Source organism: Podarcis melisellensis, assembly GCF_964234715.1.
Source record: "Podarcis melisellensis genome assembly, chromosome: 6".
NCBI lineage: Eukaryota > Metazoa > Chordata > Lepidosauria > Squamata > Lacertidae > Podarcis > Podarcis melisellensis.
In genome coordinates, this window is record NC_138538.1 from 66,241,227 (window position 1) to 66,313,315 (window position 72,089).

Genomic DNA, 72,089 nt, shown 5'->3' on the forward strand with positions numbered 1-72,089 from the left:
TCTTGCCTATCTATTGTCTTCATTTGTTCTCTCTGGCATGAGCACATAGCCAATCTGATTGTGGACCCAACTGGTATTGTGATGTCATTCCTTTCTGATTGGTGGGTATATTCATCAGCCTCATCCAAAAACAACGAAACAGCTGTCAGCAAAGTGGTGAAGGAAAGGTACTAAAACAGGAACAGAAAAAAATAGTGTAAAATAAGGTTTTAAAACTGGGTCTACCAGTTTTGTTGTATTTTTTATATTTTATTGGAAGGTGCTCAGAGTGGCTGGGGCAACCCAGTCAGATGGGCAGGGTACAAATAAATTGTTGTTATTAGAAATGGATTGACATTACTTAGGATCATTAATTTCAATGGGTATACTCTAAGTAAAATGTAATTAAATACAACCAAAACAGCCTAGTAAATATTCAGCGCAAAGTGCTTTCACCCTCTGCTGAAGAAGAAGAGTTTGGATTTGATATCCCGCTTTATCATTACCCGAAGGAGTCTCAAAGCGGCTAACATTCTTCTTTCCCTTCCTCCCCACAATAAACACTCTGTGAGGTGAGTGGGGCTGAGAGACTTCAGAGAAGTGTGACTGGCCCAAGGTCCCCCAGCAGCTGCATGTGGAGGAGCGGAGACGCGAACCCGGTTCCCCAGATTACGAATCTACCGCTCTTAACCACTACACCACACTGGCTCTCAAGATAAATGACTAATTGCAGAAAGTGGTGAAAATGTGGTTCTGCCATTCACTTTCAACGTTGTGGAGAGGCTGTAGTGTAATGCGCAGCCAAATAATGAACACAAGGAGACATAGATTAGATTCAAATTCGGCCACAAAATTATTGGTTACAGATTAAACAGGCTTGACATGGGTATTGGCTGTGTATCTAATAAACAGCCAGTCAGCTCACCTGCTGTTTGATGGACAGTTGTGGCTGAATAAAATAAATAAAGGGGCCATAGGGAGTGAATGGTGGACGCTTGCGTATCAGGGGTCATAATTTTGACTCAGGGAGACCACTTTAATCAATTAATTGGAATGATTGATTAACAGCAGCTGAAAGAATACTTGCAAGCCTACCTAAAATAGTGACATCCACAAACCATCAAAGCATGGGCAGAATCACATAGAAACACAGATTTGTAAGGGACAATGAGGATCATCTAGTCCATGCATGTCCAACTGGTTGATTGTGATCTACTGGTCAACTGCGTGATCTTGATTGATTGGGCAAAAGAAAGAAAGGAAGGAAGGAAGGAAGGAAGGAAGGAAGGAAGGGAGCTCAACTACTCTGGGCAATCACAACAGATAGATCACTGCCAGTTTTGCGTGCTGAGGTTCCCCAAAACACCCCTACCCCAATAACTCACACATCACACATAATTTTTGTTTAAGGTTTTTGGCATAATTTTGGCCACAACTTTATTAAACATACAAGATGTGAGTGGTTGCTTAGGCATTGGTTATGACTATCTGCCCCCCTCCCCCGCCTTGGGGACAGAACTGACTCCCGGATTCCAGCGAAAGCCAGTGTGGGGAAACAAGATCGGGGATAACTGGAGCTGCGACACAGACCCTCAGCTTCTCCCTGCATGCTCCCAGGGGCTTACGCGGCCCAAACCTGATTCCAGGGGTTTGGATGAAAGGATGGTAAGCCCCTGAATTCCTTTAACAGAATTCCCTTGCAGCAGCAGCATTGGAGGGGCAGGCCCAGCCAATCCATACCCCTCCTCCAACCAATTTAAACCAATGCCTAACCGCCAACCTTACAAGTTGTGATGACTGTGCGTCCCCCTGTAGGCAAAAAACCAAATGGCAGCCACTAATCAGCCAGATGGCAACATTCCTACCGGGCCCCTGCCCCAAAGCAGATGACCCCATGACAGGCATAGCAAGGTCAAAGCACAAGCCCAAAACAAGGGAGGGCGGGCGGGTGATCCAGTGCCCACAGCAAAAGGAAAGCAGATCGCTGTGAGCACTGTTTAAATAATCTCTGTTCCAACCCCCAAATTGGCAACATCATTTTTACCCTAGCAACACAAACAACCAATCCTTGCCAGGCCCCTCTATCTTATCCTGCCTGGCAACTATGGGGTGTCTTGCTTGGCCCCATCCGCAACACGTGCACTCTTTTAATGAGAACATGCTTTATTATACTGGGAGTACAGATCGCAGTCTCCAGGGAGTTGGACGTGCCTTCTAGTCTAATCCCTTGTAGTGCAGGAATCTTTGACCCAACATGGAGCTCGAACCACAACCCTGAGATTAAGAGTTTCATGCTCTTAGTTAATTCTTCTTAAAGGTTATTCCCTGCTAGATATGGGGGAGAAATTGAATTCCGTTTGCATTTAGAGGTGAACCTACCTAATTTGCCCTTTCCAAAACTATCCAAGAACCAAAACATATGCATCCTTCAAAACTTGCACATCTCTAAAATTTTGCAATGCTGTTCTGCAGCCAAGTAACATGCACAAGAAGGCATATACTAAGCTAAGGCGTGAGCTGAAAAAAGAACTAAAAAATGCATTGCATTATGTGCAAAACTGTGTACATTGGGCAAAATTCATTCCAAAGTGTGAATGACAGGAGAGCTATGTACTAAAATGCTGAGGAATTTTCATGAGGACTTGTGGGGGGGGGGCAGGGAATCTGACTCCTGTGGAAATGTGGAGAGCTGAATGTAAGAGTGGGAAAATGAGAAACTGAAATTGGCAGATTCTCACATCCATAGTGCCTGTCATTCAAAGGTACTTCACACTTTAGGACCCTAGTTCATCCATGATAGGTCAGGTTGGAGTTCCACAGCCATAGTTCCAAAGACGAGGTCTTTCCATGCATTCTTGATTTATTTAGTTAGCATCAAAAAAATTATGAAATCTGGAGTTTGCATTAAGATTGCTGCATTCGAAAACCAGGACACAGCCAACCTTCTGCTAGTAAGCAGTGAATAGACTGGGCCCCATAGCATGACAACTAAGCTCATGTGAATTTCTGTGTGGTCAAGGATAGCCCACGAGGCTTCACAATGGAAAGGTGGCAAATGCCGAGATGTATTGAACAGAAGCTTTCAAGTTTGGATGATTCCATGTGGCACAGTAAAAGAAGACAAATAGGTACTTGACTAATGTGGTTAAATCAAATGTCATTTCCAGGCAGAGACCTTTTGTAAAAGTCAGGTTTTGTTGAGACCATATTTATTTCACCTTTGAAAAAGATGGCTTTTTAAATAGAAATGGACACCACGGGGGGAAGGGTGGGAGGTGTTGAAACATGAACACAAGCTGTGTTACTGCCACAATTTAAAGCTGTTTCCTCTCCCCTGCTGTGTGTGGGGTTCATGTACCTATTATAGCTGCATGGCAGGCAGGTATCAAACAGGTGAAGTTTCATTTATTTATCAGCATATGCGCTTTACAAGTAAAAGTCACTGAAGTGACATGCAAAAGATTACAGACTTGGGAAACCAAACGCAGCAAAATCATTTCAACAATTGTACAATTATTATTTCATAAAATAATATATCTGTGGTAGGTAACGTTTCTGTGCATCCACTGCGGTAGTATGTAACTGTCCCATCTGTGCAAGAATATCCACTTGCACAACAGGACTTCCCTCTCCTTCTCCACCTGAGTGCCCCTCTCCCATTGGAGCAGATTTGGCCAGGGGGAAGAGAGAGGGGTGAGCCCCATTGTGCAAGCATAAATCCTTGCATTTATGGGACAAGAAAGTTGGATGCCCTTTGCTCCATCCCAGCAGCATGTAGAAACATGTACAAGTGGTTGCTGCATGCATAGTCCCTGACACAATCCAACAGCTAGCTTGTTGCATTGGACATTGGACAGAATTGACTTGGGCAGGTGATTGGTGATAAAAATGCTGATGACATGTCTGTTTGGGAAGAATGACTCTCTGGCAAATTCATTCCCAGCACATGACAGAGGCTATATGCCATGGGTAGGCAAACTAAGGCCCAGGGGCCATATCCGACCCAATCGCCTTCTAAATCCGGCCCAGCATGTTTTTACATGAGTAGAATGTGTGCTTTTATTTAAAATGCATCTCTGTATTATTTGTGGGGCATAGGAAGTTGTTCATTTCCCCCCCTTCAAAATATAGTCCAGCCCCCCACAAGGTCTGAGGGACAGTGGACCAGCCCCCTGCTGAAAAAGTTTGCTGTCCCCTGCTCTATGCATATCATTTGGATTAGGAGCTATATTAGCTTCCATTAAGCCACCTTTCACTTGACGTGTTACATACCTTCCAATATTTCTCCAATGAAAACTGGGATGTCCTTTTCCATAGTTGTTGTTGTTGTTTAGTCGTTTAGTCGTGTCCGACTCTTCGTGACCCCATGGACCAGAGCACGCCAGGCACTTCTGTCCTCCACTGCCTCCCGCAGTTTGGTCAGACTCATGTTCGTAGCCTCGAGAACACTGTCTAACCATCTCATCCTCTGTCGTCCCCTTTTTCCTTGTGCCCTCAATCTTTCCCAACATCAGGGTCTTTTCCAGGGAGTCTTCTCTTCTCATGAGGTGGTCAAAGTATCGGAGCCTCAGCTTTACGATCTGTCCTTCCAGTGAGCACTCAGGGCTGATTTCCTTAAGAATGGATACGTTTGATCTTCTTGCAGTCCATGGGACTCTCAAGAGTCTCCTCCAGCACCACAATTCAAAAGCATAAATTCTTCGGTGATCAGCCTTCTTTATGGTCCAGCTCTCGCTTCCATACATCACTACTGGGAAAACCAGTAGTGTTTACTTTTCCACAGTAGTAGTAGTAATTTTATTATTTATACCCTACCCATTTGATTGTGTTGCCCCAGCCACTCTGGGTGGCTTCCAACAGATATACATTAACAGACTTCCCTATACAGAGCAGCTTTCAGGTGTTTTCTAAAGGCTCAGGGGTTGTAAAATACCATACCATCCAACATTTCTCTGATGAAAATAGGGGCGTCCTAAGGAAAAGTGGGACATTTTCTGGGATCAAATCAGAAACTGGGACTGCTTCTGTAAATCCGGGACTGTCCCTGGAAAATAGGGAGGGTCTGATGTTAGACCCAGATGTGCATACCCAAAAAGAGTAGCACATCGAGCAAGAAGAACAGCCATGTTTATATTATCCAGGGCTTTCCTGATCACTATGTTTTGCTAAGATGTGTGTTGATTTAGCGCACTACTCTTTATGGATATGATGTGAGTGTGTAGCTGCCTTTCACATTTGGGTGTCTGTATCTGGATACGAAACGTAAAGTGAGAATTGGCCCTTAGCCAAGGCATTTATCCGCTGGCGATGCATGTATAGCTTAAGTATACAATGTCAAGTTTCTGTAGCAAAATGCTTCTTGCCATCAGCTGTGACATGCCCTGATACTATGCAAAGTGTGTGTGGCAGCCACAATTTCTAATTTGGATATATTATTAATAATAATGGAATAATAGAATTATTATTATTATTATTTGCACAGACATGCAGTTCCAGTTCTTCCTTCTGTATTATACAACCCCACACCAAAGACGCCTTTCCTCTTCTTGTATGCTATCTGAGGAGCATTTAACTCCCGAGCCTTGTGGTTATGCTTCTATAAACTAGATGTCATCTGTTGGTTCATTATAATACACTTGCCAAGCATAATCTCACTGCTGTTGAATGCATCAGGCCTTACAAGCCTGGATTATATTTCCCCTCATGGAGGCTAAAGGAACATTATGGATTTTATCACTGACATGTGGAAAAGCAATCAGACACTACATTAGTCAGCTGTCACTGCCCATTTGCCTGTTCTTATTCTCTCCTTGTAGCAAAAGAAGGAAAGAAACAGGCCTGCGCCACGGCAGCTGACATTGCTTTACAGAACCGAGCAAACGCTTACAACAAATAATAACGTGTGGGTTTTATTTATTTTCCCTTTTGATGCATGTGCTTTATCTGCATAAAAGGTGCACTAGCTGTAAGAGAGCATTTTTTTAAACCCCATTATTGTGTAAATTTAACCTATTAATCAACAATTAATAGATCAGGCTTTTTGACAGATCATGCCTTGCTGCGGAATACTCGTTTTTATTTATTTATTTTTAAAGAATTAATTGATTCTGTGAGTTCACAGTATTTATTTCAAGTCTCCTGATGAAATGCATCAACAGGGTGAAAGAGAAAGAATACAGTGCGAGTAAGAGAGAGAACCCCCGATAGATGTACAGAACACGAAACAATTGCATTGTTCTAAAACAGGTGGGAAACCTTTTGTTGTTGTTCTTTTAAAGGTGAAGGGCCACATTTCATTGTGGGATTCAAATGTCAGTGATGGGTGGAGCCAGCACTGTAAGCCAGGATGGGGCACCATTGAACCATTAAGGGTTAAATACTCAACAATGCGAGGAAATGAGTTCATTTTGTCTTTATTTTTTTAGGTAAGCGAGTACATTTGTGTAAATTTGCACCATGAAACATTTGGGATTCTGTCCTATATGTTAAGATGAGGAGTTGTTTTCCTTCCTGCATGTACTGCATATTTTATTCACCTTTGTTCAGTTTTTCTGGGTGTAAAATACACAGACTGGTGTACAAAATGTGGGTCTATATAGCAAAAGTTCCATTCCAAGATTTTATTCTCTTCACCTCATTGGCTGTGAACCAAGATACTGTCAACAAGCACTGAGCAAGCCCATCAATCTGGAGGGTAATTCCCAAAATACTTAGTATTTTTGTGTGTGTGTGTACACTCTATGGTAGGTTTTTACAAGAAACATGTGTGTATCTGCTAACCACTTAAATGATCTCAGTGAATCTGTTTTCTTAATTGAGCAAATTAAGTGTACATAAGTACTTATTTAAAAATCACATATAACATTTACAGTAAGTTTTGTTTTATTTGTTGTTTTTGGCTTATATTGTTAAAATATTTATTATTATATTTATTTATTATCTCCATCACCACCATTATTCTAAAAAAATATTTATTTATTGAACTCTGATAACTATAACCCCATATAAGGGAGGACTTCTCAGATCCTTTCACAATGAAGGAAAGCAAGGGCCAGCACATTATATGGTGACAGGAGAAATGCAACTACCCCTGCTTTCTCTCCCCTCTCCCTCTTGTTTTGAATATTTTGACACTGCCTATTCAGCCGTGGTGTGCCTCTCTGCAATGGACTGGTTGGATGCAGAGGAATGGTGGGAGGAACCAGCTGGGGAACCACAAATGGAAGAAGTGTCAGTGTCAGGAATGAGCCAGCTCCTAGTGGAACGTTACAGCCTGCTGCAGAACAGAGAGGATTTACAGCGGAACTTCCCCATCCCTTGGAATGCCGGGGGCCAAGGGAATGCCTGAGAGCAGGCTGGAACACAGCCAAAGCTCTCAGGAAGTTCAATCAGGCAGGAACATACGCAGAGAGAGTACATCAGGGCAGGAAGAGGTTGAAGCTAGTCCAATCTCTCCAAGGAGTTGTTGAATGGGAGGGCTGTTAGATTGGAAGCAAAACAAAGAATGCAAGAGGCGGTGGTTCAATATATTCTGTAAAACCCAGAAGGACTCTTCAGATGGGTCATCTTGATTGATAATGCTGGCGGCTGCATTAGAGCTGTCTGGAGCTATCTGTTTGTTTTTGCAATAAATCCTCACATTTAATTACCTACACTTACTGTGTTATCAGGCTGGGAACTTGGACGCCTAACAGTCAGAGCCTGAGGAGCGGTGGTGGGACTAAGTTGAGTGGTCAGAGGGAAAAGAGAGAGAAGATGGAGAAGAGGAAGTGTCAGAAGCTGAAGAGGTAACAGAGCTTCATGAGCCGGGAGAGTCTGAGGCAGAGAGAAGTACAGAATCAGAGACAGAAGCTGGAGCAGGAAAGTTGGATGAGGGAGCCCAAGAGGCAGGCTGGTGAAGAGTATTCCAGCCCTGCTGCAACAAACTCCCCTCCTCTCTGTTTCCCAGAACCAGAAGAGGCATGCAAAAGATGGGGGAGAGGTTGGCTATATGCAACCGCAGGATGAGAATAGACTAAGCTGGCTACCCCGGAGAGGAACAGATTAAGCTGGCTATCGGGAGTTTTCAGTCTCAGCAACTGATCCTTGGGACAAGACCTACTGGGGCTGGTGTGATGAGCTGCAATGCTGCGAAGATTGTGTTCTTGCTAACTCCAACTTTCACAGAGTGACTCACTGCCATCTCACTCCTATTACTCTTTTTCATCTTTTTCATCTCTTTTTCATCTCCAACTTGGTCTGAGGAATTGAAGAGAGCCCTTCCTCAGAGTACAATATTCTGGAAGCGGTGGCCCAGGACACTGCCTTTGCTATGTCTGTGCATGCATATGTGTGTGTGTGGTGAAAGTGATATTAAATAAATATTAATGCATAAATCAATTTAAAAATAATATTATTTTGGAGATTGCAACCCAATCAACCTTTGCCTGCATTGGGCTGCTTCTTGCATTAAGTGCAAGCTTATGCATGAGCCACATGTGCATTGTGCCAAAATTCTACCAAACAATACATATATTTTACAAATAATACATATAAATGTGCCCACTCCCATGCAGTACTGTATTTCTGCAACATAGTTTTGTATGCATCAACATATAAGTATTCTTATACAATTATATTTTTGAATTATGGTGCTGGAGGAGACTCATGAGAGTCCCATTGACTGCAAGAAGATCAAACCTATCCATTCTGAAGGAAATCAGCCCTGAGTGCTCACTGGAAGGACAGATCCTGAAGCTGAGGCTCCAATATTTGGCCACCTCATGAGAAGAGAAGACTCCCTGGAAAAGACCCTGATGTTGGGAAAGATTGAGGACACAAGAAGGGGACGACAGAAGACGAGATGGTTAGACAGTGTTCTCGAAGCTACCAGCATGAGTTTGTCCAAATTGTGGGAGGCAGTGGAAGACAGGAATGCCTGGTGTGCTCTGGTCCATGGGGTCACGAAGAGTCGGACACGACTAAATGACTAAACAACTAAGCAACAACAACCACAACAACAACATACAATTATATGCCTTGCTGAATGTATCTGCTTTGGGGGATCTGGATTGCATTTAAATATAATATGAACATAATAATATTATATATGTATAAGAATGTGCACAATAATGTATATAATATTTGAGAATTGCTGCAATTTTTAGTGGAGCTAGTAGAATAATGACGTGCTTCTCATCAAGATCAAGGAATTGATAAGTCTGATGGTTTCAGCAAATTCCATCCCTACCTACTTCACTCTTGACATGCTTAGTGAATGCGGTTGTGGTCCTTGCCTACATCTACCAGCCCCAGCAGCTAGGGCCCATGTGTCTTGCTGGGGCCACATTTTTTTTAACCACCCATAAATAGTCTTTCTTCTTTTTTGAGAGAGAGACTTGTTATGGGGATTAAGGACAGAGTAACTTTATGCTCTTGGTCCACAGCAGAGGCAAAGAAGCACAGCAGCTGATGGAGACCGGAGGATGCTAGCAGAAAATATTCAAAGGTGCTGGGGGGAATGGGTGGCTGACCTCCCCACACTGAAGTGAATTCCAACCAATTTTTTAAGCTACAGCACTCTGGCTATTTAACTACATCATTTTGAGAACATAATATTTAAATATAACAGTGATATCTATGTCTTTTAAAAAAGAGAGGGTTAAAAATAACACCAGCTGTAAAGGCTATTTGGGCAAATATCCCTGACAGGAAGTTCACCTGACCTTTCCAAATGTGTGTTTGTGTGTTTCCATTTTCTTCTTTTCACTGACAGTGTCAGATGTGATGGAATAAGTCATAACGATTTTAGTTTTCTCCTCTGAAACGAGCCGAGAATGATCCCGTTCTATAGAGATAAGCACTTAGTGTTCTCTACAGCTGATGAACAACCCCCAAAAGCTAGATGTTGCCCTGGGGACTGTAAAAGGAGACAGTACTATCTGTTTCCACCTCTCTCCTTATCCTTTTCCCCTGACCCTTAGCCACCAAGGAGCTTTGACTACAAAACAGAGCAAGTCTTGTAATATATATTGCGGATGTTTATAATGATCTTTTGCTTTTTTTTAGTCTAATAGCTGCTTTTCTTTTAAAAAGCTGCAAATTTTCCATAACCGAGGAAAGAGAGGAATATTTTAAAAAGAAACAAACCCGACAATCTCTATTCAGCTTAATTTAAAGTAGGTGTTATTTTCACTACTAGGAACAAGCCCAGAAGGTATATAAAATTATAATATTTGTATTAGTGGCGGGTGACTGGGCACTCATTCCCAGTTTGATATCCTCTACATTAAAGGCCATATCTGTATATATATTTATGGTACTAATATACTGCCTGATTTGCCATGTTCTTTTGGCAATTGGCAAATTTAAAAATCAATGAACATACAAATAAAATCAAAACTAAAACGTGGTCAATACAGCGCTAGCACAAAGATCAGCATAAAGCCACCGTAAAGCCATCACGGGGGCAGCGTAAGATCAATAAGAACAATAAAATCAGCACTAAAACCCAGCAAAGGAGGAAACAAAACAAAAAACTTGAAGAGATGAAATGTGAAAAGAAAGGTGAACATATTCACCTAGTTCTGAAAAGGTCCTGATGTAGGTACCTTGCAAAGCCTCAGTCCAGTTAAGGACGATGTATGTGACAAGACTTTGTTCTGGAAGTGATTAAAATGCTGGTTGTTGTGTGAGTTTGTGGGGGGTACATTTGGGGCAAAGGGACTCTGAGAGATGGACTCTGCTATGGCACAGCAGCTTGGGCAAATGCGCGCGCGCGCACACACACACACACACACACAAAATGGAGGCATCCTATTCCTGTGACTGCAATTTGTTTTAAACTGCTTTCGTATTACATTTTTAAATTGTGTGTCGAGGTCCCCAAGCCACCTCCCAAATAACTCACAACGCACACTTAATTTTTGTTTAAGGTTTTTGGCATAATTTTGGCCACAACTTTATTTAAATACAAAACCGTGAGTGGTTGTTTAGGCATTAGTTAAGACTATCTGTCCCCCCGCCTGGGGACAGAACTGACTTCCGGGCACCACCGAAAGACAGTGCGGGGGAAAGCAAGTCGGAGGGAAATGGAGCTGAGTCACAGACCCTCAATTCTCATCCGCATGCTTCCCAAAGGCTTGCCAGCCCTAGTCCCATTCCAGGGATTGGACGAAAAGATGGCAAGCCCCAGGATTCCTTTAACGGAATTCCCTTTCCGCAGCAACCATGGAGGGGCAGGCCCAGCCTATCCTAACCCCTCCTCCACCAATTTATAACCAATGCCTAACCGCAACCTTACAAGTTGTGATGATTTGCTACGCAGTAGGCAAAAACCAAATAGCCCAGCCAATCAGCCAGATGGACAAAATCCCTACCAGGCCCTGCCCCAACGGCAGACGACCCCATGATAGGCATAACAAGGTCAATGCAACAACCCCTTACTCAAGGGCGGGTGGGCGGGTGATCCGTTGCACGCAGCAAAGAGAAAGCTCCAGGCTGCATGCAGAGTATTTAAACATTTTACCCCTCCCACCAAAATTGCAACATAACTTTTACCCCAGCAACCCAGTGAACCAATCACTGTCCCAGGCCATCTTTAGAGACCCTGCCTAGTAACAGAGGGGTGGCTCAGCAGACCCCACCGCAACACGTGCTCTCCATGAAGGAGAACACGCTTTGTTGTAACCTACCCTGGGACCTTAAGGTAAAGGGCACACCAGAAACCAACAATAACAATAACAATAGTAATAGTAATAGTAATAGTAATAATAGTAATAGTAATAAGTGACTGGTCCAAAAAAAAGAGAGACGAAGACAAGAAATCACCATGAGAAAGTTTGATAAAGAACCAAAAGGTGGAGGGTGGGGAGATATTAATGGGTATACACATTATATACCAAGGAAAATGTGGAATTGTTTCCTTTTTAGTCACACATCCTAAACAGAGTGCTCTCATTGGCCACTTTTTAATTGATTCAAGTCTTTCAGACCACATGAAAAGTTTAGTCCTCTTGCTGCAAAGCTCCTGAATTGTGGATCATGGCCTTTATAAGGATGGTTTTCAATTTAGCCCATCCCATCAGTGCAAGGATTTATGCTTGCCCAATAGGACCTCTTCTTCTACCCCACCTTCCTCAAATCTTCTCTGGGGGTTTACATCAAAATTACTGTTAATCATGTGACATGCTCTCATGTCCCAAAGTTATTCAAGTGAGTAATTTCCACGCAATTAAGTTTCGTGAAGCAGGCACAGAGATCAGACATAGGCAGATATCGATATCTTTAGGACTAGATAGAGATATCAATCGATGTAAAGAAATGAATATTCATATGTTGCTGGGATCAGAGGCAAGTAACTCAGCTAAACTGCTCAGGTTTTCACATTGCATAGGTAATACACAATCAAAAGTAAAATATATGAAAAATATTCATATATGGTATATGCTTGTATATTGATTTTTTCTATACATTTTGTACCTTTCTCTTTTTCTCTTTTTCTTTGTATCGCTTTATTTCTTTATATTTGAACCCTTCTCAATAAAATATTAATTCCCATTTTAAAAAAATAATATAATTTTAAAATAATTTTAAAATAATATAATTTTTTTAAAAAATCAAAAGTAAAATAGAGGGCCCTTATTCACCCACATACAATACTTTGCTTTCCACACAAACTAATATCCTATGTTGGCTTGAGTTACATGCAATAATGACGAATCAATGGATTTCTTCTCCTATTGGTGTGGTGGAATCTCATGTACATAAATAGCCATTCTCCCTGCATTCAGTGAATCTTGGCCGGGTGGTTAGTGGTTACATATCAAAGAGAGAACACTTCTGATCAGTCAGCTTATTTGTAGTATTTAGCTGGTAGCTTGAATAACTGGAAGGGTTGATCGGAAGCAAATCGTAATCTGAATAACTGTTATGTAATTATGGGAAAAAGCATGAAGGTGATAGAAAAACAAGCCTTCTTTGAGATCCAAACATTGGAAATACGTTGACAAGGTGGATGTCTTTCATAAGTAGACATTACGCCATCTCTTGCAATCAGGAAGAAAAATTGACTTTGTCATGATATGCTTCTTAAAGCAAAAGTAATAAATTCTGTACAATTGGCAAGCCTGCAGTGTGCCTAATTTATTCATTACCCACCCCGAAAAATAATTAAGTCATGCTTTCTTTCCTGGTGCTTCATTACAGTTTAGCCTTTTTTCTGCAGCAGTCAGTGACTGAATGCTTATTAAAATAAATTAGCTGCAAAACTTTTAACTCTGTCTTAAAGAAAAACTAATCCATTTTTCTAGTGGAAGCAACATTGATTAAATAAACCCAGTTTCATGCAGAGCAGGCTAATTCCTTTAGCCACAGTTTCCAATCTTAAATCATGTTGTATCTGCATTAGTCTGAGCAGGATATAATGAGCTGTGAGTTTATAATTGCTATTAACCTCTTTCGGCAAGCGCTTTTATTGGCAGGATGGGTGGTTTTATAGTGCCGTAGACTCACTCAGACACACCCATATTTCTGCTTTAATGCAGCTCCTTTAGATAGATTAACTTGATACATGGCAGCCACTGGATGTTGGGAAGATCATGCAATTGCTGAGACCCAAGCCTTGCTAAGGTGCTTCCTGACTGGTACTCAATGCAGAGTGTGGATGGATGGATACATCTGTTTTTGGTTTATTTGGAAATGTTTTTTTCATACGCCCATTCTGTCTTCTTTCTACTTTTTTTTATTATTAAACTCGCATGGTAATTCATATTGAATTGTCCATGTAAATACATATTTGGAATGCATTTTCTCTTAAAGTAAGCACTCTACCTCTGACCAGGCTAAGCATTGCATGGAAAACATCTATTCTTTGAGAAGCCCCCAATGGGCATCTGGGGTTCACACTTCAGTGGGCATCATCCATACTTCACTGGAGAGTGACATCATACGTGACAAAATTGCCGGTGCCAAAATTGCTGCACTCCACCATATTGACAAAAGATAGCATGTGCGAGAAACAAGTCATTCATTTGTCAATGCAAGAAGACATTGGCAATGAAACATCACAGTGAGACACAAACAACAGTGACAAGCTGTTGATTGGAGCACTTAGAAAAAGTGATGCCTTGGTCCCTAACCGGGATGACTTACGAAGCTTTACATGGCAACGTACGTTTCAAAGAATGTCTCTATTACACTGAGATACGGATCACTTTAAATGGCTGCACACCTGCATACATGATATCTGGAGAAAATGAGTGGCCCTTAGACCCAGGAGGGAAAGAAGATCTTCAGGTGACCTGCTGTGCAGTCATACCTCGGGATAAATACGCTTCAGGATAAGTATTTTCGGGTTGCGCTCTGCGATGACCTGGAAGTAACGGAGCGTGTTACTTCCGGGTTTCACTGCTTGCGCATGCACAGACAATCAAAATGAAGCGGCAAAATGGAAGCGGCAAAACACGCAGATGCGCTGTTGCATCTTACGTTCTGTTCAGGATGCGAAGGGGGCTCTGGAACGGATCCCGTTCGCATCCCGAGGTACCACTGTATATAACTAGCGGTCAGCAAACTTCTCTTGGCTTGATTTAGAAGACAGGCAGGTGAGAGTCGGCTAATGTTGGTGGAGCAGGGCTCCATTTGTTCTAATGGGCCAGCTTCCACTAATCAGCATAGTGGCACCGGAGGCTTAGTACAGTAACTTAGTACAGTTTCCCCCCCTTCAGCTGAACTTGCTGGAACTCAGTTCAGGCATCTCTCAGGTGGACGCCATTGCCATTCTAAGAGAATGAGGAAGGATGGTGAGTTCAAACACCTCTTTTTCTAGAAAAACAGCACCGGGTTCCTGTATTAAAATTAAAATGAGCAGCAGAGAAGTCCTCCTTCCAAAAAACTGAAAGCCTTATACCTGATATATTATGCAGCTGTTTAATGGCAAAAACGTGACCTACCATGGCCATCATAGCTCTTAGTATTTATACTGACTCTAGAGGTTATCTGGACGATACCTTTTCAAGTTCCATTTGGAAAATGCAGATAAGCCCTGCTTTCTAGTTGAATTTTACTTCCTTAATTAAGAACACTCAGTATAAACTTTTTTCATATATAGAAAAAAACCTAATGTGCAATTTGTACAAATGAAATCTATCTGATATAAATTATATTTCAGTGATCTAAACCCAATTAACCTTCAGGAAATCTAGATAGATATACCCTGTGAATGATGTTAATTATGGCTGGGGAAAAGCTAGGCAATTATTGACCAAGTTTGGCAGACGTTTTATGTTACCTACTGATACCACATACTGCTAGCTGCCTTGATATGTAACGGAGAAGTATTAATTCAAATGAGGTCACTTGGAGAATCATGAGCTGAATATCTCTTGACCATTTAAAATAGCACTTTAGGCTCTTTAAAGCAATAGCTGCCCCTTACTCCACCCTGTCTTTCAAAAGAAAATAAATTACTGCTATTATTGCACAGATATGCATTTAGAAATGAAAATAGGTTGGTTGTAGACCAAATATTAAGAAATGCCATGAGCTGTTTCTAATTTTGAAAATGTTTGCTACTAATCTCTTGAGACTACTTAAAATTCTTCAGCCACATGGAGCCCGGAGCTTTCTAGAAGCAAACCAAGACACTAGGCTACAGCAAGACAGAACATTAGAAGCACCTTATGTGCCGGTCTGATAGCAAGCATTTGGGAACCTGTTCTCACAGCCACTTCTCCGATCTGTGCAAAGAGCTGACCCAGCTCCAAATCAAAGGGCTAAGAGGACAGACATCTAAGGGGATGTGCAGTACACAGATATTGATAAATAAATAAGTAAAGCATAAAGTCATCAACAGCGGTGGAGCAAGCTGATCGGGCGTCAGGTGTGGCCAGCTGCCCGTGTGGGTGTGGCCAGCCAGGGTAGGATGCTCTGCAAGGCCTCCATGGAGTCTGCCTGCCTCCTCCCACTCAATCACCCTACAGCTGGGGGGAGGCAGTGGCCGGACCATTTGGGCAGCGCAGAGCGTGCGTGCACCCAAGCCACTGTGTCTCTCCAAGGAGAGACGCGCGGCTCAGGTGCACTGCAGGCCCTGTGGTGAGTGCCGCCCAGCATTTTGTCACCCCCCTCAGTGGTGACACCCGGGGTGGTCCAAGCCTAAAAGGCTATAGCAGTGATGGGGAACCATCAGCCCGAGAGGCCAAATTCATCCTTCCATGCCTATCTGTCTAGCCCTTTGACTCTCTCCAGGCCACACCCCTTCCCTGCCACACACCCTTCATTGGCCTTGCTCCACACCCTCCTTGAGTGTTTTTGCCTTGCTGGAATGTGTCCTTGAGCTCTGAAAATTCTCCTTGCTTGCCTGGATGGAGGATTCGCGAAGGAGGTGTGAATGGACCTTCTCCTCTTTTGATGCTATGATGCCTCTGTTTTATCAAAATAATAATAATTGCTTACCCCCTTATCTGTTTACACATAAATTCAGACGCTTCTCTTCCACCCAGAAGCACCCCCAGAACAGCTAATAGTAATGCTAAGAAGAGACAGTATAGCAAGCTTTTGCTTTCAGAGGTTTGGCATGCAGTTCTTCTGCAGAGGCGTGTAAAGGACCCTGATAGGTCATTAGTTAAAATAATCTATATGGGACAGATAAGTTATAGCTCTATCTGGGGGGAGATACTAGCTTAATTCTAGCCCCTATACACAGGGCAGGAAAGTTGGCTTTTCTATGATATGAAACAATTATGCATTATATTAAAAAGAAGAGCCTTGCTTTACTGCTGTAGCTAGGACAATTATTAGAAATGTGCATTTTGGAAGGCCAGTCAAAAACCCCAGCAGAAGGAATAGCAAAAATTGCATTGATTTTAATGAAGCTGGATTACGTGCTAAAAGTTATATATAGACACAGGGGTGGATTTATATTTATACCCTTCTAAATTATACATAGCTACCCATTATTCATACTGCAGTAGCCACCAGAGGGCATTGATCAGGCATCCTAGAGTCAATCTGCTAGACACACTTTTTTAAATTTCATTGTGGCTTTGTCGAGATAAATCTGCCAGCAATGTTGTGCTAATAGGTATCCCTTATGGTTTAATTTTTGAATCTGACAGATCAGATAACATTTTACTCTGGTGCAAAAGGGGGGGGGGAGGCAAACGCACTGTAATAAAATAACCTTGAAGAGACAACTTAATTAGTATTTAAGTGATTCTGATTTACAGTGTAATTCGTATGGAAATATGGATGCCCACCTGCATATCAAATGCCATCTCCACATTTGTAACTTTTTTAATACTAAACGGCATTCAATTGCTTTATTCAAAAGTAAAGTAATTGTTTCAGGGACTATCTACATAGGGCGATTTATCTACGGCATTGATGTGCATGAAGGTAACTATGGGCCCTAAGTACGATAATGTATGCTGAGATGCTAGAGTCACCTTGGACTAGTCTTCTCAACCTTGGAGAGGTTTAGTCAGACCAGCTAGAAAACTGCATAAAGAGAAAAAAGCACATCAATGATAGCCAGATGCTATACTTAAAGCATATTTTCGTTAGGTGAGTAAATGACACACAAAAAATACTTGATAGAGAAACCTCCGATAGTCAGTATAATGAAGGACTTCTGCCTTGATAGAAATTCCAATTTCAAGAAGAAACCATTAGGACTCATTTTGGCTTTGTATTTCAACTATGTCGCTGCGATTATATAATGAGTGTAATTCAGTCAGCTTCTCTGTGTTGCTTTTGATTCTTGTTAAAAGGTGCTTTTGCTGGGAGATGCTCTCCTTATTTCAAGCACATTGGTGTTACCAGGTGAAAGTAGCCTCTGGGTGCATCTGCACTGTGGAACCAAATGTTGCTCAAAATCTTGTACCTGTCAGATGACAGCGTGCCTGAACAAAGGCAGTGTGACTCATTAGTGCAACCTGCACTTCTCCAGGTCTTCCTGTGCTCCTTGAATATGAGACAAGCACCTACTGAAGACCAAACCTTTTCAGTTGAGATCTTTTCCAGTCTGCACCTCTATTGCAGTTGTTTTAAAGAAAAAGTTTTAGGGGTGTTTTATCTCTTGTTGTTTTCTGCCCTGGGCTCCACTGGGAGAATGATAGACAACTTTCTTCAAATGGACCTCTCTTTAGAAATCCATCTGGTATGAAACAACCCCTTTCACAACAGACAGGTTTCCTACGCAACAGAATTTTCTGGTGCGTATGAAATTTCGTGTATCCTGTGTGTGGTTCATCAAGGTAAAGGAAACTGCCTTATATTAATTCAGATCTCGTCAAGTGCTGTGCCATGATCTTTCCTCCAGTTTTCTTAAATGTTTTCTTTCTCTGTGAACAAGGTTGTGTTTTAGAAGCCCTTAAGAATTTTGATCGGTGTGGAGTTTTGAGCTTACCTTATCATTATAAGGTAGCCAAGGGTGGTAGATGTGCTTTTCTTTCATGTAAATATTTCTCAAATCCTCTGCAGCCTCCTCGGCTGCCCAGACTTCTTGATCTGGGAAAAAAACAAAACATGAAATGAGTTACCTTATGATATCTAATTGATGTACGTGCACCTGGGGAGGCTGCAGAATACAGAGCAGGATGGAGGCGATTTGTAGAATGAAATAAAGGAGACTTACAAAGACCCCTTGTCCACACCAAAAGTCAGATAAATGCAAAAAACCTCCTGAACCCCACATGTAAGGATTTTACTGGAAATTTCTCTCCTCCTTGATACAATTATTTTGGGTATTATCTGATGGCATATGGTCATCATGGTACTAATCTAAACCGGTAATGCCTTCTTTGAACAACAACTGCTGTCCGGTCCTGATAGCAGAGATATTTTCGAATGGGATATTCTCCATGTACAATAGGTTCTACAACACTGACAGATGATCACTTTTCCTACAAAGGAGTTATATTTATATGTAAAACTGCATGTATGCAGCACATGCGTTTTGCCATGTGAATATTATTCAGGGCCAACGATGCACAAGCTTTGCTCAGTTACCTACAGAGGATTGACTTCCACGTAGGATATTCTTCAGTGTCAGCCCAAGGTTGACGAGCATACTAGCATAGCCACAATACTGATGACATTTTAAAAAGTATTGTTAGCTAAAAGTCTGCTACCCAAGGGACTATTGTTTCCTTTGCCTGTTTCTGTAAAGGATCTCAGTGACTAGAGTTCACTGAACTCTGAAGAACAAGAGACAAGAAAGAAAGAAAAAAGGCGGGGCGGGAGGGGGGGGAGATAAGCTACCTGGCAGAAATACAAAACCCAAATCTTTTGATTTTTATTTTTAGGGTGTTGTTGAAGGTTTTTGCAACTCAGGTAAGGGAGCTCACTTTTCCTCACAGTTTGTGCATTTCTCTGCTTAGGTACTTCAGTGACTACCATAGAGTGCAGTGAATTCTAATACAGTTGACTGGAATGGGCAGCAGTACACAGAAAATAAAAAAAAATACTTTTTTTTTAAAAGGTCATACTTGTGACACCATTTGAAACTATTTGCTTCCTCTTGGGGAAAACATTAAATTAAAAGTCATCAAAAATAACAGCAGCAGGCTGGGGAGAGGGAAGGGTTTGAGAAAGTTTATCCAAAAAATAATAATACTTTCTTCTCTAGTGTAGAGAAGTGGATAGGATGTTCTGCTACATCTCTTTTTGTCCAGTAGGATGAGTAGATGAAACAAAACTCTTGGGTCCTAGTGGATTCTCTACTTCAAAGAAGTCAAAGGATGATTAATTATTTGGTGCTTGGAAGCTGAATAAAAACCAAACCAGAAGAATGAAATTGCTTTAAACTAATGCATCCAAATCTACTCACAACACAGCAGAATTTAGTCCCACATTACCTTGCACATTCTGATAGCGATGGGAAAGTTCTCCTTTGGCTGAAATCAGACTTGACTCAGTAATTATGTTAGTTAGTTAGTTAATTAGTTAGTTATTGCTTATTAACAATAAAACACAAACAATAAAAACTGTATTAAATCCATTACAGATGCAGACTGCAATAAGAGTTTCTACTTAAAATACTCATTGGGGGGAAAAAGTCTTCCATATGTGCCAAAAAACTCTATAGAAATGGTACTTAGCTGTTATGTAATGGGAGTGTGTTTATATTTTTATTCCAAAGGACAGGTGCCACCACACTAAAGGCAGATTCCAACTTTATATGGAATGAAGTTTCTGGTCAGATGGTATGTGGAGGAGGCCCACTCCTGCAGCATATAGTGTTTGGTTGGGTATATAGTAGGTGACGTGATCTTATGAGCTTCCCCAGGAAAAAATCATCCAAGTTAAAGAGATCTTTCAGTGCTTGTCATATTTACCGATGTATGTAGATAGTACCACTCCCATAGTGGTGCTTTTATGTGCTCTATTTTATTGTCTCATGGGAACTGTAACTCACCACACCGGCCATGGCTGAGGGCTGCTTGGAAATTCATGAATTTCACTTCTTGAAAAAGTGGGACAGGGGAGAATCCTTTGATCTGGATGCAGGACAATAATGGCTCAAAAATGCTTGGAAGAAATCATTAATAACACTGAATAAAGTGTTTGGGGTTGTCATGAAGGACAAGATGGGGAACTGCAATTGTTCCTATATTTTAAATTAATTAAAAAATAAAAATAACATCGATAAAAATAGGGGGGGATATGGAGTGATCTCCATTGTTAGTCATACTTAGCCCATTGAAATCAATGGAATGAAGTCCATTGGACTGTTCCATCACTCTCCATTGTGCATGTAGAACACACAACAAAACTTCCCTTCCTCTCTTTCCCCTAACAACTCCCTGCACATCCTCAAATGTCTGCTCCAGAGGGTTGGGTAATCTGGAGGATTTGGGGTGTGTTGAGAACTACATGGGGAGGAGAGGAAGCGAAGGTGTGCTCTTGCAGTGCTGGATACAACATGTTGATTTCGGTGCCTCTGCTTGGATTATGACTCATGTTGGCTGCCACCCGCTGACCATCTCTTCAAGCAATCAATAAGAGTGTCAGCAAAAGTAAGGGTTGCATATTAGAGAATATTTGCGCATGTGCGTACAAAACAACCAGCTTCACAGTTCGTGTAATTTCACAGTGTGAGAGTAAGGGATTTATTAAAGAACTTGCCACAGGCATTTACAAAACTGCTGAGGAAAATGTTGCTTAATTCATAATATGTTCTAGTCTTACACAGTCGAGGCAAATTCATATTCTGAGCCAGGTAATTACAAGCTACAGCAATGTTATTACTTCTGCACTGTTTGGTCACTTCTGTGAGAATGAATACACCACTGCTTTTCTTCTTGCTTTGATTTCATGGTGAGAAGAATGGCACAGCTGTAATATATACATGTGTATTCTGCAAGGGAGTGAGACAATCCCTTAGAAAAGGGCAGGTTCTCCAACAATTTCCTCCCCAAAATTATCTCCATTTCCTGTTTCTGGCCTGAACAGCAGCTGAAACTTTAATCAGTTATTTAATGATGAACTGCCATGGGTCAGGAGTAAACTCTAGAAAGGTAAAAGCATATTAAGCGATAGTACCAGTAGTAAGGGACGCGGGTGGTGATGTGGTCTAAACCATAGAGCCTAGGGCAGTGGCGTAGCGTGGGGGGTGCAGGGGGGGCCGGCCGCACCGGCCGCAACATCTGGGGGGGCGCGCTCACAGCTCTCTGCCCCTACCTGGCTCACTCACTCTCTCTCACTGCAGTGCTGGCTGTGCAAATCCGATCCGAGCCGCCGGGTCGCCGCCCACTGTGGAAGGGGTGTGTGCCAGGTGTGCGGTTAGGGGGCGCAAATTACTTGCCTTGCCCCGGGTGCTGACAACCCACGCTACGCCACTGGCCTAGGGTTTGCCAATCAGAAGGTTGGTGGTTCAAATCCCTGCTATGGGGTGAGCTCCCATTGCTTGGTCCCTGCTGCTGCCCACCTAGCAGTTCGAAAGCACGTCAAAGTGCAAGTAGATTAAATAGGTACTGCTCCGGCAGGAAGGTAAACGGTGTTTCCGTGCACCGCTCTGGTTCGCCAGAAGCATCTTAGTCATGCTGGCCACATGACCCGGAAGCTGTACACAGGCTCCCTCGGGCAATAAAGCGAGATGAGCGCCGCAACCCCAGAGTCGGCAACGACTGGACCTAACGGCCAGGGGTCCCTTTACCTTAACCTTTACCTGGTGTGTATAGCAAAGTGTGTGGATGTGGAATAGCCACTTAACTGTATGGGTGGGAGAGTACAGAAACAACATTTTTTAATGTTTCTAAGTTTATATTGAGAGAATGCAAACATATTGAATTTGAACATGCTAATAATTACTTTATTAACACAGATTGTCAGCAGCGGCTGCCATGATTCATATTTTAATTATCTTTATGGGAGGAAGGGGAAATCAAAAAAGTTTTACGTAAGTGTAATTAGATATTTTCAAAGCTCTAGCTATCAAGATGCTTGATACTTTCAGCTACTAGGGAAACCTCCTACAACACAGGAAGCTATGCTTTTGGCAGCTGCCTTACAAATATTTCACTCCTAACAGTATTTCTTCAGGTGTTAAATTACCGCCTTGTCACTCCCCACCCACCTCTTCCTACCCACCCACCATGCCAAGATAAACAAAACTATTAAACAAAGTCAGGTGTTGGGTTTACCAATACATGAAAAGCAGCAGGGATTATTTCAATTTTAGCTCAACTTCAGAGGGTTTTTGACAACATCTGCTTTCTAAGTTCAGTGGAACTTGCTTCCTGCTAACAAATGGAACCTACAAAACCTACAAAAGTTGCAGCTTGGGGGTCCTCTTCACATGAAGAAGTGCATAGTTAGGTGTTTGGCTATAGAATCAAAGCAGGTTCAAGTTTCTCCAGGTTGTGTGGTGGGCTGAGCTGCTCACTTGACTTACATCCAGCTGAGCCACTTGGCATACCAGGAGAGAGAGTTGGGTGGTGAGGTTAGAGCACTGGATTAGTCCTGCTGGTGTGTTTTCTCTGCACTGACCTTGCCACTGCAGCCCTCTCCCTCTCCATCCCAGTGTACTGTAGTGGCTCCTCTGAACAGAGATCAGCCACAGCCTCCTCATGCCGTTCTCTCATGACACTTGTACTGCTTGTTTGTGTGAACTGAACCTAAATGAGGGACTATATTTGAAACTTTTTCCAGTGCTATTTTTAATTATTGCATTGTTAATTGTTTTGAAATATGCTGTTATCCAAGGGTATAAGGCTGGAATGCAGTATACAAACATTCTCAAATGATATTAATACTGTTAAGAGTCTCTGAGTGCTCTCATTTCAAGCTAATATTAATACAGAGCATGGTGTGGTTCAGCTTTCTGTGTGCCAGTTCTAAGTTGCCATTGTGGCATGAAGAATCTATATTGCAGCGGCAATAATAATAATAACAATAATAATATATTATTTATACCCCACCCATCTGACTGGGCTTCCCCAGCCACTTTTGGCGGCTTCCAACAAAATATTAAAATACCGTAATACATCAAACATTAAAAGCTTCCCTAAAAAGGGCTGCCTTCAGGTGTCTCCTAAAAGTCTGGTACTTGTTTTTTCCTTTGACATCTGGTGGGAGGGCATTCCACAGGGCGAGTGCCACTACCAAGAAGGCCCTCTGCCTGGTTCCCTGGTTCTGTGGTGTTCCAGAATTCGTTGGACTCCAGTTCCCATCAGCCCCAGCCAACGTGATTTACAGTCAGGGATGGTGAAAACTGTAATCCAACAACAACTAGAAGAACACAGGTTTTCCACTTCTGAGTTGTAGGTAGCCAGCTGACATGGAGGTTTACTTGATGGAGAATGGACCTTGATCAACTATGAAACATTGTACTTACATGCTAGAAGGACTTTACTTAGTAACGTATACAAGGCTGTCCATGATGTGAGATTTACTTACCACCATTCAAGTTAAATATTTGCAAAAGTTTTGTCAAGTCGTTGCTTCAGAGCATAATCCCCGCCCCTCCACCATGGCAGGATGTTTTAATTTCAGGAAAATTGATAGGTACAACGAATTTAATGGCCCCTAACTGACCTGTCTTATGTTTAAAAACACTGAGACAGATGTTATGGGCTTGAAACATCATACCAGGAATTCAGTGAAAGGAAAAGATAGGAATGTTTGATATAAGCTGGATACAGATCAAAAGGGAAAGGTATGAGGAGGATGAAAGAAATTCCTTGACAAATCCAATCATAAACATTTATAAAATTAAAACCGCAACCCTAATATGCAATATAATTAGTTGATAATATAACTGATTTTTTTGAAAAAGAGCCATATTATTATATGCTTAGCAATATTAATCATTAGAGAACACAGAGTATATTACAAAAAAAAGGTGTCAGTTAGAATATTTCATTAATAATTATAATAGTAGTCAAGGAGTAGTCTTTGTGTTTAGGGTACAAATGAAGTGGACAGTTTTTGAGTTTCGTTTCACATTCATTTCAGATTTATCACATGTAAGGATCATTTCATTTTGAAAAGCTTTCAAACTAAACTTCTTAAGTAAAATCAAGTGGCATTACAATCTCATTGAGCCAAACGCTAGCCAGGCACTCTTTTGTGTCTCTGGTGTATAACAGGGACTTAGAGGAAAGGAATTTGTCTAATTTGTTGTCTGATGCTTTTTGTCATATGGACAATGTCAGAGAGTCTTTCCAGATGATCAATTTATTCATTCATTCATTCCACAAGAAATGCTCAGTTGTTATTCATTTGCTGCAGGAGAAGCCTTGAGGTACCAAATCTGTTGAAGGGGATAAAATATTTTGCCAGATCCAATCAATATTAATTTTGGAAACATGGTTCTTTTTCCAGCTATCACTTTCATTGCCGTTGTTGGTCCCAGTAGTATGTGACTATGTGCCTGTCCTGGACCAGTTTCTTAACAGTTTTTTCTTAATCCTCAACATTAGTTTTCCTTAATGCATTACCAAGAACTTTACTTGCTTTGTTTCCATCTCTCCCTACTTCCTTCTTCTCCCTCTCTTCAGTGGTTTCTGCATCCTTTTGCTTCCATTTCTTCCATTGACCTTGGCTGTGTTCTCAACTCTTCACACTCTGTGGTTTCCTCTTTTAAGTTTGTTCCTTCTTTGAAATCAATAGCTCCTGCCGTCTTACATTATCTGCCTCATATCTTTAATCTGTTCATATTCTTTGGTTCTTTTTCCTTCCTACTTGTCTCTTAATCATACCCATACACCCATACACACCCACCTATATGCCTTGTGTTCCAATTGCTCCATCTCTTTGCATCCTTTATGTTTCTGATAGTGTTGTATTTTCATATGACAGTCAATTTCTCCCTGCAAATTCTTAACTTGATCTATTTTGCTCTGGGTTTCAATATGCCCATTCAGCAAACAAAAAACAAAAAAGCCACACATTTTCCCCTTGATCTAGAAGTGCTTTCCTTAAGTAGGATTTCTGTTGATTTCTTTGTTATTTCCTTCTGGAAGTTTTCCCATTATGTCAGATTTTACAGTGAAGCCCCCACATTGGTCCCATCGTACTAGTCCTTCATTTGGAATTTAGATGTGTGGTTTAGTCCGCAGTTTTACAGACCTTTCTGAGAACTGGTTCAAGCATTCGACTTATGAGGTGTTTGGAGTGTATACTGGACTAGAATATAGCACAAAGTGGGGGTGGGGTGGGGAGGCTTTTAAAAAACTCATGGACAAACCAAAATGGGGTCGTCAGCCCTTAAGAATTTATAATAAATATTCATAATCAATCAAAGAAGCAGCCATGCAATAGACAGACCATAATGCCAGGCATGTCATTAGTATATTTATTAGCCACCCTCCATCTTCTGTATTCAGAGAACTGAATTTCTTGTCTAAGAATAACTGCAAACAGCCACGTCAACATGGAAAGTGAGTCAACTGAAGCCACTCTGAGTTGTGCAGCATAGAGAGCCACTTGACTTTATGACAATATAAAATGTCACAGCTGTATCTTCCTCATATATCAAAGCCTTATTCAGTCCAACACCGCTGCAATTGTTCCTCCTGCCTAGCTTTAGGGAATTGCTTCCGCTCACGTCTCTCGTCCAAATTATTAACTCAAAAGTGTGACTGTGTCAGAGTTTTGCTGGTTTTGTCTTGAAGATTACATCCATCCAGTTTCCTTGATGAATTTTATTGCTGCAAACAGACCTTGAACTTCCCCATGTATTTTATTGCAAGTTCATTATATCCGAGTCAAAAGGTTTACAGCCAGAAGTGTAGATACATTGGATTGTGGCAAACATTTCTTGCCTCTACATGCCATGTGTTACTGTACCATTTATAAGTTTTAAAGCCTTGACTTGAAAAAGCTTCATTGTTAGAACCATCATTTCCCTTCTGCTCAGTGTAGAGCGTTTCATGCATCCATTTCCCCCACTTTCCCTTTCCTTTTTTTTTAATTGAGTACAGCTGCAGCCATCTAACACTTTGCCCTGGAGAAATATGATTGGAGCCAACCAGACTACAAAATACTAAACGTTGCAAGAATCATGACCACTTTTTTTTAAAACCACGTTAATACTGCTTTAGAATAAAAGATGCCTGTGTGGATTACAGGGTCCATCTTAAATAGCCACTGAGATTTGAAACCGTGTCCATAAAGTTTACAAGTGCTGAGACATAACAGGTTTATTTATATTTATATATATCAGCAAATGAGAGATATACATTGCCTCGTGGGTTGGAAAATCCTACTAACACCTCTTGCCTAAATGAAATGAATGAGCTCCTTTATATTTCAACCATTATTCTTTAAATGGCCAAAGGAACAATATTAGCTTGAAATATGCAGTGCATTCAGACTTCCCCTTTATTTTAGGGGTGGGAAACAGTCATTGTTCAAATGCTACATAATAGTCTAGAGGATACGCTTCAGGAGATAGGGTGCGCTAGGAGACATGTCTGCAATTCTCTGGTCACTGGTGTATAACTAAGTAGTCCAAAAACTATAGCTTGTTTCAATTTGGCCTTTGCAAACAATTGAGCTGTGGCACATCCGGTACCTTCTGGAATTCTCAAAGCGACACTTTTCCCATGTTTGAGCTAACAATGGTAGATAAGGACTGTCATCTTAATGTCATGCTAGTTCAGGGGAATCTTTTGTTCTTCCTTCAGACAGGACTGGCTAGTCAGTCAGCAGAGATGCTTAATCTTGGAAGGATGCAGCTTTTACCCCCTTTCTTTTCTCCCCTTTTTGAGATAAACACATTAGCATGTGCAGCTGATGACAACCAATGGCTATGAGGGTCTTGCAGTCGACGTTTGATGAAGCTCAAATGCTTCTTGCAGCTTCCTATGCTTGGGAAAACTGTTTCCTATGTGAAGAATATATTTACAAATGCACCAGCGCCATGGGTGATAGCTTTAACGAGGTGCAAAAATGAAGTGCAAAATTGCAAAGTGACTATTAGGACTACATTAAAGGTATGAGAAGAGAAAGCAACACGAAGCAATTACAGTGTCTTATGTAGCTTGAACAAAAATTAACAATTCTCCATATTATATTATATTAATCATATTGAAGAGGCATAGAATCTGCAGATGGTCTCAGGTTCTGTCAAAAACAGAAAGAGGAGCAAAAAATGACCACAATTTGCATGTTGATAGGTGGTCAGGAAACCAGGCAAGCAAATACGAGCAGTATTTGCCAAGATTTATTTAGTCCACAAACATTATGTAAATGATTATATTATTTTCTGCATGATTTTTGATGTGTCTCTTCCATTTAAACGTATGGAAATGAACTGTGTAATTAATGCCATTAGTTTTGGCTCTGGCAGATGACATGACAAACAAGGTACGTAGGTTTTAGCAGAAGCCGAACTGCAGGAGAATTAAAAGAGTGCTGGTTGATATGAGCACATGATGGGACGGGAATCGCTGCTGCCTCCCTACACCCCTGTCAGAAACCCAGGAGAAGTACTGCCAGTCACTGTATACTACACAATACTGAGTAAGATGGACTAAGGGTCTAACTTCGTAAAGGCAGCTTCCCATGTTCCCCTATAGATGACATTTCATGCATCTGATGAAATGTGCCTGGCCTATGAAAACTTATAACACTATAAATATGTCTTAAAATTTCACAATAGTCCTTTTTAAATAGAAGAAGAAGAAAAAGAAGGTAAGATGTGTTTTAGTGTTGTTGGTAGCAGGTGAATTCACCTTCTTCCAGGCTGTTTTATGAACATGTAATTCAGAGAAGGCTGGCTGCCTTCATGAATATTTCTGTGAGGTTTGGCTGAGTTTCAAGTGATACAAGGCCAGGCACCAAGTGAGAAGATTTATGGTTTCCAGGAGTAAGTAAGCAAACCTTGCTGCTTTCAGCTGACTCTTATTTTGAGGACTTTCGGTTCCAAACCCTATCAAAACAAAGCTTAGGGGGACAGTTTTCACCGCTGCAAAAACAACAAAAACCCATAATCCAACCTACAGGATGCAAAGCTTGGGCAAAATAATGAATAAAATAAAATGTGCCACAGAACACACAGGGCTGAATTAGCAGGGATTTACACAGCTCTAATGATTATCATTGCACTGCAGGCTAATGATTATTTTAACAGAGCAGATCATATGAAATATGCAGAAATATTGTGCATGTGAGGGTCCATTACAAAGAATACAAAATAATATTTGCTTCAGGAATAATATCAATGAATTAGAATCCAACTAGAATGAAGAGAGAGATACAGACAACTGCATAAAATAGGGAATAATATGCTTCCTGGAAGAAAAACTGGCTAATGTTTTTTGGTTTTGTTTTTCCCCCTTGTGCTGTCAACAACAGGACAGATTTCTCCCCCTGTTGTTCTTACTGCAAGCAGGCCCCAATTAGAGTCAACAAGGCAGTGCCGGAATAAATGCTTTTAGCTTTCACAGTCCAAAAAGGCAGTGGACCTTTTCGCATGCTTTGAATCTCACCTATAGGGCACATGTCAAACGCTAAAATGCCTCCATTAAGGTGGGAGATATGTGCATGTGCACACACATAATTTAAAGCCTTGAATAAAAATCCTATCCAAAAGTACCCCCAGTATCTGCAGCTCACTACATTATTGTTACTGTCTTTTGGGGCAGGTCCCTTAATTTTGAAACCACTGCTTTCAACTTAAAGACATTCTCATCTCCATTTTCACAGTCTTCATAGCCCTGTGTTGTTCATCTAATCTGCATTGCAAAAGAGTACAAAAAGGATTGTTTTCCAAATTCCCTTTCTGTATACAAATGATCCATCAATATTATTAGTTAAAATGTTCAATTTTTACAGTTGTGGTAGCTTTCTTAATTGAGCAGGCATGAGATATATCTAACTTGTTCAGCAAATAATATATCACTATCTGTCTCTTGCTATATATGTTTATACTGCTACTGAAATTGGCATATAATTGTAGGATATATATTGATATTGATATTTATATTTATATTGATGCTCTTATTGTAGCACCATTTTTTTCATGATCTACAGCACCTTGTTATTTTTCTGTGAATGCAAATAAATAAATATAATGAAATCTGAGCTAGTGGACTCATTACTGTATATCTTGGAAGCTATAAGAATGGGAAGACTGGAAGATGCCTATAACCTAACATTTTAAGGGAGATGCATTTGCACAGTAAGGAGTCAGAACAGGTTGAAATGTGGCCACCTTTGTTGGTATCTCCAAAATCACAGAAAGTATTGTACTATAGGCTAGCACCAAACAAGGGGAGCCATCTTAAGGGAAAGAATGTGAAATCATTAGGAAACAGCAGCTCTATGAATGTCAGAATCTAAAAATTTGGAGTCTGCTGATGGGAGAGGGATGGAGGTTCCAGGCTTTTCATTTTTAGGAATAGTATAATACAGACACATGCCATGACATAATATTGTGTGCTTAATTTCATTTGAACTCTTGGAAGGGACAGTGGCTGAAGCCATGACTCTCGTGGCCCTATCCATCACAAATTCTTATGGCTTTATGCACTAACATTCTTAGTCGAAAGTACTGCCTCTGGCTTAAAAGGCTCAACACCTCTTTTGCCATTTCCAAAGAAGCATCTATTATTTTAATCTACTAGGAATTCAAGAGAAAGCAAACAACAACAAAAAGTATGGATCTTTAATGGGATTGAAACTGGTGGCTATTTTTCTGGGATTGATTGAATGGGATCATTAAATCTCTTTTGTTGGCTTTAATAGAGAATGATTGAAAAATCAATGGATACATACTTCAGATCACAGAAACGATGACATGTCAAAATGTCACCAGGGATGAAGAGCTAATGATAGAGCTCTGAAGAAAATGGATAAGGTCTCCCTTTGACTGCAGCACTTGCCAAGTTGAAAACATGAAAGTTACTCACTGAACAACCTTTTACTTTTTGAAAGCCTTCGACAATCATTGTGACTCGACGTATATCTGTCTCTTTTTCTTGAAGGAATAAAAATCATAAAGAAATATCAGGAATGATTCTTCCTTGCCAATATGATGGTTTTGGGGGGAAGGGGGAAAGACAACATCTCAGTAGATGCTCTAAGCATCTTCCAACTTACAGATGGAACTAAATGCGATAGGCAACAACAATAAATTCAGTGATGGGGGAAAAACAGACACATCAATTGATAGTTGATGTTTAATGTCCCCTTTTTTACAGTGTATTGTTGCTTGCGGCAGACATTCTCAACACATTATAAAGCAAGGTGAATGACGTAAATTTTGCAATACAGTTTTCTTTGTAAACACTCAAAGAAGCCATTATTGTTGTTGCTATTATAATAATCAAGCCATGGACTGAGGATTTTGATACTGGATTCTTGGATGTTTCTCTTAGTGTGTGTGTGAATCACAGATATTCTATTTTATAATGAAGAAAAAGAAGAGCCATGGGGAGGAGGCCACCAGGTGGTAGCTAGGGTTTCCTGCAGGTTATCAGGATCTTGGGCCCTCCTGTCAAAATACTGTGCTCCAGGGAGGAAAAGACCTCTACGCTTCCATTTTGGTGGCTAGGGCACTACTGTGACTCCCGTCCATCAGGCCAAGTAAATACAGTATTAAGTAAAAGGAATATGGGGATCAAAGGACTGGGTATATAGGAAGGGATTAGCAGTATATTCTTCCCCAACTCAGATTATAATCCAAGAATAATTCAGGACTCTCGGTTGTCCATCCTTTGACACAAGCATTATTAGTTTCCATATTTCCCAGGTGAGCATCACTGTCATCTTTATATGATGGCTATCCATAAAGTTAACTGGATTGTGCTAAGAAATATATTGTCTTTTTTCAGTTCTGTGGCTACTGAAAGTGTACTTCATAGGCTGAACCCAAATTCCAAAGAGAGAGAGAAGGCTCCCTTCTGTTCAGTCTTTTCATACCCCACAATACATCAACTTTCAAGGAGAATTCTGCTTGTTTGGATTTTTGCAATTGAGTGACCTGGTCTGACACTTTTGAACTTTCTTGCAGATTGGAACACAAGTCACAATTGGATTACACATTTTTCTGAATTTTGCAATTCGTGTTCTGTGTGCAAAAACTACAAGCATATATGTATTTTTACATTTTACATTTTATATATTTTACATTTTACATGAATATTGCATGTGGTATACTTATTTTACTGGAGAATGCACTAAAAAGCACTGAAAAGTGTTTCTTTTATAGTAAAGACGTGCTACAGAGACATGCCAGTGAGACTAAAATGGGACAAAATTAGTTGCTCAGCCCATCCTTGAATACTGTCTTTAAAATTTCCATCTGTGCACCAGTAGAGTGTTCTTTGGGAAAACATGAAAGACACAGAAAGATGGCCAGTGTAAAGTGAAGCAAGTCTCATTGAAACAATTCCAGTAGAAAAGAAAATGCAAAGTTAAGCCTTCCAGCACCTTTCATACCTGCCTGACCAAGTCCAATTTGTAGAGAGTCTCAACAGTAATAAAATCCAGGCTGGCCCTAATCCAGATACTGGCACATTAGAGCTACTGCAAAAGATGAAATCAAGTGTCTTTGATCTAACTTCTGAACAACACAGAAAAAGAGTCTTTAATAACTACATCATAAACTTGGCACATCTTTCTCTGGAAGACCTTCCAAAGCCCGAGAATGAATATCTTTTGAAATTATTGTTAAGATCTCTTTTGTATGTGCTAGTTTCTTGTTGCTAAAGGTTATGCTGTAGGAGGCATAAATACCTGCTATGTTTTATGTATCTGACTTGTTATTTGATATAAATTCTTTCCAAGGTATTTTTACCTACACAAAATCTTGAGGATGGGTAGACTCACACTTTAAATAAATAAAATAGATCATATTAAAAATGCAGAAACATTTCAAAAATCAATTGCAGAAGATTCTATGACATTCCCGGTGATAGTTTAGTAAGCTTGAAACAAACATAATTGCTTGGCTCCTAACTAGGTGCTTGGAAATAGAACTATTCATTCCATTCATGGAGGAACTGTGATCCAGTGGAAGATCCTCCAACAGAAAGGAGATAGGCATTTTTTGCCAGTTCCCCCCTTACCTCCACTGCATTGCTTCTCATCCTATTCTAGATGGTCCCCCAATCTCCCAGAGCTGATTGGTTGGGGCATGGAAAGACCCCATTCCACCAGGGGCAGTATTCCATGGCCAGAACTATGCTCAGGGAACAATTCCACCAGCAGAAGATTAGATAGGATTAATTGTGTGTGTTTTCAGATGGAACATGTCAGAGTACAGTTCTGGTACCTCTCAGGTGGACGCCATTGTGGGCCGGAATTTTCCCCACCTGCTTCTTGTTTTTACATACTTCTGAGAAGCCCAAAATGAATATTTCAAGTCAAAATGGAAGCTGGTTGGGTGTTCGAGTCTACCCCTTTTTTTTAAAGATCTATCACTCCATTTAGCTCCTAGTTGCTCCTATCCATCACTGGTCAAGCTACAGGGGAGGGCCAATTAATATTTCCTTTTCTTCAATCTGTCTCCAGTGTCATGGCGGGGTTCTTTAAGTTTTCCAGCCAAGCCTTTACCGTTGCATGTGCACACATTTGTGCAAGGGCCTTTATGAGCTGCCCTAGCCATCTACCTGAATCTAAGAGAATGAGGGATGCAGGGTGCATTTAATTGACCTGCCCCAGAACCAGGATCAACCCTCAAACAAGCTAGGATAGGGAGACAGCTTGCATAATTTTTAGCTGTGATGTTGTCAAACCAGCATCCATTCAGGGCTGCCTCAAGTAGCCCGGTGACTTAATGTAACAACTTCATGGTGAGTTCTGGCACCTATTTTTCTTGGGGGGAAAGCACTGGTTAGGATCCAAGCCACTGATGTTCTTAATAAAATAATAATATGATAAAGTTTCAGAACTGTGATGCAAAATTTTGTTTCTTTTACAACCAAATGTAACTTGGGCACCAGTTGTGGTGTACAAACATATTCACCAGTAATTAGTATGTCCACAAAGCATTTGCTGGTAGTTGCAGTCCCAAACATCTGGAGGGCAGCAGAATGGTAAAAGCTGCTTTAAGTAGATTTTTGTGCTAGTGTACCTCCGTGTGTGTGTGTGAGAGAGAGAGAGAGAAAGAAAGAGAGAGCGAGAGAAGAGAACAGTTTAATATACTACTCCTGAAAGCTTTCTTTGGGCACAGTCCCAAAAATATGCCTGTATTTGTGCTTCCCTAGTAATCAGTCAAGTCTCCCCATTGTCGGCATGTCTAAATATTTCCCGTTTATCTCATACTCTCCACTCAATGGCATGTCTTCACGAAAGACTTCAAAGGCTTCATATCTTCAGCAAACACGCTTGTAATCTGTGGTCCTAATTTGGCTGCAGGCTGTGACAATTAAGGAATGTACGATTTATACATGGACACGAGCAAAGTTGGGGCCAGTTCTGTTTCAAATAATGGAGTGCTAATACCAGTCATTTACCGGTGGCTATAATAGTACCGGGTCCCTTAAAAAATAATAATTGAAGGATGAGTTTTATTCTACTTAAAAGCCAAAGTGCCTGAAGAGAATTTGTTTAACTCCAACCTTCCTTTTGGGCAAGGAGCTACACTAGCTGCAGGTAGCTCGAGAAAACAGTGCTCATGACTACCCACATCTAATTCATGCTGCTGTGTGCAGCCCTAAGGTCACAATTATTTCTGAATTCCACAACAAATGGAGACTTGATATGATGGCTAAAGCAGAATAGCTGGAGATTTCCCTCCCCCCTCCCCTAGCTACAACCCAGAGAAGTCCTCTTGGCTGAAAACAATATGTCACCTCTAATCTTATTTCCTTTTCCTAGCCTGTATTTTCATTAACCCACTTTTTATTTCATAGCCTGCAATCTGACACAGTACTCGCTTTGTTTCCAGAATAATTGTGTGTGACTTTACAAGGGGCTAAATTGATGGAATGGATTAGACCAGTCTGCAAAAGATGTGTTCCCCTGCTGCCCTCCCCCCCCAAACAGCTGTTTTCCAAACAACTTCATTTGGGAAGCAGAAAAGAAACGAGATTTATTGAGCACTCATTCATAGCTTTACCTTTAAATAAATCCAGTATATCATGGACAATCTGTGCTTTTTTGTTGTTGGTACCCACTGCAAAGTTTAGACCTATAAAATAGATAAATAAATTGCCATTAATATCTGCCTGCCATTTGGTAATTTGTATATCAACATGCCTCCCAATATTTTGCAAATGAAAATAGGATCCTGCTTGTAATACCCTCAATTCTTAATCTGAAGATCATAGTCGGAGTGATTCCCCCTATTGTTGCTCATTTCTTGAAACTTTTCTTTGTGTTTCTTTTTTTAAAAAAAAATATGAAATTGCTTCTGTTCCTCTGATTTAACAGCTAGGACCATGCTAGTTCTAGAAAAAAAGGACAATGCTGACCTAAAACCTTTTAAAATATGCCTCAGCTGCTAAAGGAGGAAATGGAAGACAGTGCACTGCATAGTGTCTTAATGTTTATTTATTTTATTATTGTTTATGAGAATTATTTATATTTCATCTATTGAGATAAATCCTATCAGGGTGGCTTACAAGATAGTCCATCTGGGGCAGGTTCTATGGTTATCTTTCAGAAGCATCTTGAAACTCAGGAGTCTGGCAGAATAAGTTTGTCCTTTGATGGGACTTTCCCCAAAGCACCAAAAATTAGTTATCTAGCTCACAGATGGCCAACATGGTTGCATCCAAATTTTGTGGACTACAACTACCATTTTACTTAATACATTGACCATGCTGTCTGGGGCTGAGAGGGGGTGTAGTACAAAACACTAGGAGGGCACCACAATGACCAACCCTGATCTAAGAGTTATGTTTCTTCTTCTGCTCACCATCATGACATTACTTGGTTTGAAAGTTTAGATGATGGAGAAATATTTAAGCTATGTGTTTCAGCCAATTGGTTTCATGAAATTTATGGGAGTGGGGTTTCCTTTGTGAACACAGGACTTTCTTTTGCCCTGGCTTCTCTTATTTCTTAGTATCAGTGAGTTCATTCTACTCTGATCAGCGGCACAATTAGATGCAAGGATGCCAAGCTGTAACTATTACCTATTAGGAACTTAAATTTTGCTTGGGTTTTTGTAGCATCTATAGGAAACAATGGACTCACTTACTAAAGAAAAGCATTCACTGTTAACTCTTTTGCATTCACAATCCCTATTGCAAAGCTCATATATTGTTGAACCAGAATTGAATCAAGAATGACAGCATAAACAAAATATAACTGTTGGTATGTGTGTGTTTTGTTTTTATTCCCTGTGTTCTAAATGATTTTTTAATTCAAATATTGCAACTTACATTTGTTGAATTTTTATTTATTTATTTTTTTACAAAACAGAGAAGGCATTCAATCACTGCACCAACGTAAGGCATGCATCAAGTACAGAGGCAATTGAAAATCAAGCATTTTCTTACTATGGAATTCACAGGGTTCAGATTAAAATGATATTTGAGGATATTGTATTTCCAAAAAGATGTTGCCTAGAATTAAACCATTTAATGTTTATAGGCCACCCTCAGGACTCACACAGCATGTGAACATTAAATTAATGAAGCTTGTATCAGCAGAGCCATTGAAGAATCTTAGCTATAGCACAATCCTAATTCTGGTGAATCAATTGGGGGTTTCCTCATTGACTTTAATGAGTGAAAAATGCACCCTGCACTGGTCCATCTCTTCCTTGCTAACAGTGTCTTGCCATCTATGAACAAGTGTGCAAGCAAGGGTTTTGTACAGGGTGGAACCCCTGGGCAATGATTATACTTGCACACTAACAATGCATCCTTGCTTGTCAGATACGGACAGAAAACCTTTGCAGCTCTATCACTTGCCTTATTAAAAAAATAGCACTGATCTGTGAACATTTTTTTTTAAAGCATCAAATGGTGCCTCCCTTTTGGTCATTCTTCAGGGGTTGCTGAAAGTGTTGATCTGGTTAGAAAGCATCGGCAAGAATAGGCTTGCTGGAGTTGTAGTTCAGTGACATCTGGAGGGTCAGTGGTTCCCCACACCTGTTCTAAATAAACTTAACTTGCCCTTACTGGTGTCAGAAAGTACATTCTGACTACATTATCAGATACATAGCCCACAAGATAACCATGATCCCTGATTGCTCCATTGAGTATGCTGTATTTATGTTGATAGTGCTTATAGCCTTCTAGCGATCCAAATTCAGTAACTGAACATTCCTTGTGGCTGCTTACTGATACAGTTGGAAACTGTGTAAGAGACTGTGTAAGATAGCTAAAGGAGGAAATTAAACACAAGCAAACTCACACCTGATACCTCAAGAAAATATGATCTGTTTCTGAATAAAAAGGACCCACAAATATGAAAGGTGACAAGAATCTCTTCCATATGAATCGGAGGAAGTAGGTAAGTTTCACAAAAGCTGTTCTGAACATTTTCCTTCTCCTATTTGTAATATGCATGCACATGCTGCAGAAAGACAACATGTTATTAAAACCAAGTCTTTTTTTGGAAGAGGGTTGTGTACATGGGCCTTCCTTTGTGTATGTGGGTCTTCCTTTGAGGCACGTCCTATGAACAGACATGTATATGGAGGCAATGAGAGTAAGTACTGCCATAGCATAGCTCAAGAATGGTCATCTAGATATTGCTGAACCATAACTTCTATCAGCCCCAACAAGTAGTTCAGCAAGATGCGGGAGACCAAAGACTATTCCCACCTGAATTAGCTAGTTGGGGGGAGATGAGAAACAGTGTGCACATGAAGTGAAAAGTGGGATAGAAGAGGGGTGGAAAGAGGAGAAAGCAAGAAATGGAGAAACACAAAAGAAGTAAATATACTAAGAAAAGATGTGACAGAAGGGATGGGAATGAAGGGAATAAGAAGGGGTGGATGTATGGAAGAAAACAAGCTGAGGAAAAAGGATGGGAAAATGAGTGAGAAAAGGGAGGGGACAGGAAGGCAACTAGAGGACCAATGGGAAGAAGGATGAAGGAAAAGACAGGAGGAGCTTATCATTCTCTCCTTCCTCTCTCTCATACACATGGCAGGGACCTCTACTCTCCATGGAAGAGGCAGTTAGTCATGGCAAGGATTTTTTGGGGTGGCAAAACAAACAGGCTTTTATGGGAGAAGGGGAAACAGTGCAAAAAAAGCAAGAAGTATTACATTATTGTAGGTGAGATTAAGAGAGGGCACCTGATCATCCTTTGTCTCTGACTTAACATTAATAACGTGAATGTGTGTGTGGTGATCTGTGTTGCCTATTAGTAAAAAGAGAATGTGGTTTTCGAATGTCGTGAGAAGGCGAGCTCTTTTATCTTAATTAGTAGATTAAATACAAGGAAGCTCCTGGCCATGATTCTTGAGAAGGAAAATGCATCCATACCATACCTGCCCATGCTCATTTTACAAGTTATAAAATATTCAATCTGTTTGCCTTGTAAATATGATTGTCATAGGGCAGATTCTGATTTGGCAATGTCATAGGAACAGAGGAACTTGCCTTATACTGAGCCAAACCATTGGTCCACCTAGCTTAGCATTATCTGCAATCACTGGTAGAAGCTCACCGGGATTTCAGAAGGGGGTTTCTCTCAACCCTACTGTAGATGCTTGGAATTGGACCTCCTGCATGCAGCAGAGCAGATGCTATGGCCCTTCTCCAATAAAGGCATAAAGGCAATTCCACAGTATAGTAATTAACACAATAACTATACAAGTGTGTCATAATTGCTATGTCTTCAGAGCTCCTTTTATCCCATGTTAATTTAAAGGAACCCAAAGCCACTTCTCCAAGTCAATGCCAGCATGCCAATGTTGTCCATTCAGCTTGGTCCAAAATGGCAATGGAATTTCCAGATGGCCTCAAGCACAATTCTCCTCCGAGCTACGAGTGGCAGGCTGTGCTGAGTCAAACGTTTCTAACAAACGTTTGAACAAACAAGCAAACACTATGGGAGGGTGCATACCAACCAGCATTCACCGTATAACAAAGGAATTCTTGCTAACATTCAAGCAGTAAGTGAGCATTATTTACTGCTAGATTACAATAGAATTCCTGTGGTATCACATATTATATTCACATTAAAACCAAATGAGCTCATCGTGATTAATGTTACCACAATGAATGCTGGAGGAATTAGAAATGATTACCCACTCATTGTAAAGGGTTGCTGATAATTAGTGCTATTACACAAAAAGGTACATTTTAAGCAATCATCATAATTAATTCATTCTGCATTGTATTATGCAGTGCCGATAACAATGAGGTCTCCTGGTTCTTCCGTGGCTCTCACATGTACATCTGTCAACTCTCCTTTTGTAATGCCTCTCTCTAGATTAGTGTCAAGTGACAAACACGTCAATGGTTACCTGTGGGGGATCATATCCTGTTTTCTCCTCTTAAATGTTCTGCTATAGCAGTTAGTAAATCATTAAAAAAGATTACAATAGGCTATGCAGCATAATCTCAGTAAATATGAATGCCTTTAGCTAGGGCAAACAAAGTAGCAATGATCTAACATTAATCTTTTTTAGATAAAAATGAAATACTTCCACCAAATGTAACTTAATCCAGAGGTGTTTGTTTTCATTTTATATCACTCTACGCTTCCTCTGAGGAGCTCAGAATGGCTCTGAGTCATCTCAGAACAGGTTCTGAGGGTGGTGCTGGTGATGATGATGATGATGATTTGGCTTCTAAGCAGTTTACATGATGTACCAACCTTTCAGCAAGTCTGGGTTGGGGTCAGCTTAAGGTTCCATCTGGGCACCTATATACACAGCCTTATGTTGTATTAAAGCAGGGCTCACCCAAACCTAAGGCAGGGTAAGATGGCTACTTCAGGCAGGGGGTGTTGAAGTGATCCTGCTGGCAACCTACCCAGCCATTTCCCTCTGTTGGATGGCAAGAGTTCTAAACACCATGTTGACCCGTCTTGTACTTAACACCTTGCTGCTCTCAGGTGTTGTGGAGAACTCCTTCTTGACACCATTGTTGAAGAACGTGTCAATTGCCAGTCCACTTGGTTTCTATATACCAAATGGAAAGTGTCACCAAGTCCTTTGGGTCAGATAGTAAAGTGCCTTGAAAGGAAGTGGGATACAAACCAATTACATATAACACTATAATATCCTAGCTTGCTCAGACATATTGCCTTTATCAAATATAAATCCTTTTTGGAGTTTAGCAACTTAGGAAGCCACTCCAAACAGCATAACCACTGGTGTGTCGTCAGACAGTCAGCAGTTGATGTAATATCCTACCACGCTCTTCCAAAATATTAATAAAAAGCAAGAAAGGGAAGTCCTATGACACATCTAAGAGGGCTTTTTAAAATGCAAGTGTTATGAGAATTTGCTTCATAGCAGAACTTACCACATTTTAATCAGAGCTGGGTATTTGCATGAGAGTTGTCAAATCGTGCCTTAGGCTGGGTTTCAATATGCCTTGTAGCTACAGCAGAACTGATGCAAAAAGCCCAGACTATTAGTCCATATGGAAACTCTCTCCCCCTTCCCCGGCAAGTGACAACTGATCTCTTTTGAGCAACAGCTCCAGCAGTATGGAAACAAGGCTTCAATGGCACGTAGAGCAGCTCTGTAAGGTGCTATTTCAGTGACCATCATCCTCAGCCTTAAATGAGAGCTAAATCTCCACCTTCCATGACAGGAGTCTCTCCATTCAAAGTGCTCCTGCTTTTTCTTAAGCTGTTGACACCAACAGAGTGGGAGATAGTGGTGTTTCACTAAGGATTCTCGGATGGAGATAGACCGACTCAACTTTCCCTGGCCAGAGAGGCACTTGCACAATGGTCTGCTGTTACTCTAGGATGTACATCAGCAGAGGGCAATTGCCTCTCCCACTCTGAATCCATGGCTTCACCCTCTGGAGTCTGATTACACAGTCAGGACCACAACCATCAGAAGACTTGGCTGACTCTGCCAATAGGATTCTCCTTCCACATGGTTCTTGATTTCTCATGTTTCCCCAGGTATGGGTTCAAACAGCCATGCCGCTAAGACAGCCATGCCATTGAGATAAACATAAGAGCAAGAGCCCACTTTTAGATAACACCACTTAGGTACGACATCATAAATTCAGAAACATTTTCCTAGTGACTACATGATTTGCCCTTTAGGTAGGTCTCCTTTGTTACTTAGCAGCATGGTATAAATCACTATTACAAATGCCCTTTCCTTGAACAACTGTCATACATTCCCCTCTTCCTTTGTGCTTTCTGACAGTTCCAACTTGCATAAAACACCTGAAAATCATGTTTTCAACAAATGTATTCACCTGTGGATGATAAAATGAAAGAGGTGGCGGCTGATAGTGCTGAATTATAGGGTGGTGTTTAAAAGCTAAAGAAAGATAAAGTCTTGAGGTCTGCAGAGTTCAACATCCATTAAAATGTCTATTTTCAATAAACCTAGCTAAAAATGCAATTCAGCCATTCCTTTTTAGTCATGTCCAGAATAGCATTGACAAGGCAACTCCTTGCTGGCATTGAAGACATTGCAATTTCAACCCTCTTGAATAACTTTGCATATTCTGGCATGATAGCGCAACAGGAAAGTGACATGACCTTCATTGCATCAATTTACAAGTGCGTAATATAGTTTAAATAGTGAACACTATATTCCTGAGAGCAATGCTCACTGATGGAAATGTTCCTGCTCTCATCTCACATTGAAAGGAAATGGGTTAACCTAACATGCTTATAGTTTCTCAAAAAAAACCCAAAACCTTCTGCAACTATATATAAAAAAGCTAGAAGCAGTTTAGTCATTCTGGCCACATGACAAACACCAGCTGTCACGGCCTGAAAAACAAGATGAGTGCTGCCCCCCATAGTTGCCTTTAGCTGGACTTAACTGTCCAGGGGTCCTTTACCTTTACCTTACCCTGTTATGAAGCAATAAGTGCTCATTCCCCATTGCACATGTGGAACATACAGGAGCAATTGACATATTCTGCATGCAATGACCTATGCACAACCCTCTGAAAAGTTTATACTTCTTTCTCCAAATAAGCAGCTTGGGAAGGTGGGTTTAAAAATTTGGTACTTTGTCTTGCATAGTTTTCATTTATTTTGATGGCACTTGTTTAGGAGAACTTCCCAATGGATACTATGTCACTAGCATTTTGCATGTTTTTTTTTTAAGCATCAGTGATAAGCTCAGAGAAACAGGATACAAATGCAAATTAATATAAATTGCACACAATCTGGCGCTACTCGTATACTACTCATGCAGTATGTTACTGTGTTTACTCTAGAGCAACAGGGGTACACTTTTCGCTCCAACCCTGACATTATGTCTTTTCCTTTGACCATGTTGATCATGGTTGTCTGAGGTAAAAGCACAAGGGTCTACTGTCAGGTAGGGAATGTGCATGACTGGGATACCTGTACAACTGAGTGCCACGATTGTGCACAGACCCACATACAAGCAAGAGCCAGCACATTGGGCTTTCACCAAGAAACAGACACTGAAAGACTTCTTCCAGAAATGGACCTTCATGGGAAAGTAGGGAACCATGCAACAATACTAAGTTCACCAGCAAATAATTTTATGCACACAATCGCTATTTCCATGGATCACTTTTTAATTTTTGTGTGTGTATATAGAGATTTCTACACATGAACAATATGATGTGGACAGGAATCAAAAATTGTAGTTAAGAAATATAATTTTGGGATCAAATCCTGGAAGGCAAACATTTGCATGAGGAAGAGGTTAGGGAATGGGGAATATTTCATAGACTCATAGTGTTGGGGTCAACTCCGTGCAATGCATAAATCTCACCTAAAGCACCCATTTGTTTACATAATCCAATGACCATGGTTTGGATCCAGGGATAGATGAGCAGAACTTCTTTTTTTTGTAAACTGCTTTTTATTTATGTAAAATGCTTTGAGGTGTGTGGGGGATTTTTTTAACAGTCAAGAGGTGTATAAATTTTATGAAATAAATAAGTAGTACTTGATTTGCACAATGGAACTTGTTGGCTCCCTCATTACTACACCCCCCTGTATCCTACAAAGATGCTTCTGAAAGATGAAGGACCCTCCAGAACAGAGGTCGGGCAACCTAAGGCCCATGGGCCTGTTCCGGCCCATGAGCCTCCCAGAACTGGCCCATGGCTTGTTCCATGGACCGGTGTGGGGATTCCGTGGGTTTTTTGTGTGGAGCAAGCACCATCCCCCCCCCGCCAATATTCCCCCCCCCATCATTGCGGCAGAACCATGTCTCTCCTCCCTCCTCCTGGTGCAGCAAATCGCTGGCCAAACGCCAGCTAAGGTTTGAGGCCCTGGCCAATGGGCGAACGGTGGCTATGCATGTTTGAGAGTAAGAAGGGGGATGGGCTGAGCCGGCTGAGCACATTTCCAGCAGCCCCTCATTGGAGCAAGCTATTTGCCACTGCCACTCGTGCCGCCGCCACTGCCACTCTGCCAAGCGTGGCTCCTGTGCCTTTGCGAGTAGCAAAGGCTGTCGGCTGCGGCGGCAGAGGAATGAGCAGCCCAAAAGCAGCCCTTTTGGGCTGCGCGTTCCTCCACTGCTGCTGCTGCCGGCAGCCTCTGCCTCTCGGCAGCACCCCAGGTGGGCAGGGGGACGGGTGGGCTGGGGGAGAGAGAAGCCCCTCTGCCGTATGTGCATGCATGCACACACATGCACTCTGGCCCACCAGGAGATTTGTAGTGCTGTGAACCAGCCCACCCCCAACAAAGCTTGCCGACCCCTGCTCCAGAACAACATGTGATGGAGCTCTGGTGTGTGTGTGTGTGTGATGGGAAATTTTTTCACAGTCCCTACATTATTTGATTCATGATACATGATTCATATCCAAGTTTGCTAGCACTGAAGAACAGGTTAGAAATGAGTGGTTTATGCAGAGAAATTACTTGTTTGCAACATTGCCAGAAGTATATCCTGCTAATCTGATACATGGTACCCACTGCACTATGAATTGAACTGAATGAAGACACTGGATTTAGCAGAAGGGTAGTTGACAGGATGGCAAATGTACCAGTTGCACTGCTACTTATTAAGATCATTAGACATGGGTGCCTTCATTGGGGAGGCCTTTGGTACTTGTCATTCCCTCATCATCAATCAGCGGAAAATCCTCATGAATCCCTAATCTAGGTCTCCCAGGTTGATTCTAGTAATTTTGCAAGGAGCTGCCAAAAATTACTTATTGTTCTGTTAATCATTGCTAATAGGAACAGAGGATGTTTTGAGATGCCCCATGAAAATCATACTAATTAGAAATGTCTGAATTCATACAACTCCTCAGAGATTAATTTATTCATCATAATCAGTTAATCACTTTTTTCCTTACATAATTAGACAGTGCCTGGTGGAAAGGAGAGCTCCTTTTGTTCTCCTGGAAAGAAGAAGACTACTGTATGAGCTGACAGAATGCAAGGCTGAGATTGTAGGCTTGCCTATCAATTCACATTCAAAGCCTGGACATGCTGATTAGAGCAGGTGCCTTTATTGCCCATTCTTCCAAAAATCAGTTTCCCACCCACAGCACGTATGATTTTTGCTAAATAGAATACACATTTTTTCCTATTGGAAAAGAGATTTGCATTCATTCTTCCTTTACAGAGTGATGGAAGACCTTGCTTCCCAATGTAGAGTGTTTTCACACATTCAGCATGTGTTCTTTCCTTCTATTTGTGTGTATGAGGGATCATCAATGTAGGGCAGCTAGTGGGAGAGGTGTGTTGCTAAATGGAATGTGTATTATAAACCAGGCTTCCCTGACCTAATGCCATTAGAACTTTCAGACTACAACTTCCATCCGCCTCAGCCAGTTTAGTCAATGGCCAGGGATTATGGGAGTTGTAGTCCAACAGCATGTGGAGGGTCCTGGGTCAGAGAAGGCTATTCTGGACAAAGCAGCCAAGAGAGATTGAAAGTGCAATTCTACACATGTCTGGTGTAGATCCTACTAACTCCCAGATAAGTGGGCATTGAATTGCAGCCTGTCAAGAAAAAGCGTCCTAGCATAATATGTTAAAACTAAAAGGCGGGGATTTTTATATTTAGGTGTATGTTACATTTCACTTTTTTACATGGTGCCATCACATAAACTGCCAAATCAACAATCCACCCATTTTCCAGCATGTGAAGTGGTGGGAGCATTTTATTTCAGGTAACAAACCTTACCAATGACTAGGTGCCATGTTGTGTTGTAGTGCTAAATCTGGTGCCTTTGGCCTGAGGTTCTGACCCACAGTGTGGTCAAAATTTAAGAGTACAGGAAAAAAATATATTATTTTTTTGCACCCATTGTGAACATATCGTGCAGGCAGCAGTGGCCATAGTTTGAATATTACTGGCATTCTCTAAGCAACTAAAGTAATTCATGGAGACATAGTTAAGGACAGAAGATGAGGAATGCCAATGAAGAACAGCATTCAACAGCACAACAGACTTCCTCAGGAGGTTTGGAGATCCCCTTCCTTGGAGGATTTTAAGCAGAGGTTGGATGGCCATCTGTCATGAATGCTTTGGTTGATATTCCTGCATTGCAGGGGGTTGGACTAAATGAACTTTGGGGATCCCTTCCAATTCTATGAAGAGCCACCATACTAGACTGAACATCAAATCCCTCAGAACAATCACAAATGAAGTTGTGAATTATGGCCCCATAAGGGAAATAGTTGCCCTGCACATTTTGACCTTTTCCATATTTATGCAGATCAAAATTTCTTTGATTTTTGTTTGCTTAAATCCCAGAGTTCTGTATCTGGGCCCCGTCAATGTCCTGCATGGGGGAAAAATGCACATGGATCATAAGCCCAGCCCTCCCATGGGAATGGTGTTAATGGAGAAATGGGGGTTTGCAGAAGGAACTCTAATCCCCATATTCTTCAATATCACCAAATGTTCCAACACCATGAATGGATCTCATAAAAATAAAGCACATCCATGTGTAAACTAACTCTTGCTTTTTGGACAGCTTTGTCTTTAGATAAGCGAAGTGGCATACATTGAGGTTTCCTTAGAGGCTAAGTGGTAGATAATTTTTATTTTTCTCATCATGCATGCAGCTTTATCTGCATTTACTGCTGCAGGTACCAATATGTCTAGACCTCCTCTTCTCTCGTTTACATGAATATTTAGGGATAATTAATCCTTGCTCAATACACGTTGTAACAAAGTTTCATTTGCAAACAAAACCAGCAAATGCCCAGTGTTGGCTACCCACCTAATGTTTTCATGCATATGGTGACATTTACTAAATAATCCTGAAGCTCCACTGGGAAACCGCAGTGTGTGTATGTGTGTGTGTGTGTGTAGGAATGGGAGGGGTGGGGTTTTTTCCTTATAGATTTTTGTAGAGGAGATTTTTATTGCAAGATCTATGCCTTTGTAGTGAGGAGATACGACAAGGCTCAAACACATACATTAGGGAGTTTAAGCTGCACTACCACCATATGCACTGGCCACTCCAGCTCCTTTGGACCCACACATTAACCAGCAAATTTAAGGGGCATATGTATAGGGTTTTACCAGAGATGTGCAATCCTGACTGGCCGTTTCCCTGTCAGCTTGGAGTAGCTATATGTTCTCATGGCTCTTCCATGTGGCAAGATGGTGCAAAGTCTGAGGTACAGGGTTGGTGCTTATGGAAAGTGTAGGCCTAATTCCATAAATCCCTCATAGGTGAAAAAAAATGACACCATACCATTCAAATGAACCCTACTAATCTTAAGTTGTCATTGGAGTTTTCTTAGATAATCATTAGTAATTAGATGTTTATCTACAAAATGGGGGCCTGTACAAGATAGAATCTGCTAAACTGGTCAAACCAGTCTCTTTGTAAGATAATGACCTCAACTGGCCATGTTGCCTTGGAGACAACTGAGCTATGATGAGTGATAGACATTTCCCCCACCCCTTCATCTGGCTGGAGGCAACATATTTTTCTGAATAGGAGAACAATAGCCAGGGCTGTGCTGCATGTTTAGCACTGACTGGAAGATATAAAGAAAGAGGCTTCTTGCTCTGTGCATGCATGCCTATGTCTTTTGGCACCCTTCCCATCTGAAAAGTTAATGGAGAAGCAAAACCCGTTGGATTGTTAATGCTATGAGCCCTCCCATCTTATGTTCAGGTGTGTAAATGAAACCATATATCTTAAAGACACCACAGTCTCCACTGATCTTCATTCCAAGAAAACCAAACTGGCACTCCTGAAGCTCAGAGATTGGGATGCATTCAACAACATCCACTATCTCAGTTTCTTGTCATAGGCTGTTCATGACTAGTAAAGAGCCCTCCAGCTCATGCCACTGCCCTAGGCAGCTCCCAAATAAATAAATACTTAAATCTTCCACCTTATGGAACCATCAATGTGCATTGTGTTTTTTAAAAGTACTAAAGAGGACAGATCACAGCCTCAGGGAGAAACCAATGAGCATCTATTACAGTTATGTATAGTTAGACTTAGTTGCAATATGGAACAGAGATCTGATTATTCATAGACTGTGATTGAATATCCTGACGTGAACATCAAAAACAAATATAATTCCAGTGCAATAGCTGAATTCTGTTTTTACAAAGGATTTAATAGTATTTTAAAGATAAATTACATCTACGCAAAATGAAGGAAAGTATGCTCATTTTCCACTTTTGGATAAGATTAAAGTGTTTATTAGAATTTATTAGAACCATTAATTACTTTCATCTAATTTATTCTACTTTTGTGTCTGAGTAGAAGGCGACTGGATTGGGAGAATTTCATGCATTCCTATAATTAATTACATATCAAATTTCTCAATAAGATTCCATTTTTTCCCTGTCTCAAATGGTATTGATTTTTTTTTTCAAATTACAGAATGCCAATATTAATTATGAAAACATTATGAGTTTCCATTTTATAAGCATTGCCAGATTTCATGCATGCAGAATGAGAGTTTGATGTGTGAGTGGGTGGTCCAGTGCAGAAAGTGTTGGGTAATGTATACATCCATATAAACCAATGTAAGATGTAGTTATGAAGACATTTCCCATGAAGACATTTCACTAAAGCTGTTGAAAAATATAAAAGGTCAGGCTGTTGCTGGAAAGCACCTGTTAATTTCCTGAAATTCCAAGTCTTTTTATGAGTCATGTTAATCATTATGTTGCTTGCTCCGAGGCAAAGATATGCTATGGGGTGAAAAATGTAGAGCCCCATTAAGTCTTACTGGTTAAGTAAGGAGCTATGTAAGCAGGTTTTTCCTTTAAAATGGGGCATTTAAGCCTAGATGAAAATTTTCCCTCCTGAAATCTCTCTCTACATCTCTGAAAAGGCATCCCTACATAATTTGAATCTGCGTTTCTAGTTCTCAGGTGGAGTGGGTGTACCGAAATCCTGCCTGAAAGACTAGTGGTGTCTATTTGTTCTTGTCCAAATATTTCCATTTTTAGGCACCAGAGATTCACATAATTTAGATAAGACCCAGATAAGCACCCCAAGAACCTGGGGCTCATCCAACCCAAACGCAGATTCTGAGCATGGGAGGTTTGTGGACTTGACTTCTTCAAAACAGGAAAATGAGAGACTTGTGTCTCTGTTAAACAGATGCTTTACTTCCCAAAACCTTTCAAGTCACATGGTTCCTGGTAGGTGTCGGGGGCTGGGTGGGTTGTGGATCTGAAACTTTTTAAAATATATATATAACAAAAATAAATATATCACACGCATAATTCCATGCATTGATGTGAGCTACGGCATCATATTCCCATGTGTAAATTACTTCTCCCTCCCTCAACTAATTATTAGCAAATGAGCAACTGAAGAAGGAAATTATATATTTTAATCCCCCATCTACTGGCATTGGCATTTTTTTTTCTTGTGGCTGCCATTTCCGCCTGCCTCCCATACTGTATGTCTCTAGAATTATAGCAGTGTTCTCACGTCAATTGTCTGCAACATAGTGCAGTGTGATGAGGTAAATCTTTTTCCGAAGCCAGGATGAGAGCGATGCTTCCTGCCCTCACTCATCATTGGGGCCAAGAAGGGATCCTTATGATAAATTTGCAGCTGGTTTAGCACTTTTCTCAACACTCCACTCCCTAACGTCCGAAGAGAGCTAGCTCTGAGGGCGAGGGTGAAGTGAACATGGGAAAGATTTTGGTGGACTCCTCTTTTGAGCCCTTAAAGCAGGCATCCCCAAACTTGGCCCTCCAGATTTTTGGGGACTACAATTCCCAATATCCCTGACCACTGGTCCTGTTAGCTAGGGATCATGAGAGTTGTAGTCCCAAAACATCTGGAGGGCTGAGTTTGCCTATGCCTGCCTTAAAGGAATAAGACACTGTTGGCAAGTGTATTTTATGTTTGCTGTTCAATATGTTTGCAATGAAGTAATAATCATTAACTGCAAAGGATGTGTGGAGGTATGATCTGGGCTAGTACATTGGATATTAAATTTAGATAGATAGATTCTCTGCCTTTCATCCAAACAGCTCAAGTTTTGGAACCGCTGTCTTATATGATACAAAAACTGCTTTTGAAAATCTCCTACATTTCAAAAGGGTTTGTCTTGTGGCACATGGCAGCCCAGATCCCTTTCTGAGCATGTGGAACTAGTTGTGAGGGCCTTTTGACCCCAGCCATCATTTCTAACCTAAACCATTTGCAATATAAATCTGATATAATCCACTTGCAGTATAACCTGATATAATCTGCTTGGCAAGAGACTTTCCCCTTCTTCTTCTTGTTTGCTATAGAATTGACTCAGTTGCCCCTCAGTTGCTCCTTAGCTGTATTCTGTATGACCCCTTTGTTCTGTGAAAAATGGTACAATTGAGATGCCCATCAGATAAATGATCGCAAACTGTCTTCCTGAACATTGCACTGCTAACTCAGGGTTAACATTTGCAATCCTAAATCTCCCCTGACTAGAACCTGTCAGTGAGGCTAAGCAACTGAAATATATATACTTGGGGTGCACTGACAGGTTGAATTATTGTCTTCTGTGAACTGATCTGAGTACAAAGTCAGTTTTGCTTCAGACTTCACTTGACTTTAACCCTATCCTCATGGGGAGAACTTGGTATTATAGCCTCCTAAACTATTTGGACCTTTATGGACATAATTACATTTACAGGATGGCTTCTGCGTTTCCTTTTAAATCTGACTCAAATACAGTCTGTTCATGTAGCTGTAGAGATTTTCCAGAAAATTCCTGCTCTGTGAGGTAATGGCTCTATGAATCTTATCATTTGAACACATTTCTACTTGCCTTATTGTTTTTGAGAGATAAATACAGCAAATCTCAGATCATTCAGTTTGATTGATGTTGCTGGACTTTCCACTCATTAACAAATAATTTCCAGATAGGGACAAACACTCAGAAGGCTTGATCATCCTTAACATTCCCACAATGCCTCTCTCTTTCTCTGAAATAATGCTGGCTATCTCTTCATTCACTGGATGAAGTGCTGAGCACCTTACAAATAGATTTAGATATGATAAGAGACAGACAAATGTCTAGGCCTAAATTCTGGGCTTGAAATTCATGAAAGTTATGGAAAGTAAAAGGGGGGGGGAACAGCACTGAGTGTTTAAGGTTTTATTTCTGACAAATGACAGCCTCTGTTTTTCAGATATGTGTTATCTAAGCTAGTAGATTTTTAAAGAGCAGTTCTAAATGGAAGAGACAGGAAATAAGTAGGACAGTAGTCTGAAAAAGCAGCTGACAGAAGTTGAAACACAGCATTCAGTTCTGACATTGCTCCCCCACCTTCAATGAATTACCTTCACTTTCTGCACATACTTTAGAAACTAAAGCAAGAACTACTGATGAAATGTGGAGGGGGATTGCCATCTATTTATTTTGAAGTATTTCTCACTCATTTTTCAATTGTAGATATTCAAAGCAAGTTACCCAAATAATGATAAAAGAGAGAGCAAATAAACTGAAATATTGCCCACTATTGTACTTTCCAGAAACAGCTGCAGATATGTTTGCTTCAATGAACTTTTTGAGCTGGATGGAAAGGGCTCCGCATTAGGAGTTCCTTTTGTACTGTTTTTAAACATATCTTCATGGATGTTTCTGTACTGTTTTGAAAACCAATTATGAAAACTGTTTTTTTATGATTTGTTTGTAAATCACTTTGAGGCACATGTAAAAGGTGATTGATAAATTGGTCAATAAATCACACAAGCACACACTACTTGCCTTTTAATTTACACAGTTTAAAAGATGGCTTACATTAATCAAAATCAAACTGGCATCAGCAGCAACTCTGTGTAACAATGGGCTTTGTTTTGGCATTAAAAAAACCTTCCAAAAATGGTGTGAGTTGAACATCTCTAGGGGTTCTTTTCCACACTGGGGGCATCAATAATGAAAAGGTCCCATGTGTCTAGCAGCAACCAGCCTCTCAATCTGTGACAAGCAGAGTAGAGCCACTGAATAAGATCACAATGACCAGCTTCATATATGGGAAAGCGTGTTCTCCTTCATGGAGAGCACGTGTTGCAGTGGGGGCCGCCAGGACACTCCAAAGTTGGGGGTGGGCTAATTGATCGTTGGCCACTGATGTGATTGGGGCTTCCCTTGTTGTTGGGAAGAAGTTAATGTTGCCATTTGTTGATTGACAGCCAGAAATGCTAAAACTCATTGCATGAGGCTAGGGCTTCCTTTTTTCACCCGTGCATCGGATTGCCCGTCCCCCCCTCCCTAGAATTAGGGTTGTTCGCTTTGACCTTGCTATGCCTGTCATGGGGTCATCAGCTCTTGGGGCAGGGGCCCGGTAGGAATTTTGTCCATCTGGCTGATTGGCTGGGGCCATTTGGTTTTTGCCTACTGCGTAGCAAATTGTCACAACTTGTAAGGTTGTGGTTAGGCATTGGTTTATGGTTTGGTTGGTTGAGGGGCATGGATTGGCTGTGCCTGCCCCTCTAATGCTGCTGCTGCAAGGAATTCCGTTAAAGGAATCGGGGGCTAACTATTGCTTGTCCACTTTGTCAAGGGGGCTCGGGCCATAGCAATGAGCTCCTGGTTGCATTTGGGGAGGGCTGAGGGCAGGTTCCCTGCTCCCTCACTACCCCCCAAATGTATTCCCCTATTCTGACTTTCGCATTGTGTGGATGTCAGTCTTTCCCCCATGGTGGGGGCAGATAGTCGCAACCAATGCCTAAGCAACCACTCACATTTTTGTATTTTAATAAAGTTGAGGCCAAAATTATGCCAAAAACCTTAAACAAAAAATTCAGTGTGATGTGTGAGTTATTGGGGTGGCCCTGAGGACCTCGACATGCAATTAGTTATCCTTTTCTTATTCCTGGCCTCAAACCATATGCAGTATTAAAGACTGTGAAGTATTCTCAGAAACAAAGAAGCAAAGATCACCAGTGTTGAAGCAATGATTCTTCAACATCAACTTCATTGGACTGGACATGTTGTGCAGATGCCTGATTATCATCCTCCAAAGCAACTACTCTATTCCAAACTTAAAAATGGAAAGTGTAATACTGGTGGTCAACGAAAGAGGATTAAAGACTGTCTCAAGGCAAATAAAAAAAAAAGTAGGATAAACACCGACAACTGGGAAACACTGGCCTGCGAGTGCTCCAACTGGAGAACAGCCTTTACCAAAGGTGTCATGGGCTTTGAAGACACTCAAACTCAGGACAAAAGAGAGAAACGTGCTAGGAGGAAGGCAATCTTGGCAAATCCACACCGTGATCAATTCCTGCCTGGAAACCAATGTCCCCACTGTGGAAAGACATGTGGTTCCAGAATTGGCCTCCACAGTCACTTACGGACTCATTGTTAAAACTGTTTATGGAAGATAATCTTACTCGGCTATGAGTGATCGCCAAAGAAGAATAATTCTCAGAAACGCACAGGAAGTCAATGGATATTTGAGGATATTTTAATACTGATGAAATGTGTTCAAATTGGCTGTCTCCAGTCAGCAGTTTGGCTACTACATTTTACATTTATTGAAGTGTGCAAGTACCCAAAGGCATCCGCAGATATAACACATTGCAGGGCAGAGCAATCTTGACCCCTGAACAGCTGCATGAGAGGGAGTTTCCATATGCCCAGCCCTGAACAGCTCTGTTAGTTTTCTCTTTGCTTCTGTATGCCTATATGATTATAGCCCACAATCAATCGTGAAATCTGCTAAAAGAAAATGGCATCAATTCGCCTTCAGACTTTAAGGAACACAGAGGAGAACAGGAAGCCCAAGTGCCTCACGCCTCCAGTTCCCTGGTCTTCCTTTTATTTATACATCTGTTCTGTCCTTGCATCAAGAGATTGCACATCTCAAAAGAGAAGTTGCAACATTATGATGTTGTTGTTGTTGTTTAGTCATTTAGTCGTGTCCGACTCTTCATGACCCCCTGGACCAGAGCACACCAGGCACTCCTGTGTTCCACTGCCTCCTGCAGCTTGGTCAAACTCATGCTGGTAGCTTCGAGAACACTGTCCAACCATCTCGTCCTCTGTCATCCCCTTCTCCTTGTGCCCTCAATCTTTCCCAACATCAGGGTCTTTTCCAGGGAGTCTTCTCTTCTCATGAGGTGGCCAAAGTATTGGAGCCTCAGCTTCAGGATCTGTCCTTCCAGTGAGCACTCAGGGCTGATTTCCTTAAGAATGGATACGTTTGTTCTTCTTGCAGTCCATGGGACTCTCAAGAGTCTCCTCCAGCACCATAATTCAAAAGCATCAATTCTTCAGCGACCAGCCTTCTTTATGTTAGTATGAAGAAATGCAGAGGACAGGAAGTATGGGCTAGTGTGCTTCCTGTTCCTCTGTATCTTGTAACCACAGAAGACTCTCTGAGTTATACTGGAATGAGAAATAAGCTAGGTAGTTTTTAGTCCTACAAATCATGTTTAAAAGACAATGGAGGTCATTCATTTCCCAGTGGAAAAGAATAACATGCCATAAGCTATTTTTGGTTCCAGTTTAACAATGTTAATTGAAATCCAAACTGGCAATAAGATTGCTGGAATTTCAAAGGCTGAAGACAAAGGTAAGATGTGGTGTCAACGTAGAAAGCTACGTGTAGCTTAAAATGTGCAAAGACAGAAAGTGACAGAGTATAATTATTACTCTAAAGGAGAAGGAAAAAAACAGTTCTTAAGGTTCATTTCAGGCATACTAATTTTAGAACACCAGTGAACAAGAAAATCTTCAAATGTCAGGCTAGTTAAAACATAAGTCTGCAAATTATGGATGCAATCCAACTGCATTAAAATCAATGACAAGTTTTGCAACTGAATTAAATAGGAGGTATATTGAACACGGTGACTTTATTATTCCATTACCTAATCTGCATCTGTGTTTATTTACAGCCCAAAGTGATTATGCTCCTCATTTTATATGTTAGGGTCGTTAAAATTGTGTTCTTGTTGTCACTTGTTGGTTTTCTAATATGTGTTTGTATTTTTCTTTGAAGAGAATTACCTGGAACAATATACCAGTCAAAACTCAGGCAAGAAACACCCAGTGAGTGCTTCAACATCTGTGGCTAGATTACAGAATAAAAATGAAATGTATTTAAAAAACGAATAAAGATTTATTAAAATGCAGTGTAGTCTGTTCGTTGGATAATAGTATGACTATTACCAATAGCAGCTATTAGTTGCTTTGGGATAGAAGCTTCATTTTTTCTCACCTTGAAGTAGTCAAGAATTCAGTGTAATCTATGAGTTTTTTGTTGAAGACCAAGATAGAAGAAAACGGAGTATACCATATAGTGCCTAGACTAGTGATACTACTACTAATAAAAGGATAAGACTGCTACTACTTTTACTTCTATTGCTACCACTACTAGTAGCAATAGGTTGGTAGCATCACGTGAATACAAGAAATTTAGGTTTGCACAATAAAAGCGAGTTCTGCTGCCCGGGTGTAACAAGGCTTTTTGAGGTTTGGAGGGAAAGTGTGGGGTGAATGAATGGTTCACAGGAAGATGCACAAATATTCTACATGCAAATCAGGATGATTGCTCATTGATGGTAAACCTCCCTGGAGACAAGTCAGAATGAATGCTTCATCAAGATTGGATGCAGTCTAACCTCTATGTAAGCTTTGTGCAAGCAAATCAGGATAAATGGTCAATAAACAGGTCCTTCGGATGTGCCCTAAGTCAGAGAGACACCCTAATGCCCTTGAATGCTTATATCCATACAATGTTTTATTTAAAACCATTAGGGTTTTTAGAATTAATACTGAAGTGATTTAAGGTTAGCATATATGGAAATTTAATATTTCCATATAAAAATACCTTAGAACGGAGTGGAAAATGTTAAGGCTTTCTATACTTGGGCTTTTATGACTGTAGAATGCCAGGATAGTGTCTAATTTGTTATAGCTGTCGCAAAAGTGAGAACAGGTCAAAGGTTCACTGTAGCAACATGTTTGAGTTGACTTACTGGAATTTTAATCAAGACTAATAACTTAAAAGTGCTTAGAGAAACTAAAGTAGCTTAATTTTATTTAACACGAAGGAGCTAAGGCTTTGAATCCCCTGCCCAAAATTAATATTTGCTGCATCAAAATTATGGAGGAGGTGGGTAGAGGTGAGACTGAGTCTGTTTACCATTTCCTGTGCTTCCCTCAACTATCTTTTTAAGGAGCTACAACAATACAATTTCCTATCATAATGCACCATGTTTTTAGGTTTGCTGTTGATACCTGAGTTCACATGTGTGCTCTTAAGTATGTGTAGATAAGGACACATGGTAACAAGTGAAGAAAAAAGGTTCAATTAAGGCATTCCTGTGTTAGTTATGTGAATAAGACGATATAAACAAAAAGAGAGAACCAAATCGAACCATTTGTTATTTATTTTTAATTGGACTGATAATGTCCTCAGCTACATGTGCTTAGGAGTATAGATGTTTGTTCTTTACAGTACTTCTGTTGTAGGAAATGAAGTTTGGAACTGAATAATTTGTTCAACTGTGGGGATCTTGGAACGTACCAACTTCAAATGCCATAGAGGTATGTCATCACCACGGTACATTGGGGTTCCATTTTGTTTGAACAGCTAAGCTCCAGTAGCCACACGAGGAACCTTGGCCACAAATCCAGTCCACACTCCATTAAACAAACCATCGTCTGATCTGTAATTGACATAGCAGCAGATATAGGCCTATAAAATTTTAAGGGGCAGGCAAAGATAGACTCAGGCTTCCTCGGGTCAAGCAGGGATGCCTGTTCCTTTACCTTCCCACCTGTATATAGAGAGTAGAACTCATCTGTGAAATGAGTTTTGTTTGGAACTGACTTTATATGTGCGAATGAGATTTACTGAGCGTTACTTGTTAAGATACAGCTGCTCCCTGGATTGTATTGCTCTCGGAAGAAATGTGTGGTGCACACATGGCGTTGAAAGGCAAGAAAGTGAAGTATGAAATAAAACTGCTGGGATAGATATAGAATGATTGACGGCGTGTATTTTCTGCTGAGTGCAATCTGTTTGAGGGTACCAGAGAGATAAGAATGTGGTACATAGTATGTAAAAGGGTGTTCGTTCTCTTGTACTCAATCACACTGTATTAACTTAAATAACATCTCACTTCCCTCACCCACCATGTACCACTTTCTTTTCACTTCCCAAAACAACACAAAACCATAGCTTGTACAAGAGAAATGTGGCCTTTTAAAATTATAAATCTTTCTCTTTCTGACATAGCCCCTCTGTTGGTGGGAAGAAATGTTCAGTGTGAGAAATGTTCACTGTGAATGTTCTCTATTTCAGATGTCATAGAAAGTGTGTTGTTGTTTCTTCCCAGTGTTTGGTATAGGCAGCATACAATTCTCTTTCAAGGAGAAATATTACAAGGAAGTTGATAATTTTCTGATTAATTCTGCCAGGAAAGTCTGATGCATGTTTTCAGTGAATGGAACTCGTTTTTGCTCAATTTCTGTGCCAAATACAAAGTTGTTCAGAGCCTTGACTGAAACGCCTTTGAAATAAACTTAGATGGCTACTGTAAATAATCACCAGTGAGGTGGTGGTAAAAAGTTTTCACTGAAATCTAGTGAATCATGTTGTTTTCAGTGCCAAATGAAGGGAATTTGCCTTTGTGTTACGGAGGTTCTGCTTATCTCCAGAGCTGTAAGAGCTAGACTGTTTTGTAAGGAACAGAAAAGCAGTAAACAGTCTTGAAGGCTGGTGTCTTTCTCTCATCAGAAAAGTTGGGTGCATCCCATTCCCGTATAATACTAATTAGTCTGTGGCCTCTTATTCCAGGCATGAAACAATCACTTTCAGATAAACCTGCAGGTGAAAGGCTTGGACTTCCTTTTTATAGCAGGCTTAAAATAACCACACTTCTTTTTTCTTGTGATAAAGCTGCTTTGCATTCTGGTCTCATCAACTACATTGGGATCTTAATTCCTTTCTGCCACATTTCATGTAATAATAATCTTTTATTGTAGGCTTGCTTAAATGGCAAATTCTCAAAACAAGGAAATGGATGAGGTGGTAGAGGCAGGCCAGGCATAAGTACTCCAGAGGTGGACCAGAGTGAAGTTTGCTGGTCCGGTCTGATCTGTCCCCAAAAGCGGAGCCAGGCACCCAGCCCACCAGTGACTGGCAAAATGACTAGCAGGCCAGAAGTCAATTCCCAGGCTGATGCATGACCAATTTGGCATTGCGCCAGCCTGGGAAAAGACCCCACTTCCAGGTTCCATGCCAGATCATGGTGGACGCAGCTGGTGTCATCCTGCAAAGGTATCCAATCCTGGAGGTACATGTCATTCTCAAAACAAGGCTATCAACATTCTGGACATTTTTGGAGACATAGAAGACAACTTCAATTTCTCAGTACAGTACCAGAATGGATTTATTTAGGGACTAATAAAGGGCTTGTGGAGTCAGTAATGGGGACTAAAGGTTCAGTTCCCCAAATTAGCTCTATTTGTTGTTGAGGTAAGCAGTCAGATCTAGAGGTCCCAAACCACTTTCAAATCTCTCATTGATTTGTTAACTTGACAGAATGGCTGTAAACCGCACTCAAACACATGGAACACAGTACATATGACTTTTCTGTACATATACTCTGGACACAACTCTTTATATTTTAAGCCCCTGTTTTGTTCTTTGGATTGTAATTTCTTTTGAACAGGTTTTAATATTGTATGTTGAATTGTTTTCACCTGCCATGGGACCTCACAATAAAAGAAATGTTAGAAACAAGTGCAACAATGCTTAGCCTTTTGACATTTGAGAGGATAATGAAGTTTTGCAATATACAGTTGGCCACATATTATTAAGTTTTTTTAAAAAAAAAAACAGCAGATAACTACAATACGACCACCACCCTGTGAAATGTTGATGCTTGCTAGAACTGCAAAGGTGGGTGATGAAGCTGCTTCAGGCGCTTTGCATTTCATTGTGCTAGTAGACAACAAGGTAAATGGTTTCATTTTAATGTAATACAGCCTTGAAAGTAGTACTGGGGAAATCTGGCTCAGGTTGCCTGGTGGCCTGTCTGGAAGAACAATCTATGATAGGTATCCTCTCTACACTCCTGCTTGTATTTCTTTCCTTCTTTATTGGTTTCACCATTTTGTCAATGAGCCTAAAGCATATTTTCCCAAACTCTTAAAAATCAATAAATATCAGGACACCTCAACTGTTTCACCACATGCCAGTCTCTTTACCTCTCTCTTTCTCTCTCTTGCACACACACATACATGCACACATGTTGTAAAGAAGCCCATTCAAATCAAGATCCACGTTTTTTAAAAAACCATCACAGTGTGAACTACCTGCATTTTCTTTTTTAGCCCTGCTTTTCTTTCCTGAATGAAACAAGGCATTGTTACTTAGCAGAGCCTTTTCAATTTTGGATCTGCCAAGAACTGAAAGGACAGAGGTGAATAGTCTAGAGATGTAAAAGAGACAATTATACCAAAAAAATGTGCCTTTTGAAGTTTCTTTTCCCCACCTTTTTCTTACATACATATTTTACTGTGGGAAAGGATAACTGTATATAAAAGCAATGGTAAGCGAAGCTCAATTAGGATAAATGAGGATTAGGATAACTATCCTGCTTTTTCACTTTCAGCTGAAAAAGCAGGACATTTAATACTGTATAAGAGAACAAGGAAAACCTGCTGGATCCAGCCCATGGTTCATCTAGTCCAGCTTCTTGTTCTCACAGTCATCAACTAGATGCCTGTGGAAACCCCACAAGCAGGACCTGAGCACAAGAGCACTCTTCCTCCCATATTTCCAGTAACTGTTATTAAGAAGCATTAATGCAGCTATGGAAGCCGAGCATAGCCATCATGACTAGTAGCCATTGAGAGCCTTATCTCCACGATATTGACAAGCACACAGATAGCCGAGAGCATTCAAGGCACCACCTACATAAGAACATAACAATAATCTTTAAAAACAGAACCTCTGGATGTTGTTGGAGCTCTTTGTTTTTCTCTTTACACAACTCCCTGTTCTTCTAGGATGACATGGAGGAACATGTGTATGAACTGGTAGATCCACGTGGAGGCTGTACCTGTGACCACTGTGTTTACACAGTCAGAGCCCGGAAAAAATACCCATAGGAACTGAGCAATGCCCAACAATTGGGATAAAATGTTATGTTATAATGCCTGCTGATGAGTTTTAACTTCAAATAACTGCGTATCAAAATGAACTGAAGCTCCTGCGTTGAGCCTCCAGAAAACTAGATTCTGATGCTTCATAAGAAGTTGGCTACTCTCCTTTCTTTACTGGGGCATCCGAGAAGCTGCTGATAGCTGACCCCAGTGTTACATACTGTGCATGTAACAGATGGGCTTCTGTCAACCTGCTTGCAGGTAACAACTCATACTAGATATATAATACAGTACTGTACTAAATCGGGTCCTCCCTTAAAGAGGGCACGTATTGCAGTGAGACCTGGAAAACCAACACCCTGTGTTGTGGGTGGGTACAATTGGTAAGTCACAATGCCCGATTGGTAGGTTCTTCAAAGCTGGGTACAATCTGGCCAACGGGACACAGTTCAAACAGTTCGAGGGACCTATTTATGCCCATTCACGTGACCCAGAGCTTCCTCTTTTGGCGTGTGCATTCAGAACACCTACCCACCTCTCCCTACTTTTAGGGCTTGTTGCACTTGACCTTGCTATGCTGTTGTGTGTCATTGGGACAGGGGCACGGCAGGAATTTCCCCTACATGGTTGTTTTGCTGTTGCCATTTGGGCTTCGCCTGCCGCATAGCACATCATCACAACTTGTAAGGTTGCGGATAGGCTCTGGTTCAGGTGATAGGGATGGGAGAATGCTCTCGCCATCCCTATGTGTAGGGTATTCCGTTAAAGGAATCCAGGGACTCGATGGTTTGGTCAACCCCTGTAAGGGGGTTGTGCCTGTGCCTGAGTCCAGGGGGATATTTGGGTGGTGGAGTTAGCCCGTTCCTGGCTTTCCACTTATCCAGGTGTTCACCCTTGGCTGACCTATGCTGGTTCCCTGGGTCAGCGCTACCTGCGTTGCAGGGAGCTAGTCGAACCAGAGCCTATGCAACCAGTCACTTTCTGTAATCAATAATGTTGTGGCCTAAATTCTGCCAAAAACCAAACCAAAATTTTGAGTCAAGTGTGAATTTATTTAGGGGGAGGTTTCTGGGTCTGAACATGCAAGTTGTGTTGTTGTGGTGAAGCACCAGAGCTGCAGTCTAAAGACTCTTTGTAGGAAAAGCTATAGAGGACTTCCTCTTTTGGTTAAGACTGCATGAACAACAATTTGCACTCTGGTTCCACTGGTTTTTGTTCTGGCTTCGTTCCTTGGCTTAAACGGTTGGCTTTGTCTTTTATGTCTGAATATTTCCATGTTTTAATGGTTCTGACTCCTGTCTGCTCTTGGGCCTGTTGGATCTAACTCCTGGCAAATTCCTGATCTCTGGTTCCTAGCTCCACACCTGTGTCCCAGCCCTGTCATGATGCTAGTTGCACAGTAGAAAGGGGCTTGTTTAAGTAGGAGGCAAAATTTATATTTGAGGGTTGCAAATGATTATCCTATTTGGTTATATAAGCAGTTGCCAAAGACAGAATGAAAATGGATGTGTAGCATGCTGCATGTGTAGTCCTTTGAAAACCAAACTTAGTAAAAAGGCAAGTGGATTTTCTATAACCCTCTGGAGAATACTTAATAGATTTCCCCCCCACTTGCAAATAAAAACTGAAGTACAAAGTCTGATCCAAAGTTGGTTAGTGAACTTGCAAGTAACCAGACATCCATGCAATTAATTCGTCCTGATGTCAATTCATCCCAGTGCACATATCTTCCATCATAAAAAATAATAATAACTTGATCTCTTCTTTTTGTCTCCTTGCTTCAGTTCACCAGAAGTTGTGAAGTTAATAATAATTAACAATCAATACCAATCTGGGAGACAGAGTGGAAAAAATAAAACTAAAATTGAGCCATTGTGTGGCATTATCCGTCTGACATGATGATGCATGCTGTATTGAACCATGTAATGGTTCACAACCAATGTAATAGGATGACACTGACAAAATTGTATAGGGAACAGACTTATTGTAATTAAATTGCAGCTTTCAGCATGAATATCATCCATCTAATACACAGCCCACAAAGTGAATAGAAGCATGCAAACATGATTGTAGTGTTTACAACAAACTAATCAAGGCTTCAGGCTCCCTGTTAGCAGTAATATATCTCATTGTACAAGTCAGCAGCAACTTCCTGCAGTGTTCTGCATTCTGACTGCAGTTGTATGGGAGGCCAATCTAAATAAGTACAACTCACATCAAGTAGCCACAAATAATTCAGAAGGAAATTGAAATTGCATTCATATTATTTTAACAATTGTAATTTACTTTTTAAAAAACACACACCAGGGCTTTAACATCAGTCCCGCATTGTTTGTGTATGTGTTTGGGCATACAGAAACACAAAGGATGGAAAAGAAGGGAACATCAGTTGTTTATGCAAATTGGATCTGGCAGTAGAACTCCATTCATTCTAGAGAGTGATGCTTACATTCTTCGGGTCTGCTTCCAGGAAGAAAAACAGTAAGAATACTCGTATTAGATTACTGTAATAGCATCAGAAGAAGTACATGTTTTCCCAACTACAATTTCCCCTTCTTTCAGCGGGTCTTTCTCTCAGGTAAGTGTGTACAGGGCTGACACCTCCTATTACACTGGGCAAACTGTAACAAAGACCATGCCTGATTTTAAAAGCAGGATGCTTCATGCATGCACATTTATTTCTTGCCCATAGGCCCCCTAGCATGGGAGGAGGAAAAGGGGACACTTTATCCAGCCCTGGGCATCTAGTCCTTGACATGGGCAGTAAGTCCATTACCAAAAGAAAAAGAAAACAAGGCCATATTCTTGTACATCTTGCTTGAGGATATTTGCACAGACGTAACCCCTTGTATTTATGTGGGGTGCCCAGATCATGTAGGGCAATGTGGGACTTGCTGGTAACAATGAGAAACCGTGCTAGAACATTAGATAATATGCCAGCCTATGCCTTCCAAGAAGAAAGTTGTATAGGAAACTCTAGTAGGTTGAGAAACAGAGGGAAGTGTGCAACCTTATATGACATGCCTTCCTGAGAACTTCTTTGAATTCTTTAATGCTTGATGACATTTTCTATGCACAGGGAAGAGGTACGAGTGGGTTATGGCAGCAGACTATTAGCAGGAAGGACAAGGATAATAATCAGCAGGGGTGCCAAGATCTCAGGAACCTTTTTGCGGATGAAATTTAAAGGCTTCAGAATATGAGAAAATAAATGGATGCTATTTCCAAAGTACATGTTAGAACTGGCATGAGATCCCAGGAACAGGGAACAAGATCTAATAGGCATTTGCCTATGGTTTCAACAGATAAAACAGTTGAGGGAGTTGGGTAATGTTTAGCCTGGAAAAAAGGAAAGTGAGAGGAGATATGATAGCAACCTTCAAACCTTCAAAGGGCTGTCAAATAGGAAAAAAGAGCAATCTTGTTTTCTCCAGCTCTAGAGGCTAGGACGAGAACCAATGGATGCAAGATACGAGAAAGGAGATTCTGACTAAGCATCAGGAAGAACTTTCTAATGGTAAGAGCTGTTTGATAGTGGAATGGACACCCTCAGAAGGTGGTGGACTCTCCTTCATTGGAGGTTTTTAAGCAGAGGTTGGATGGCCATCTGTCATGGATGCTTTAGTTGAGATTCTGCCTGGCAGGGGGTCGGGCAAGATGACTCTTGGGGTACCTTCCAGCTATACAATTCTATGATTCTAATTTGTATGCATATATACCATTGTGTGATGCCTTCTTGTAAGTAGAAATTGGGCAGCCAGGAGCTTAGACAAGGATGTTTAAAGAAGCATAAACAAATAGGCTTAAAGAAGGGCAGCACTGAATCTTTCTGTTTTTAAATAAAGATCATTATTGGGGTGCCTGTGTTCTAAGTTTGTATTGGACCCACTAATATGATGCTTGAGAACTGCAAGATTGGGTTTGGAGGAGAGTTTAGGTCAATCTGTATCTTAAGTGAATTGACACAATTCACACTTCCTGGACCAATACATAGATTGGTAAGTAATTTTCCTTTGGATTTTGCAATTCTTTTAATTTTGCAATACATTTCTCAGGCCAAAAAGCACCAGAATGAATGAAAACAACCATTACATGACAGAAATATGTACACTGAGATAAAAATACAGATTCAAATTCAGATTTACTATAAATATGTACTCAAATGTGTTTGTGTGTTTTGCTCAGATTTGGAAACCAACAATTCACAGATTAATGTGGAAGTGGGATGCAAACAATTTACGAATGGACACATGTGAACTGGCATGGACCAGAAATAGACTGATCCAGCCATCCCTATAGAACATTTGACTTAGCCCTGTACATTAAGCAGTGCCATTGAAGGAAGTTCCAGAGAGTGCTCATTCACATGTGCAAGTTGCAGCAGACATGCATGCCATGAACTGGGCCAAAATGCAACAAGGACTTGCATATGTAGCAGAAGGTTTGGGAACGCAGGTAGTAAAAAGAACAGCTCAGTAAACAAGACAACTGGAACAATGCCACTGTAGCAATCTCCCCCACCCACATTTTCTGTGAATGTTGAGAGTAGTATTAGAAGCCAGCAACTCTCTGCAGTTGTTAGTACAATTAACACCTCAAATTGCAACTGCACATTCAAAATGGCAGTAAGGTGGTTCATCAGCTTTATTTATCTCAGCAAATTTTTAACACATTAAGCCCAACAGATACATAGAATACTTCTATTACGGCAGAGAGTAATTCTGTTTAATAGATTTTCCATCTTCTCGAACCTGGCCAGGTAATTTCGTTTATGCTACTTCACATTTGAGTTAAATGATTTCTTTACCACAAGTGGGGCCTGCAACAAAATGGTGCAGTGTGGAATTCTCCTGTTCAGGAATCCAGCCAGCCAGCCATGCCCTTTTTTCCGGAATACAGTGGTACCTCAGGTTAAGTACTTAATTCGTTCTGGAGGTCCGTTCTTAACCTGAAACTGTTCTTAACCTGAAGCACTACTTTAGCTAATGGGGCCTCCTGCTGCTGCCACGCCGCCGGAGTACAATTTTTGTTCTCATCCTGAAGCAAAGTTCTTAACCTGAGGTACTATTTCTGGTTTAGCTGAGTCTGTAACCTGAAGTGTATGTAACCTGAAGTGTATGTAACCCAAGGTACCACTGTACTCTATTCCATCCTTCCTGCATTCCACTCTTCAATCCCTGTTCCTGACCAAGAGTCATTCTGCATCTCAGGCCTCCTGAACATTCTCACTTCTCCCTAGGTTGTTTTTAGGGTTTTCTTCCACTTAGGGTTTCCCCTCTTTCCTCCCCACTTTGTTTCTTTTTTGTACTATGGCAAATCTTTGGGTGCCCTCAAGCCTGTGAATGGTGCTGTTTTGGCTAAATAAGGACTGACAACTGGGCAGTGGTTTTGCTGTTAGTATATGCAATGCCTGTACTGAGTAACGACAGGAATGGAGTGAACAGCTGGCAGCTTAAAAGGCAAGGTGCTGTCTTTATGTGATCTTGATCTGTGGCATGCCACATAAAGCTTTGTTATGTCAATGCCTCAGTGATCTGTTTGCAGTGGTGCTGCATTGGAACAACCAAGGTGCTTGACCTCAAATCCTTGGATATCCCACTGCAATCCAAGAGTACCACCGGAGCTACAGCTGATGGACCCTAGTGAGCAATCGCCACTGCCGTCATCTCTGTTTGCCCCCTACATTTCACAGCCAAAGGATCCCACCGGAATTAGCACATTGATTTATTGAAAACAAACATATTGATTTTGCATTACGCTTCTCCCAGCTGCCACTTTCCACTTCCTATTTATTGTTTTTTCCCCCTTTGCTCTCGTTCAGAAGAATATTTCATATTCATATCCCATCTCTCGGGGTGCTCTTCAAAGTTATAGTCTGCATGTCAGTTGCTTTTAGCTTCCCTTTCCAGCATGGGACGAGACTTATAGGCCTCTGTTGATGTCCACAACATATTCTCCTATGACTGAACCAGCTAGATAAACAGGGTCAATGAGGGAGAGGAGAGAGAGAAAAGGGAGAGACAAACGAGCCAAGATCTTAAGAGCTTCTTGGTCAAAAATAAAATCTCCAATGAACATTTGAGGCAGCTCTGCTGATGAGTCACTCCACGATAATGGCTGTCTTGACTGAAATGGGTCATGTCACAGATTGCAGACAACATGATGCTAACTAATAATAATGAGGAGGAGGAAGAATAAGGAGGTGGAAAATTGCCATCAGGTTACTGTGACACAAACGAAACTCTTGAAAATAATGTTTCAAATGTGATTTTGATTACATGTGCTGCAAAGTGGACTGCAACTGTGCATATAATAATCAAAGGAATGCATAGCCATATGTGCTGATAATGCCAAGGTTGCAGGTTTAATCCCCGTATGGGGCAGCTGCATATTCCTGAATTGCGGAGGCCTGGACTAGATGATCCTCAGGGTCCTTTCCAACTATGATTCTATGAAAACAAAAATCCTGTAAGGTTCTTCATACCATTTTAATAGCCTTCAACTCAACAATGCCTTCAATGTGCCATTGAGCTCTTAGATAGCCCAATACTGGTTTATTGCTGCTTTATCTGGCCATAGGAGGACTTCAAGTAATGGATGAGGTTAGCGTGCAATCTAGAGAAAGTCAGAATGTGCACAAGACTGGCATTCTAGGGGGAAAGGATAGATAAATAGCAATGTACAGAGACTACCCATATGGCATAAAATAAAATAAAAATATTCTCCCTTCCAGTCGATGTGCAGGCAACATGCCAGTTCACTACACAAATAAAGAAAAATATGAGAGGCTTAAGTTCTCTTCCCTTATCTCTGTCCAGCTCTACCATGCCAGATCATACACAACACTGCTCGGACCACCAACCTTCTGGTTAACAAGCAGATGTACTGACCCACTGCGCCAAGATTTGCCTTGCATTGCAAGGAATGTTCCATGGCAACCCCTGCTGAGTTGATACTGGAAAAGTAGATGGATTGGACACACAGTTATTCAGCAGAGCAAAGTGCTTCTCATCACAGAGGTTCCCCATCATGAAAAGTAGCCATTAATAAACCCATTTTCCACATATCTGTCCATTTTTTCCAAAAATCATCTGCATTGCTATTTTAAACAGAAAGCACATAACCTAATGCAAGCTGGTTTTACATACACACACAAAAGCTGGTTCAGAACATTTATGTAAATGGTCCTTGTTGCAACTTCCTAGTCTGTTTTTGGGCAAGACATTCGCAGCCACAGTGACATTCATCGTGCAAATAACAACAAAAACATGCAAACCACAAGGTCGAAACAAGTTATTCAGAGCAATATCGTGCAGCAAGTGCATCTGATCAAAGCTATATTCCCCAGTTTTCTACTTAAGAATCCTAATTGTTTCAAGCTGAGATAGTTATTGTATGTTTTGTTTGTTACTGTGTTTGTTTCACAACTGAAGTTAAGATACAAGATCATAATTGCTTTGAATATAAACAAAACACTGTGAAATTATCCAGCTTTATGAAGAGGGGAGGAACCCCAAGTTCAGAAAATAGAAATAGGATCTTGGTGGACAGCGAACCTATTTGAAAGCTTGAGATGCTGTCAAAGCCCAACTGTGTGCAGAAATTGGATTATACCTTGTGATAGCAAAAGCAAACGCAAACCTGAAACAAGGCAAATTCTTTCAGAAAAAGTATGAAGGTACACTGAGCTGTGACATGGGTTACGTTCATAAATCCTTCTTTCAGAATATGAATTTCGGGTCCCCCACTTGAGGGTCCCCCACACCAATTTAGGCTTTTATCGGAGAGATAACTTCTCCTGCAAGCAGTATTCTCTAACACAATGCCTTTTATATGCTATTTTCATGAATATATGTATTTTAATGTGCACTTTCCCCTAATATATATGTCTACATTATTTGGCTGCAAACTGCACCACAAAATTCAGAGAAGTGCAAATTCCAAAACTGTTCTTTGGTTCACATATAGTTTCAGATAGTGCAAATCAGGTAGGTTCACATTAAAATCCTAACCAAACCAAATTTCTCCCCCTCCTTAATCCTGTCATAGCAAGAAATACAAATGCTGTGCACCTTAGACATTTATCAACAAAAGGTTGAGGTCAAACCTGGATTTCCCCTCCCCATACATAGAAACGAGGGGCCTTTGCATTCAATGCAGACCCTGAGCAGTTAGGTAATACAACTTTTTGTCAACTTTCAGGAGGTTGAACCCTTCGCAGGAAAGGTGTTTCATTAACTAGGGTCTGAAGAAAACGTCACCTTTTCCCCCCACTGCGCTGCCTATGAATATTCAAAAAGTCGTTCATTGCAGGAAATCATGAAGAGCACATTCTACAACTGTAATCAAACACAAGCCAGTTTGTGATGATTGTTAGAATAAAACTTTTGGTAATGTTTTTTAAAAGTCTTCATGCAACAGCCACGGTGCTGCTGAAACTCTGTGACATGATAAGAGCCCAAACAAAGGGCATTCTTGGATCCAAAAGGTAAAGGAAGAAGATATTAATGGAGTGTACACAGTCATTTTTAACCACCTATCTGGAGGAACTCTTCTTCTTCTTCTTCTTCTTCTTCTTCTTCTTCTTCTTCTTCTTCTTCTTCTTCTGCGATCATTCATAGCCAAATAAAAAATAAGAATCTCTTCTACAAACATAGTCTTAACAGTGTGTCCGTAAGTGACTGTGGAGGCCAATTCTGGATCCACACATCCTTCCACAGTAGGGACATAGGTTTCTGGCTGGGAGTTGATCACGGTGATGGCTTGCCAAACATGCCTTCCTCTTAGCATGTTTCTTCCTTTCATTCTGAGTTTGAGCACCTTCAAAGTCCATGACACCCTTTGCAAATTGGAACGCTCTCTCTCAGATTTTTTTCAATGAGCTTGTGAAATTGTTGTGTAAGTTCAATTCTGTCCACTTTGAAGACAGGTATCCCATCAGGAGGGTGAGTTTTATTTGAAGGGTTGAAAGTCACTCATTAATGCTGGTAGATACTTCTGACAAGAGCTTCACAAGATCATTTTTGATAGCAAAGCCTACCCCATGTATTTAACGTTCTTGTTCAGGTAGACTTTTCCAGAAGAATGTGTAGCCTCCTTTTTCTTCCTGCAGTTGTCCCTCTCCTGCTCTTGAAGCACTGCAATATCAATGTTCAAACTCTCTTGCAATGCTGGCAGTCCTGCATTTGGGATACTTATTATCTGTGTTATCCAACAAAATCCGTATATTCCATGTTCCAATGTTTGATTTTCTTTTACGACCACTGGGTGGTGACCCCACTGGACACGGTAATCCAGTCAGGGAAAAAGGGAGGCAGACTATGTTTAAGGCACCTTTTCTAGCCCCTCCCCCTATTTGGGGTAAGCATAAAAAGGTAAAGGTAAAGGGACCCCTGACCATTAGGTTCAGTCATCACCGACTCTGGGGTTGTGGTGCTCATCTCGCTTTACTGGCCGAGGGAGCCAGTGTACAGCTTCCAGGTCATGTGGCCAGCATGACTAAGCCACTTCTGGCGAACCAGAGCAGCACATGGAAACACCATTTACCTTCCTGCCGGAGTGGTACCTATTTATCTATTTGCACTTTGACGTGCTTTCGAACTGCTAGCTTGGCAGGAGCAGGGACCGAGCAACGGGAGCTCACCCCGTTGTGGGGATTCGAACCGTCGACATTCTGATCAGCAAGTCCTAGGCTCTGTGGTTTAACCCACAGCGCCAGTCATGGTTACAGTTGTTGAGCTACTGAACGGCCTCATTCCTTGAGTCAGAACGACTGAATCTGTATCCACCAACCATGTGCCAGTTCATGACTAGGGGCTTCCAGATTTCACAGTCCTGCCCCCTTTACCATTCACCAATCGCCATGAGACTTTTTTGGGGTTAGGTTTGGGATGGGTTTTTGGAAGATGTCTCTGTGTGAATTTGTTTTATGTGTGTAGATCAGTGCACGCTGACCAACGCACAGTCTTCGCAGTAAGGCTCTATTACAATGGCATGAGTATCACAACGACCGGTAGATTCTTATCTGTTGCAGCCTTCACCTGCCTTCACAACCATTGTAACATACCGCTTGTTACCTTCTGCCTGTTTTGCTGTTGAGGACCTCTTGGATCATTCTTTGTCTAGCTCCTCCCCTTTGACCTTACTGCCTTGGGTGACCCTGCTGAGACTAAGAGATTCCCAACGGCTTCGCTCACAAGGGTCATAGGAATGTTCAAGCCTACTCACCATGACAAGGTGATGATCTAGCAAGTGAGAGGAGCTATTAGATTTGCAGGAAAAACACTCAGAGATTTAATACTTCGGCTAAATAGACCAGAGTGAAACTTTAGCAAACATACCGGAGGAAACAATGTGTGGTACTCAATACTAGCCATACTCCAGAGTAGAGCCATGGAAATGGATAGATATTAATTTTGGTCGTGTCTACTTTGAGTAGGACTTAGTCAAATGCAACCTTCTAGTAAGGGGATGAGAAAAATCATTTTATTCTGCTCTCTCTTTGTTTTTAATTGGATGCAGTTTTTATCTATATCATTTTAACTGGGGTAGTTGCTTATGTTATACAGTGGTACCTCGCAAGACGAAATTAATTCGTTCTGCGAGTTTTTTCGCCTTGCAAATTTTTCGTTTTGCAAAGCACGGATTCCCATAGGAATGCATTGAAAATCAAAAAGGAAACAAACTTGCAAGACGTTTTCATCTTGCAAAGCAAACCCGTAGGGAAATTCGTCTTGCGAAGCAACTCAAAAAACGAAAAACTCTTTCGTCTTGCGAGTTTTTTGTCTTACGAGGCATTCGTCTTGCGAGGTACCACTGTAATCCACTCTAAGATCAGCTGATGAAGGGTGGGTTACAGATATGTTAAATAAATAAATATGATCCGTTTAATTTTTTTACCATACTTGGGGCCCTTAGCTCTTAGAAATGGGATTGCTGGTGGTGAACCAAGAGAGTTGAGCAGAGGGACACGTCCAACCTATTCCACTGCCCTGCCAGTTTAGTGTTGGATTGCTCTTCCAGATGGTTATTATGTATTTTGTACAAATCCAAGCAAAAACGGGCCCTTCCACACATCATTTTAAATTGCTCGTGATGCCACTTTCAATACACTTTGCTCCAGCAAAGCTTTTGGGACTTCCAATCAGTGCATATCTCGTAACTTCCTACTTAAATCGCATAAACTTTAATACTGTAAATGTTATGGTTCTTTTTGCCCTGCTGTTGCTGCACTGCAGCCCCTCCAGACAGCAATAATGTGGTAGCACTGAAGAAGCACCTCAGAACAAACTAAAGCAAATAAATCTACCAGTAATGCACTATTATTGCTTCAAGATCACCTTGCAGAACACACCCACAATAAAACGCTGGTCTGGGCAAATGCAACACTCAGCTTTCTCTTTATATCGTACATGGCACTGTTTTAGGATTGTTGTTGTATGACAGATAACACAGAGTTTACCCATTCGATATAATTGCAATATGAAAGTGCTGCCCATTAGTGGCCCATTTGCAATGTTGTAACATTGTTAATTGTGTGTGTGAAAGAGGCACACACACAGAGAGAGACGGCATATTTCAGCTTTTACCCCCCCCCCCCCACTTCAGAACGGAGCCTAAATCTTATTTTACTGTTCCAGCCACAACATGTTTCGATGACAAGGGAACTGTCAAATTCTGGCACAATGGGAAAGCTTTTAATTAAACAGAAAATGGGTTTAGAACATTTCAGTGACATGGAACAATACATCTGACTCTTCAGTTTGATACATTTCCTAAGGATTATGAGTTCCCTGTTCTGTAGCACATGAGTTCCTGATATCGTCAACATTCTTGTTTCCTTTTTGATCTTCAAGAGAGTCCCTGGTAAGCAAATGTGTGCATGCCTGTGTTTTTTCCCTTTGCTAGAAGAAATATCTATGTCACTAGAGGGCAGCCATCATCTGTTGGAGAGCGAGACGAGCTCTCAACGGAAACAGAGGCCTGACTTCAGATACAGAGGGTGTGATTCTGGATCAGTGGACTGTGTCTCAGCTGTACTAATTTTCAACCGAAGTGATTATCAACATTTCAAGTTTGTGCCTAGGGATCATCAATATAGCCGGCTTAAAAAAAACCCCCGCACAGAGACAGAATACAGGAAGAAAAACAAAAGCTTTTCTTTTCCAACTGCTACACAGCACTCAAAGTCAACTATTTGGGCTGCATTAATCTCTTTAAGATTAAATTAATGTTGCCTGTCCTCATCACTTCTCCAGTTCTGCTTGTTTCTTTTTGGTATGCAAAACAATAACACACTAATAATCTTCCTGTAAGACTTTTGCTGCCAATTTAATTGAAATATAAATGGCAAGTAAGATCACAAATGTTATGCTCTGATATGACACTCTCTTTAGATATGTCATTTTTTGTCATACTGTGGAGCTGGTCGAACTAATATGCTGAGTAAGACTACAGCTTTGCATCACATATGGACTGTGATTTTATGAAATGATATGATTCAATGTGAAAGCTCACTAGCATGAAAAAAGTGTGCATATTGTACTTCTACTACTCTGGAAGTCTGTAAAAAAATCTATTTAGCTCAGATATGGAAGTCTTAGCATAATCTATCACTGTGTCTCTTTTCCACAGTAAAAGCTTTAAAACAGATGAACTGCAGAATTATATCCTGGAAAGGAGAGAGGAGGTATGGACATAATATTTAGCAGCATAATATTTATGCGAGGATATTGACAAAAAACAGATAGTGTGGTTTGCAGATTAAACATATTTGGGAGCCCAGAATATAATCTGGCACAGATCCCTTATTTCCTTTCTAGTTATGTTCTGCAATAATGTTGAGACAGTTGCTGGATCATAGTCTTGGATTATCCGTCCAACATTGATTCCAACTTAATTTAGCTTTTGAACCTGAGACAGAATTGCCGGGTGACATGCATGTGATCTCATTTAAAATTAAACTGTGGCACATCTGTGAAAGGAAATAGTTTCATAAAACACAGAAGAAGGTCCCAAATATATTTGACATACTGACAGGTTTAAAAAGCACAGGGTGTGAGAACAGATAAAAAACAAAGGAACCCGCACATGTTTAATGAAAGCTTATACTTGACAGA

The 72,089-nt window shown here is 40.9% G+C and overlaps 1 long non-coding RNA gene across 1 annotated transcript; it reads left to right on the plus strand.

Annotated features, from left to right (window-relative positions):
- Window positions 1-35,603: 35,603 nt before the first annotated feature.
- LOC309371672 lies at window positions 35,604-53,924 on the plus strand. Its single transcript, XR_014169252.1, has 3 exons — window positions 35,604-35,673; window positions 38,191-38,434; window positions 53,854-53,924. It is a non-coding gene; the product is annotated as an uncharacterized lncRNA (long non-coding RNA).
- The last annotated feature ends 18,165 nt before the right edge of the window (window positions 53,925-72,089 follow it).